Source organism: Setaria italica, chromosome III (assembly GCF_000263155.2).
Source record: "Setaria italica strain Yugu1 chromosome III, Setaria_italica_v2.0, whole genome shotgun sequence".
NCBI classification, from domain to species: Eukaryota; Viridiplantae; Streptophyta; class Magnoliopsida; order Poales; family Poaceae; genus Setaria; species Setaria italica.
The window spans coordinates 1,043,037-1,104,775 of NC_028452.1; the positions used below are offsets into that span (position 1 = coordinate 1,043,037).

Consider the following 61,739-nt stretch of genomic DNA (forward strand, 5'->3'; position numbering starts at 1 on the left):
TGACGAGGAGGGGCGGGCGGAACGGAGGGGGACCGGCCGGGGACCCCCTCGCCGAAAGGGTCCGCGAGTCGGGGGCGAGTACCCGCCGTGCCGCCGAACGTGCAGTCGCCGCAGCCGTCACGCAACGCGAGAGCCAGCGCGAGCAGGCAGGCACGGGCACGGCGCCTTTGCCGTCGCGGCAAGCGCATGGGCGAGCGCGGGCCGGTCGCGGCCGCTAGCTGCACGCTGCCGGCCGTCGCCACCCACGCGCGCGGCTGTCTCTCGCGTCGCGGCGCACGGGGGGAGGGAGGTCGGCTTCCTTCCCTGCTGGTGCTGCTGCCCGATGCCAACGAGCGGGCGCTTGCCCTCACACTTCCCCTACTCCCCGACAGGGACGCCGTGCCTGCTTGGCATCCATCTCTGGTACTGCTACTGCGGCATGCGTCAAGTTGTTGGAGCATGCGCTGCGCTGTCGTGTGAGAGGTAAGTACGGAACGCCTTGATCCGACACTTCTAGAACGTACGCGATCCATCTTTTTCTTGGCATCCTGCGGGTGGAAATTTGCGCCTGCACCTGCGGATCACCTGTCGGGTCTCGAGCACCCGCATCGTGTCATTCGTGTGTTCATACTTGATGGCACAACAAATACTACATCATCGTTAATGCCTCTTAATGGGTACAGCAAGAATTTAGCACCCAGACTACGATCTAAAGTAGCAAATACAACTAAGCAAGATGCCGAAACCATATTCCTCTCACAATGGCATAAAAAGAAACTAAGTCTGAAATTTCAAATTCAAACGACTAAATGAACGTACTCTTTATTTTAAGGCCTGGTAAATACATGCACGTGAAAACAAATGTTTGCGCTCGACCCTCATCCATCTCGAGCCCTGACCCACTGGTGCGATTTGACGCTCACACCCCTGCAGATGATGGGTATCTAGACTCGACTGTCATCTCTACGTAGAAGCATATAGGAAGATAACATTCTTCAACATATACATCTTCCTTGATGGCAGAACCGCAGAAGCACGATAGGGCATGCAGACCGAATTCAACCTCTTCATGCGCATGTCTCTTTGTTCACGTGGTAAAAAATGGTGAACGTCGAATTTCTCCGCTTCAGGCGAAGCCCATTGCCCAAGGCTTTTGTTGCTCTCGGACAAACATATAGCCACAATGAGCTACGAGATCTTATATAGCATCTCTCTCTCTCTCTCTCTCCATGATGACTTGTGCCTCCAAGAGGTAGGGGCTTGAGCCCCCTCCGGCCAGCACACATCAATCCACGAAATATGCAATGCTACGTCAAGAAGGTCATTTTCGGAGCTGCTTCCCACTTGGATGCATGGTTCACTTCAGCCGCAAGATGGATGTTGTAAGCTGTGGAGTGGAACGAGCAATACATCTAGTCGTAGAGAACACGGGTTGAGAATCGAGATGAGAATGGGGTAAGGGCACCGCCACTACCACTAGCAAGGCTGATGAATGGGCGAGCCTTAAAATGGTTGCAGCTGATAATACTCCTCCAAGTCGGTAGGTTTGTTACACCACCTTCCTGCTTGCTGGTTTATAACGAGTCTTCTACTATATGGCTTATGGTAGCTGGTTAAGCACTATAACTTTAAAGTCCACTAGGATCGTCATTCAATATTTTCTTACACTTTGATTCAACAATATGTGAATTTTATGAATATACACCTTTCCCTGCCACCTGACTCAGGTTTCCCTCCACCTAATGTTTGTTTTAACATTGCCTTACAAGTCATTCGACAATAAGCAAAAAATGACTCAAGATTTTAGATATGCTAATTCAATATTTTAAGGGGATAAGATATGTATGTTTACAGTTGGCTTGGGGGATCAGGTAATTGTACCTTTTCCACCTCATCTTAGTAATCTATCTATTATAACATGGTTTTCTAAAACTAGAAAATTCATAAGAAAAAAGCTTGCAGAAGCGAAGCAGGAGAAGAGGAAGAGATAGGTAGCTGCAGAGGAAGAAGAGATATGGCTCTTTGTCAGTTTATTGGTTATTATTAGGTGGCATGAGATCTTTTGATGTGGGGTATAATTTTCCGACAGCTCTAGAATACCTGTCACCTCTTTTTATAGAATATAATAAGTATAGTAAATTGGTATAATTGGTCGTATTTGCTACGTGTTGCTACACTTGCTAATAACTATTTCCAGAGGTGAGCCCAGCTAGGACAGATCCTTTCAGCGGGACTTTAATTTTTACATGAAGGGGAGAGGGGCTCTTATTGGTGGCAACAAAGGTCCTGACCCCCTAATCCAGTTTCTTCAGACGCAGGTGTCTGGTATGAGTGACGGCCTACTGAATGTGAGGACTATGGCTTTGTTCATTGTGTTTTCTGGATGCCTATCACCGCCTGGACGCTGTAAGTATACATTATTGTCGATCATATTGGCTTCTTGTCATCGAATTTGTGGTAGACACATATGTCCCCCGTATCGACACCGACGGCATGAATTACTGTCGCAGGTCGTCCGGTGATACAGGAGGCTAGAGATACCTTCTCTTCTGATGTCAGCAGTGTCAGGTCCACATCACTAGATGGGAGCAAGATCTACGTGGTGTTTTGCATCTGGGGGCACTGCGATTGCTTCGGCCATGGCCTGCAGGATTGCTACTGCTGTGGGTCTTTTGAACGGCACGAGAGTTGCCATCAGACAATGGAGGAGTGCAGGGCCCAGTGCCTCGTGTGCAACCCTAATTGTTCGCCACGATCACCCCTCCGATCGACTCACGAAATAGCGGACGAATCCTTGTACGGGTAAGAGGTTGATGCCCTCGCCAAATAATGTACTGATTCGAATCGATCGCTATACATCGTAGTATCATACCATTGCGGCGAAGACCGCTCCGAAGTAGCGAATTTATTAGGATCGGCAAATTCGGAATTCCAACCTCCGTCGTGGTTAGCTCCGGCAGTACGTCGTCGGTTGCCGACGATAAAAAGGCTGCCGCAAGAATCTCTTTGGTGCACGGCCTCGGGACGGCCGGTGCAGGTGCAGGAGCCGCACGAAGCAAGGAACACCAAGATGTCCACACCGTATCCTCATCCGACCTCGCCGGATCGTCGCGGCGGTCAGACGCTGCTGGCTGGTCACCGCCGTCTCATCCGGCGCCTGCCGAGCTGATCAGAAAGCGGGACCTATCAATTATACTACGTAGGGCCAGAAAGGTGCGCGACTATATGTCGCGTATGCGGTGGTTAACAATTTGTCGCCTACACGGTAGAGACCGGTTAGTGGGCCCCATGGGTGACGACCTCCTCAAGTCGCGTGTTATCTCCCTCCCATCCTCTCCCCTCTGCTTCTTTCTCAAGTCGACCACCGGGTTCGGGGTTAGGGTTTGCCGGGGCTATAGAGGAGGCGGGGGCATGACGGTGAACTTCCCGGCGGAGCCGGCTTAGGGCGGCGGTGGGTGTGGCGGCAGATCCAACGGCTCGAAGACGAGGAACGGTAGCGGTGCGGGGGCACGACGGCGAGCAGCTGAAGGCGCCAGCGCTTGTGAGCCAAAAAGACAGAGAGGAAGACGATGGGTTTATGGGTTGATTGTGGGCCGCTGAAAGCGATAACGGTGGATTTGCCACCTTCGGCGATATCTAGACGCGCCCGTCAAAAAGTAGTCACGAAGCCCATCTCGAATGGCCCGCCAGCCGAAAACGAAGTTGGCAATTAAGGCAGTGTTTGGTTTGTTGTATGAACCGGTACTTGTACGAGTCCGTCCTGAATCTGAAACGGTCACCACGTTTGGTTGATCAAATTGAACCAAGCAGTGCAGGATGGGGCCATCCAGATTCCAAGAATATTCCTATCCCATCCTGAACCGAGCGGTGCGGCAAATCTAAGGAACGGACCGATCCAGGACCAGGCGCGCTCTTCTTTTCACCGCCTGCCTCCCCTCCGCTCGGTTTTTCAACGCCCGCTTCCCCTCCGCTCCCCGACCCCTCCGTTTCTTCTCTCATTCCTCTCCTAGCAACGACGCTGGGCGGCGCCCCGCCCACTCCAGCGCCTCCTCCAGCAACCGTCCCCTCTGCTCGGTTTTTCACCACCTGCTTCCCCTTCGCTCGTTATTTTCCCCGACCCCTCTGTTTCTTCTCTCATTCCTCTCCTGGCAACGGCGCTGGGCGGTGCCCCGCCCACTCCAGCACCTCCTCCAGCAACCAGCAACGGTCAACACCAAGGGCCAGGTAAGGCCGGCACTACCCCTCCGCCCTCCCACTTCCCTTTCCTTCATCTTGGGGTAGCAACGGCATGCCCTAATGGAGAAGCTTTCTTTTTTTTCTTGTGGCAGGAAGCGAGATTCCCCCTGCAATTTGTGACTCTGTCATTCTCTCCCTAAAGCAAGGTATGGATCTGAAATTTTTCATTGCGAATGTGGACTGTACTACTTGAGTAGATCTAGGATTTGTGTCTTATATTGTTGTAAAAATTGGTAGTTCTAATCTTGTATGTGCTTGTGCTTTTATTTTTTTATGTTGTGCGTGCAAAACTAATTTGTTTGGTGCAGTAGATTAGCACGGTTGTTTAATTTCTCTTATCCCTAAAAATCTTGATACATGTTTTGCACTGTTTTGGGTAATGTAGATGGATAACAAGGACCTCGTTAGGAGAAAATTGTTGATGCTTATTACTGCTGCAACAGCATATGCAACTTCATGTATGGTGGCTTTGTTTGTGACGTCTAGACTATTAAGCATAAGAGGCAACGTATTACTTATGGGCCAATGGAGGAGAGGGATAACTCTAGGATTGAGTATCTTAACACAAGGATCTACAGGGATGATACGACCTGCACAAAAATGATAATGCTTAAAAGAATCTCATTTTTCTGGTTGTGCCAAGTGTTGAGGGAACGCTCTCTGTTACGTGACACTAATCATGTATGCATTGAGGAACAAGTTGCCATGTTCTTGAATACAGTTGGCCACAACCTACGAAATAGATTCGTTGGTACTAATTTCAATAGGTCAGGTGAAACAGTTAGTCGGTACTTTGGATTAGTCCTCCATACCATAGTGGCATGTGAGCTACGCAATGATCTTATTTGGCCACCTTCATTGGAGGACCAAGCCAAAATTGCAGGGAACCCAAGATGGATCCATACTTCAAGGTATGACACGACAAATCCTAGATTAGGGATGTATGGTTATAACTTTTGGTTTCTGACTTTTTTATGTGAACAATAGGATTGTATTAGTGCTATTGATGGAACACATATAAGAGCATCTGTTAGTAAGTCTATGGAAGCAGCCTTTCGTGGTAGAAAATCATTTCCTACCCAAAATGTTATGGCAACGGTAGATATTGACTTGAAATTCACATATGTGCTGGCTGGTTGGGAGGGGACAGCACATGATGCTGTGTGTTTTAGCTGATGCAATAGAGCGTGAGAATGGACTATGTATCCCGGAAGGTAACAAAATTGTTTCTAAATATTTATGACCATACCAATTCAATTGAACCTTATTTAATCACCATGTTGGTAATATCTTAGGAAAATTCTACCTAGTTGATGCTGGATATGGAGCCAAATCTAGGTTCATGCCATCGTTCCGTGTTGTACGGTATCACTTGATTGAGGGGAATAACCCTGTACAAAATACTAAGGAGTTGTTCAATTTTAGGTACTTTTCTCTACGGGTGACCATAGAGTGTACCTTTGGATCGCTCAAGAGGAGATTCAAAATTTTTGATGATGCAACCCCATTCTTCCCCTTTCGCACTCAAGTTGATATTATCCTAGCTTGTTGCATCCTTCACAATTAGGTTATTTCTCAAGGAACAGACCGTTTCATTCCACCAGAGAGCAATTGGACACCTAACCCTCGAAGGACGACAAGGCAGCTAGCAAATGACCATAGGTTTATGGTTGACAAGAAGCAATTAATTGCTGAAGCGATGTGGGCAGATTGTCAAAATCACTATGGACATTAATAGTGTGCTTTGTATTGTACCAATGAACTATTTTTTGTGTTGTTTATTTTCTCGAATTTATGTAGCAGCTATGAACCATTGTGTTGTGCCTAGTGGAAACCATTGTGATGTTGTAATATGAATCCTTTTACTATTTTAATAGGAATGCTTGTGCTGTTTTGATATGAATCCTTGCTGATTTAATATGAATAATTTTTCTATATTATGAATTCTTGTGTTTCTTTTGTATGTTGTAGGAGATGGACTAGGAACATTAGGGAGATAACTTGGCTGCACATGGTGGAGGTGCAATTCAATGGACAAGTGCTATGTCAAGCTACTTGTCTCACCTTGTGGCTAGTGGCACTAAAACCTCTTCAGGCTTCAAGCAAGTTCATCCGAATGCCTGTGCAAGGGCTTTGAATGAGTGTCTGGGTGTTCATGTCACTAGTACGCAAGTTAGCAACCACCACCTTAGAAAGTGGAAAAAGATTTATGGAAAGATTGTGAAGCTAAAAAGCTTGAGTGCAGCTAATTGGGACGAAGAAAGCTGCACCATAACCCTTGAGAGAGAGCATTACATTGGTCATATTCGGGTTAGTTTACTTGCCATATGATTGTTATTATTGGATTGAAATTTTTACCATATGCTCTTCTTGGTTTGTTGAAATTGTTGCCATATGAGTCTTAATATTTTACTAAAATTCATGGCATCAATGTATTTTGCCTGCTAGGACCATCGTGAGGATGCCAACTACTTAAACACTCCAAATGAGCACTAGCATGAGATGGCCACTATCTTTAGCAATAGTTTGGCAACTGGTGCATATGCCAAGGGAGCAAATGACCCTCTTGCTACAAAGGTTACTGAAACAGATAATGCACCAAAAGACATTGAAGATGCTTCACCTACAAATGATCAAGTAGGGGCAATGCCTGATGAGGTGACAATGTCTGTCAACAATACTGGCGGGGAGTCCTTAGGTACTAAACCACCACCACCAAAGAAGACTAAGGTCACTGTTGAAGATCCTAACATTACCATGGTGACTATGATTAGCTAGAGCCTTGGGAACTTAGCAGCAGCCATAACAAATGTCACCAAGGCCATTACTTCAGATGGTGACATTCCTAAGAGACTTTATAATGCCATGATGAGTATCCTTGGATTTGATGCAGCCCATCTCGATCACTACTATGCTTATTTGTGTGACCATCCACCACAAGCAAGAACCTTTTACAAGCTGCCCCTGTCAAGCAAAATGATATGGGTTGCAACTTTCGGTGCCGATCTATAAGTAGCAATCTAAATATTTTGCTAACCACTAGAACTGTAATCTACGGTGGTTTATAATAGTAACTGTGTGTTGTACCTAGTCCTAAACTGCGTTGTGGTATTTTTTAGCTTGTTGGTGTTGATCCTAATATTTTGCTAACCACATGAATTGAAATTACGGTGGTTGATGGTTTGGTATGTATGAACTATGGTCTGGTATTGTTTGATATGTATGAACTATGGTCTGATATGTATGAACTATTATCTGTGATATTTAAATAATCAAACAACTATCGTATTGTTCCGAATCATCGGATAGGTAAACCATACATGTTCCACTTCATTCGTTCAAGTAACAGCCCGCAAGGTACCAGCGCGCGCGGTCAACACGACGAGAGCGGCGATGGACGACGACCCGCGGCGAGCCAACTCCGCCCGCGCGCCCCCACGTTCTCGCGGTCTCCACGATTCCCTCCTCGAGACTCTAACCACGACCACCCACCTCCACTCCCTTCCTCCCTATTAATTCTCTCCTCCTGCCACCGCGGGGAAACTCTTTAGCCATTGCGCATCTATCGGTGCTGATCGAAGAACACGGCTGCAGCGATGGCGAATCTCGTTTCACTTGCGCTTCTTCTCGCCCTCCTCGGCGCGTTGTGCCGCCGCGGAGACGCTACCGCCTTCGAGGTCGGCGGCGACGACGGGTGGGTCGTGCCGCCGGCTAGCGACGGCGGTAGGTACAACCAGTGGGCGTCCAAGAACCGCTTCCTCGTCGGCGACAGCGTCCGTAAGATCCATTTCCTCGTCGTTGATCCGATAGATCCTCGCCACGGCCATGCATGTGTGCATGCATGCCGTTCTCTTGCCAACTCAACTGATGATGCGTGCAGATTTCAAGTACAAGAAGGACTCGGTGATGGTGGTGACGGAGGACGACTACAACAACTGCCGCGCGGCGCACCCCATCTTCTTCTCCAACAACGGCGACACGGAGGTGGAGCTGGACCGCCCGGGCCTCTTCTACTTCATCAGCGGCGTGACGGGCCACTGCGAGCGCGGGCAGAGGATGATCGTCAAGGTCATCGGCCAGGGCGCGCCCCCGCCGTCGCCCCTGGCGCCGCCGGCACCTCCTACCCCGCCACACCCGAGCGGCGCCGCGCCAGGCACCAGCGCGCTCGCCGGCGCCATTGCCGCCGTGGCGATGGCGCTGCCGGTCGTCATGATCGGCGTCTAAGTTTGCGAATGCTGGCTGTGGCTGGACGGGCGTTCGTGCATATCTTTTTAGTTCGTCGATATAATTATCTAGTAGTACCGGTTCCCAGGTCGCGTTCCGTTCATCTTTTTCTGAGGTGAAATTAGTAGGCTTGTGAATTGTGATCGTGTGGAGCGATTTATATTTGTGGCTTTTGTTGGGATCAAATCGTTTGAACTGTATTTCGCGTACCCACAAGAAGAAATGAACACAATATTTTGCGTTACGACTTTGACGACGAGTAGGTCCAAACTTCATTCCGGCCCAAATCGGCCCACAACGCTTTGTGCCGCACCAGTTTTGGGCTTTGGAAGCCCGCGCCTGTGGGAAACACAAACGCAACAGAAGCGGCGAGTCTGACGGCGACGACGATTGCCGCGTCAATTTTTAGTTGCTGGTAAATCTGGCAGTCTGGGGATGTGACCTGATTTTGCCATTTCACCACACGTCGAATTTGGGCATGGCCACAACGCGCGAGCAAAAGTGCAAAATTCACTGCGAAATGCGGGCCAATTCACGCGAATCCACCGGCGCCGAGGTCCGTGGCGCCAACTCCATCGCCCCGCGCGCCCAAAATCGGTAGCCTTGCCGCCGCAGCTCTTCCCCTCCCCACTGCTGCCTGCCTCCTCGCGACGCGCGCCCATTTCCTCCGCCCTCGAAGTCGAACGACTCGTAGCCCCCGATAAAATCCCAAGCAAACCTGCAGTTGCAGAGCAAAACACCGCCCCTCCGCCGCCCTCCCGAAATCTCTCCAAATCCGGAGCCCAATGCCGCCGTCCCCTCCCACCCCGACGGCGCCCAAGACCATCGCCGACTTCTTCACGCGCCCCGCCAAGCGCCTCCGCGCGGGCGCTACCGCCCCGGCGAGCGCCTCCCTCTCCTCCTCCTCATCCCCCTCATCGCTCACGCCGGAGCAGCGCCGCCGCGCCGACACCAACCTCGCGCTCGCCCGAGCGCGCCGCAACCTCCGCCTCGCCGAATCGAAAGCCAAAGGTACGCCCCGGACCTCCTTCCCTTCGCCCCCTAGGGTTCCATTTCCGCGCGTACGACGCCCATCTGGTCGGTCGTGTGAGTGACGCTGTTTGGTTGCGGTGGTTTATCTAGCGTCGGGGGGCGCCGCGAAGCTGGAGGAGCTCCTCGTGGAGAAGACGTGGGTGGAGGCGCTGGACGGGGAGCTGCGCAAGCCCTACGCGCTCGAGCTCTGCCGCTTCGTCACCCACGAGCGGCTGCACGGCCCGCTGCCCGTCTATCCGCCGCCGCACCTCGTCTTTCACGCGCTCAACGCCACCCCGTTCGACCGCGTCAAGGCTGTTATCATCGGCCAGGTACCCATGCTTCCAACCTTATCATCATTCATACCCAGGAGCAGAACCTGCCTCTTGAGTTTTAAGCTGCTAAGCTATGGAATCATGTAGATGTTGTACTGCATAGCAGCAGGAACTGTGGTGCGGCCAATTCTTCATTATCCATACGCAGTTTACCATTTGTGGCAAATTTGTTATAGAGTTATGAATAGATGCACGATTGGTTATTTGGATGATCAATAATGTTACACTACCGATCTGATTATTCTATAATGAGGTGGCAACACCTTGTTTTTGTTGGCGTGCATTCACAAGAATTGGTAGTATTGTTATTTGCAGCACCTTCTTTTTAGTAGTTCTGCAGTGGTAATGTGTGGCAGTTCTGGTAGTGTAACGTCAATTTTCTAATTTGAGGATATGATAGCCTTACTGTGTAAACAGGGTTCAGTTATTCTGACTGTTATCCAAAGTTGTTTTGTCCCACTGGTGCTAAACAAAAACATAGATGGATCATTCACACGTTGCAGCTCAGTTACATAAATGTTTGCTTCTGTTCTTTGTGTCTGCATTGTGCTATAAGATCTATTGGCTTTTGAGTTAACTAATTTGAGCCTATGCTGCCTGTATTTTTGCACAGTTTCAGATATCATAATACCCATGTCTGCAGTTTGTTTTCCTATCATGCTGCTAGCCTGCTTGGTGCTAGGTCATATTGGCTAGAATTGTTGATTGGTGTCAAGATGCTACCTTGTTATATCATTTCCTCACCTTCTGCTCAGCTTTCATTTGATTAAGCTTTGCTGCATAGAACTTTGGACATTGAATAGGTCATGCTCCATGTCCGTTGTACTTTAATCTAGTTGGCATTAATATAGCAAAACCAGCTGCTTCATCTTGCAACTAGTTTGTGACTTGTGAGTTCAGAGGGTTTTTTTTTGCATTTGTTATCTCGAACTTTTTGTGTTCAAGGTAATGTTATTAGTGCCAGACTAATAGTTCATCTACAAAATAAGCCACATGCCATCTGTAAGGGTCAAAACGCATTTCTGCTATTGTTTCTCAGTGCTCATATTTTACTATGCTTACTTTTCAGGATCCATATCATGGCCCTGGTCAGGCCATGGGATTATCTTTCTCAGTACCGGAGGGGATAAAAAAACCTTCCAGCTTAGGTAACATATTTAAAGAGCTGGAAAAGGACCTAGGTTGTACTGTGCCATCACATGGAAATTTGGAAAGATGGGCTGTGCAGGTAAGATGATTTCATATTCAATCTTGTCGTAGAAGAGGATACGGGCATTGATATATCATGACCTATGGGACAACAATTTACAAGAAAAAGGCATTACACTCTTTCACTATCTATTGTATCCAAGGAATCTGCTAGTATTGACAATTTTGGCCCTATTTGTTGAGCTTCCTGGCAGCTTCTCAGCGTGAAAAGCTAGAAGCTCAAACAAACAGCGATTTTCTCGTGTAGCTTCCGAAAAGTTGGAAGCCCAGAAAAGCTGAGTTTATATAGAAAGCTGGAAAGCTCAGTTTTATGAGCTTTTCGTAGCTTTTTGAGCTCAGAAAGCTTAACACATCTTCTAAAAGCTAGTGGTGGCTTTTCAGAAGCAAAAAGCCATCAACAGCTTTTCAGAAAAGCTCAAAAGCTGCAGCTCAAACAAACAGGCCCTTTGTATGTTTATTTTCCATGCTTTATGCCACATGGATGCCATGGAATGGATTAGTTTCCTGAGTTGGTTATTAGTAACTAAGTGAGTTCATTGGAAGAGGTTAAGGAAGATTGCGATATATTTTAAATAAAGGACCTATGCAAGAAAATTAGAAAATAAAGTGTTTGCTGTGGTTAAAATTGTATTGGTTACTTTAAAGTGAGGGTTAACAAAATGACGGCGCTGATGCTCCTTTAGCTTCTTACTCCCTCTGTCCCAAATTATAGGTCGTTTTAGGTTTTCTAGATTCATACCTTTTACTATGCATCCTAACATAATTATATATTTAGGTGCATAGCAAAACCTATGAATCTAAAAAAGCCAAAATGACTTATAATTTGGGACTGAGGGAGTACATAACACCTTTTACAAAAATTCCTCATTTAATGTCATAATTTTTCTCTTTCTGGCTTCTGGAGATATTCATTAACTTGGACAAAAACATGTGTATTTTGCAGGGTGTTCTTATGCTCAATACCGTACTGACTGGTATGGTTGTTTTCTCCATATGAACAAAAGATCTATTTTCCCAGCTCCCCTTAGTTCTTATCTGTCTGCAATCTTAACCAAACCATGTTGCTGTAAATGTTTTTATTGTACATCTATGTTCAGGTTATACTTAAATGTGCCTCACTCTATTCTTCTAGTTACAGCTGTATTTAGATTTATCCATACCGATTTCCTGTATCTTGATTCAAATTATGTTCCAGCTCACTTGATTGAGCCCTGGAAAATTCTGACACCTCTTTTCTGTAACTCATTTCCTTATCACTCCTAAAAGTAGGCTTAGATATGTCTTATCTTTGCACGAAGCTCCTGTCCCAACTGAACCCTACTGCCTGTTGATTTTCTGTGATCACAAGTTATTACAGATCTAGTGTGCATGCATACTAGTCGTGTTTTAGAGTAACCCAAAGTTGAAAGAGAATTGCCAACATACTAGTTGTGAAGCCTTATGTAGTTATGGTTGCCAAAAGGCCATTGTGCTTTGAGAACGACAAGTGCGGCATGGTCTTGCATGGTTGCATGTTATTGACAGTCTTGTATTTTGGAATTTTGATGATGATATTAGAGTAAATTTTGCACGCTTGTAATGCCTATCGTAGCATAACCTTGAGGCTGTTTTGTGCTCTTATTTTTGTTTTCATTGTTCCCTTAGTTTTATTCAAAATCATAGTCCTATCTGTTATTCCATGCTTGTGGGTTATGTCTTTTGTGATACACTGAGATTAGCTTGTGAAATCTTGTCTTTCCAGTGAGGGAGCATCAAGCAAACTCACATGCCAAAAAAGGTTGGGAGGAGTTTACTGATGCTGTCATTAAGACTATATCACAAAAGAGATCAGGACTGGTCTTTCTTCTTTGGGGAAATTCTGCTCAATCGAAAACAAGGTAGACTTGAACTCAAGTTCCAGCACATAGCATGACCAGATATGTGGCGGTGGGGTTCACTGGGTGCATGTTTGTACTGTTTTGCAGATTGATTGATGAAACAAAACACCACATTTTGAAATCAGCTCACCCATCAGGCCTGTCTGCAAACCGGGGTTTCTTTGGATGCAGGTTTGTTTCTTCTCTCTAAATAAACTTTCTTCTATACTGTTTTCCTAGATTAAGACTCATCTTCACCCCCCAAGATAATCAAATAAAACAGATTAAAGAAGTAAAGAAATGATGAAGGATTTTGGGATTCATGTTTGTTGGGGCCATACTTTGATAGCAAGATTAATGAAGATTCCTACCATTTATGGTATTGAATTGCTTGGTTTGTTCACCATTATGCTTATTTGATGATAAGCCGTGTGGATGCCCACAGATGGCTAGTGTCTGTGCTCACGCTGAGGTTTCAGTGGGTCGATAATGATCTATCCCATGAAAAATATTTAACTCCACCAGCACTGCATGTTATGCAATTGTCGGTCCATTGCTTTTGGCCGCCATGTCCTGTCTTGTTTTTTGCCAACTTGATGATGTTACTTTTGCCTTTTCACTTACAAGTGTTAATGGCTACTGCCGTGTGAGCATTAGCTGAGACCCGATACATGGAACATCGATATGATCTCCTCAGCATCTCAAACCCTGTTTGGGGGGGGGGGGGGGGGGGGGGTCCAAATAGCTGAAGTGCTAGCTTTTGCTGTGATTATCCTTGTATCCTTTCTCATGTGCTGCTATGATTTCATGATTACCAGGCACTTTTCCAAAACAAATCAGATCCTAGAGAAGCTGGGACTATCTGCAATCGATTGGCAGCTCTAGACAATTCCAAGTCGACATTTGATTTGCCTGTTCGAGCTTGACAGCCACCGTTGTATGAAGTGGAGCGGAAGCACCTACGTTAATGACCATCCCGTTCGGCCAAATTTTTGCAGCAACTTAAATTACATGGCCGAACGAGAGTGCTACCTCTACTATCGCTTTGTATAGCCCTTCTTTTGCATCATGTCTTATCCCACATGCTTAGTTTCGGTTGCCGTACGTGCAACTGCTCTATTTGGCACTTGGACGCCCATTTGAGGCGCCGCGCGCTGTTAGATCTGACGTAGAGCTTAACCACCGTGCTGCCTTTGGTATTTTCAACTACCATAAAGTCAGATCGTCCTTCCTCATTTGGGATCTCTTTGTCTCGCAACTCTCATACTCCTAAGATTTGCTCGTAGACTCGGCACCAACTCTTGGATCCTACGAAATCAAATTGCAGTAGCAAAAAGGCACGGCTTTGCTTTCTTTAAGACGAGCAGTGCCCCGTCAGCTACCGTTGCATCAGCCAGCACGTACACGTATCTGGCTACCAATTAGCTGTGCTGGGCTTCGAGATGGGGTGCACGTCTCGCGCCTACCTGCTGTATCTTTCTCTGTATTTTTGTACAGTAGGCTGGTGCACACCGGACAGGAGAGTCGTGCCATCCATCCTGGTGGTCGAGTAATCCTAACAGAGAAACTGTGAGAAAGCGGCACGTCAGTTTGCGTATGTGCTGTTGGAGAGTGACACGTGCAGTAGCATCAGTATCGTAGCTCGTAACGTACGCATCAGTACGTGTTAGCCCACCCCGGATGTGTGCGCCCGGAAGCTTTGCTGAAACTTCACACGCAACCGTCGTGTTGCATCGATTCAGACCGGGGCTGTGGAAAGAAAGCGACGCGGCAATTGGGATCCCATCCCATCCATCCATCCATCCGGGGTCCGGGACGACTTGACGCGGGCGGTCTCGTTATCGCGCCAAAAGCAACCCCCCGGGATTCGTTCCGCCGAGAGAAAGCAAATCATGGGCGGGATCCGCAGCGTGACTCGCATCCGTTCAGACAGGGACTCGACGGACGTTGTCGCGAGGGAGCGGAGGCGGTTCAAACAAAGCAGCGGCAGCACCGGGTCTCCGGTGGAGAAAAAACAAAGGCATGCGCGGGGAGTCCAAGACCCCGAGGTCTAGAAGACTGGAAAACGAACCGTCTCTTCCACAGCCCCGCGGCAATGTGTCAGTCTCAACAGCGACGGATGAGCCTGCAGTCCGGCAGTTTTCCACGCGCCCAGCTGCACACTTCAAACACGCAATGTACTCCCTGCGTGTGCGGATGGTAAACGACTCAAAAATTTATCCTAGCAATTTCAGGATCTGTTTAGTTTCCTCTAAAATCCTAACTTTACCACTATGCAAAAAGAAGATTTCCTATCACATCAAACTTACGGTACATGCATAGAGTACTAAATGTAGACGAAATCAAAAACTAATTGCACAGTTTTGTTGTACTTTGCGAGACGAATCTTTTGAACCTAATTAGTCAATGTTTGGACAATAATTCACAAATGCAAACAAAATAATACAGTTGCGCATTTATGACAAAATGTCAATTTTACTACTCCTAAATTGGAAACTAAGGTCTCGATGATGCACCTCAATTACCCCCGGCAGTATTTACAAACTTTCAATTACCGGTGGCCGTACGGGCTCCAAACAGTGTCGACCACTCCACCAGCTGCTTCTTCTTGTCCGTAGCCTACAGATTTCAGGGGCCCATCCACGAAGATCGCAAATATTTCAGGGGGGCCGCCCGAGCGTGAAGGCCGACCTGACCCGACCCGACCCGACCGGATCCGGCGCGCCAGCCAAACCAGCCCGGTCACTGTGCGCCAACGTTGGCTCGCTTGACATGCCGCCATCACAGGCACGAGGTGCCGTGCCTCGGGACCCGATCGAGCGCGATACTGCCGAACAATCCCGGCGCCGGCGATCGTGGCGACCCCGCCCGCCCCAGGCGAACCAACCAACCAACAGACCGCGCGGCCCCGGCCCCGGCCCGTCTCCTCCACCTCCTCCTCCTCCTCTTGTCATGGCTCCCACGCCGGCCGCCCACGTTTCCCTCGTGAAGCCAGGACGCCAGCCAACGCTGGGGTTGGGGATGGAGTGATCCGGCCGACCCTGACGGCAGGTTTGTCCCTTGCTCAAACTCCTCCATGCCTTATTCCCTTTCGCCTTCAACGCAGCCTCATCACTCGATTCTGCCGGTGATTTGCACATCTATAAATGTTTTTTCCATGGTGCACGGCGACAACGTTCCCCTAGCAGAAAAAAGCAGCAGACGAACCGAACACCCTATTCACTAGCAGCAGACTAGCACCACCAAATTCCTGCTCGTACTGTGAGAAGAACGTTCGTCCATCTCCAGGATATGATAGCGCTACAGCCTACAAGTTGTGGAGTACGATGACCGGCATGTGCCGTGGGCCGTAGCATGTGGGGGTGACACGGTACGGGGGCAGCAGGCAGGGGCAACGAAGCGATCGCGTCCGTGGCGCGACGCGACGCGAGGCCACTCGCGTTGCATGCACGCCAGCAGTCGCCGTGCGTTCTACGTGCCTTCCTCCTCTGAAAAATGCAGCTCAACCCTCTACGGCATTTTGGCATCAATCCGTTGAGATTTCTTTTCTTTTTCAACTAAGTATTTCCTGAGATTTCAAGTCTACTATCTGATTACTTCTCTCAGTCACACTCAAAGTGAGCCTGGTCGACCCTTAATCTGCCGCCCGTTCAGGGGAAGTGACCTCACTGTCAAACAATACATGAAACGAATTGAATGTGCGAATGCCCGGTAAAGGACACGGAACTCAGGTCGCCGTGGTTGTCATCCTCTTGCTGTCGAGTAGTGAAAAGCTAGGAGGAACTTCGTTTCGGCCGGATGATTGATGCGAATCAAACGGAGATTGGTGATACAATCAAGGCCTTGGACTCCTGAAGTAAGAAACAGAGACCAAAGGGAGGGGTCCAGTCCAGGCCAGCTTCTAGAACGCGTTTGCTTTAATATGTGAAAGGAAAACGTCTACATAACCCCCCAACGTATAACCCCCCAACGTATTAAGACTCAACTACAAAACCGGATGTTTAACACCTCAACATTTGCAAAACCGTTTAAATAACCCCTATAGTGATTTTGTATAGTGATTTTGTTTAGTGGTTTCACTATGATGACACGCTAAGGTAGACTGAGATGATGACGTGGATCGACTGACACCGACCTTGCATGTAAGTGGCACAACAATTGATTTCCATGAATTCTAAATTTTTTATTTATTTCTATGGAACCTACCTGACTCACCAGTCTCAGGAAAAATCACGCGCCTCCGCGAGACCACGAGCGGCGCTGCCGGTGGCCGGCCCCTCCGTTCTTCTCCGCCACGAGCCCACAAGTGACAAGCTCCCTTGTTTCTCTCCGCTACCAGCTAGGTCCCCTGATTCATCCTATCTCGCCGACGAGGTCTGACACCCTCATAAGGTCACACCCGCTGTCGATGTAAACCACGAGCAAAACCCTCAGATTCGTCACAGAGGTCGCCGCCGTGGACAACGGCTAGAGCATCTTTGTCGCTCCCATCCAATAACATCACTCCCAGCACTTGCCACCATTGAACAGCACAGCCAAGTTCAAAAATCAGTCAAATTAATTTGGTCTCTGAAGGCAGCCAACTCATGGAGGCATCCGCGTGGGCGCCGCGCTGCTGCCCAAGTCCATGCTCGTTGCCACTGATAGCACAACACCACCAATTTCACCATCCCGTCTTCCAATTTAGCCTACGTGACCTTAGATTTCGTCTACCTGTGCTCCGAGATTGCCCACCTTTGCTTCAATTTGCCTGCCTCTAGCCTCTGCTTCGATTTTGCCAGCCCTCTGCTTCGATTTGGCTCAGGGAATGGCTGATTTCTTCCGGTTGTGCTCCAATTTGACATGCGCTTGCTTCAATTTTGCCAAACGCTCACCCTCTGTGACCGTTGCCTACATGCCGTCACCTTTCCCCTACGTGTGTCCAGACCGATCTCTTGCTCGTCCGAAGCTGTACATGCGCGCCCATGGGGGCCGTGGTGTTCGACAAAAGGCAGCTGGTCCACGTCAACATATTAATCCAAGTCATTATGCCAGCGTGGCAAAACCACTGTACAAAACCATCCTAGGGGGTTATTTGAATGGTTTTACAAAGATGAAGGGGTAAGATATATGGTTTTGTAGTTTAGGGGGTTAGGTAGTCTACTCATAATAGGGGAGGGGTCATGTAGACTTTTTCATATGTGAAATGAAATATGAAATGCTCCTGCATAATCAATGGCAGACCGATCCCTTTTATCCCGTAAACAATTCAGAGCAAAATCAAGTCAATCTCGCAAATCATTTTCATAAAAGAAAAAGGGGAAAAAGAAGTCGCCGTGGACTTCTTCAGCAACAAACCCTGTCTGGGCTGGCTCTCTAGCTTTGACGTTTCTCTTCTAGAACACAAGAATTCAGAGTTTTCAGATCGATGAGATCCTTCCTGGGGCATGCCTGGCCTGACCCAACAGTCGCGCACACCGACCTGTCAATCGCGCGGATCCTCTCGCGATCCTGCAGGTTCCGGGCAGCAGGACAGCAAACATTACTACGTTCCAACCAGAACCACATCCGGAGGCAGGCAGGGCCACATACACTGCAGGGTCCTTTTTGCAGAATCCGCTTCCAGGTAAGCAAATCTTTGAAGAGATCCTTCCACTGTCTTTACTATCATATCCTCTCCTCCTCCCCTTGGACTTTTTTCATTTCTTTAATTTTTACACACCGCATACAGCAACAGCTCACCTACGACAGCCAGCCAAGAACGGTTGCATTGTATATACTTTGCCGATACGATACGCACAAGAACGAACAGGAATAACAATCTCTTTCCGATTTGATTCCCCCCACAGCTAGCACAAGGAGATCGTGCTAGTGGATGCAATAATACTGGCGCATGGCATGCGTACAAATCATGGCAGGTCCCAGCTGATTAGCAAACCACCAATCATTTCTTGGGGGTATCAATCATGGACAGATCGTGGATGAACCGTGATCGCCATGTGAATTAACAAATGGGTTGTGAACAGAATTAGTAACTGCTAATCCTGGAAGTGGTCTGTCAAAAGCTCTCTGATCTTGGAAAGGTTAACAGGTTTGCCCTGATGACAAAATTTTTTTCAACAGCTTGGTCTCTGAACAACATATTCAGAGGAACTCTGTTCCATTTTTGCTGGGCATCTTTTGCAGCAGCGATCGGATCACACGAGGGAGCAAGCAAGCATATGCTCTGCTCGTTCCCCCATTCCTAACCTAACTAATCTTCCTTGGCCCCAAATGTTAGCTTCTTGTTTGAGGCAGCGGCGGCGGCGGATCTATGTCCAAAAAATGGGGAAAAGAAAAACAAAAAATGGTTTCTTCCCTAAGAGTAATCAGTCCCTGCAGATGCCGGGCGATTATCTGATCCGGCTGCAGAGCCGGGACACGTCGGAGGGGCGGACGGGCTTGAGGAGGAAGTCCTCGGCGCCCTCCTCCAGGCACCGGGTGATCCGGTTGGGCACGTTCTCCGACGACATGATCACCACCGGGATCTCCTTGAGCTTGGACGACTCCTTGACGTGCTTGAGGAGCTCGTACCCGGTCATCCCGGGCATCCAGTAGTCCGTGATGATCATGTTCACGTCGGGCAGCAAGCCGAGCGCGAGCAGCTCCAGCGCCCTCGTCGCCGATTCAACAGTGGTCACTGCAAAGATTCGAGAACACACGATTTAGCCTCCCAATTCATAACTGCCGAGTCGATCACTCGTCGATCAAGAAGGAACAGCACACTTTGATCGCACATCGATCGAAATTTACCTCTGTATTTGGAGCTGCGGAGGATCTTGGCGATGACGGCCCGGTCGACGGAGCTGTCGTCGACCGCCAGCACGTGCTTCTCCGCCAGTTCCACCACGTCGGCCGCCGTCACCGGCACCACCTTCCTGTCGCCGGCCTTGGGCGATGCGACCTTCGCCGCCGGGGCAGGGGACGGGGCCGGCGCCAGAGACGGAGCAGCGGCAGCCATTGCAGCAGAAGAGACAATCAAATCTCCAACCGAACACGAGGCGAAGCAACAACCGATCGAATCTCCTCTTGCTCCGCAATGGGATTGGAGTGGGATCGAAGAATCTCTCTGCGCCTCGTGAATGAACAAGAACAAGTCCGGTTGCGGTGGGAGGCGGAGGCGCCGCGGCTTGCGTATATATACAGGTGTGGAAAGGGAAGGAGGGGGGAGGCGACTCGGCAGCGGATAGCAGGAGTGGGGGGAGTAATGCGAGGGAAATCCTGCGAGATCTCAAAGGGGATCCGAGGCGCCCGGATCGAGTAAACCCCCTCCCTCCCCGGGCCCGCGGGCCAGGCCGATCCGGGAGCGGGATCCGCGGGGCCCACGCCTCCAGGCTCCGGCCGAGGTGGGTGGGGCCCGCGCGGCGATCCGGGCGGGATTTCCCTGCCTCGCCTCTCGCTTTCGACGCCTGTCACCCCCCACGTACGCACGCCCCGGAGGATCTCCATCTCCTAGTTTAATTTCTTTTCTTTTTTTCTTTTTCCCCCCTTCACCGGCGGTTTGGCTCCTTTCCTCCCCTAGTATTTGCGATGCGGCGTAGGCAGCGGCGATGGGGTGAGCTTTTTGGGGGGGACCTTGGAATTCCGGTGAGATTTGCGTGCATGGGGCACGTATCCTGCGTTGCTTTTCATGCCGATTGACCCTTTCTAGGTGAGCTGTAATCTAGCCGATTCCTTCCAATCTCCTCGGATTTGCAAAACAATTTCTTTTGCAGGGTGTGTGTGTCTGGATTGGGCGGGGCTGAGATTGTATTACGATTTTCGGATCGATTTTGAACCAACCGTTCTAGGTTGGATTTGAATACACGCCCCGATCAAACGTGCTCAGGTAGTCTAGCGCTCTCGATGATCTCTGGAGATCTCGGTCCCGCGAGTCAATTAATTGGCTCTTGAGGATGAGAGTGACGCGCCTGTTGATGATGGGTGCTGCATGCCGTGATCCTCCCGTGTGAACCATGCGTGCGAACCGGACCTTCCATTACGCACACGACGCCAGCTCCGAGATCTCCCGACACCCTGTCGTATCCTGCTGCATATCGCCGTGCCCCGACCGTACGCGCATTGCACTGCATGCCCGGCGCCACCCCAGGTCCAGGAGGATCGCGATCGCCCGGCTGCTGATCGCGTCGTTCCGTAGCGAGATCTCGAGACGTGACTGCGCCCGCTGCCGCTGAACCGGCCGCCGCCTGACCTCCTGAACCGGCCACTGCGGTCGCGATACGCCGATCCATACGTACAGGGTACACCTACTCGATCCCTTGGCTGCGGAGACGTCCCCTCCGCTGTGGAGACGTCGGGCTGGTCTCGAGATGTGGCTTCCGGCGGGCCGGCTGGGGGACCGAGCTGGCCAGCCACACCGTAAGGCGCGGACAAGTCTTCGCTACCCACGTGACGTGGCCATGAATTGTGGTGTAGTACTGGATGCGCTTCTGCAACAGCGGAGCAGCAGACATCGGTGCTGGGCTTGGCTTGACTGAGTCCCCGGGGGGAGTGAATTCGAGAGATCCCGTGGCAGCGGATCCTCTCCTCGAGTGAATGTCGTGTCCTACCCGATTTGGGTGGGGTGCTGAAAAGATCGCTCAGATCGATCGTACAGTTGCGTCCAATAGGCAGGAGTGCCCTCTGCATGCATCGCGACACCGATTACAGCAATCAGAGCTGAGCAGCATCAATGCTCATGACTCATACTATACGGCATACTGTGACGGTAAACTCCTTTCCCTTCATCGTGGTCTACTACCAAGTACTAAAACAAACACAAATATTTTATGAAATTTCTTGAAAAAAAAGATTTTTTGTTAGACCTTGAGAAAAAAAAGAATTTTATAGTTAGAGGGCATGTGTTAATATGAAGCATACTGGCAGAAATATGCAGCGGCAAATATGATGCAGGAGGGAAAGAGGGGGGGGAGGGGGGCGGACAAAGTTCTCGACGAGTCAACTTGCAGAGTGCAGACTAAGCCCTCCCATCTCTTGTTAATTATAACGAGTAAAATAGAAGGGGGGTCACGTATGTTAGCAGTAGTAGAGCAACATTAGCAACAAATCCAGAACAAACAAAAATGAAATGATAGCGGAAAATTTATTTTGACTGAGAAAATGAAATTCTGCTATTTTTAATTAATAGTTAGCCAAACTAGTTACCGTATGAAATGTGCATTACTATACTCCTATATCTAAAGTTTTTGTAAGATGACTTTGATTTTGTACCAACTGGCACATGTAAACTCGTTAAATTGATGGTTGCATAGTAGAGTATTAACTCTACGGTACAATTTTAAAAAACGGTTGGTTTACTACACGAAACCGTCAAGTACGTACTTAACAGTAATACTCATTTACAAAATACCGTGCAGGAAGAGCTACTTCTTGTCTTTCTCCCATTTTCAATGGCCAGGAAGGCTGAGATGTCCACTCCACGCCATTGACCTGCTGCAGCTGCTAGAAGATCTCGACTGACATCACCATGGAAAATTAAATCCCATGTAGTGGTGCCATCAACGGTAAAATCTAATCTTGAAATAGCATAGCTTACTCGAGAAGAGGTCAGGGCATTTTTCAATTCCTAATTCCGTAACGCTTTGGTGGCATCTCACATTCTCGTTGCCGATCCGCTTGCGTCAACCACGTATCCCAGCGGATTCGATCTCGCCGCGGAAACTTCTTACCTGACTCCGTTGAAAGTTGAAGAAGCCTCCCAACAACCCTACCGTGTGCCCATGTAGTAACGTAATCCATGCCTGCATTTTTTTTTATACTCTAATCCATGCCTGCATTGACCGGACCCCCCCGAATTCCTTTCCTTTCACTTTCTCGTCTCTCAGGTGGCCTATGTCTGGTCAAAGTATAAAGAAGATCGGGAGACACGTCAGAGAAACATGACAAATAAAATAACAGGCAGCTAGCAGCTTGTGCTTCACAATTCACTGTTTGCATACACTGTTCTGCGGTCATGCATGCATATCTCAGTCACATGGGAGAGATCAAGATCTTTGGTCATGATGTAGGTGTGCATTGTAGCAGTTAAAAGGTGGAAAAAAAGCATCAGTTCTTGGTTAATGGAATGAACGAATTTGCTTGAAATTCTCTTTAGCATAGCTTAGTGCTGCCAAACTGTATTGTCAAAGAAACTAGCAAAATACCCCGCGCAACGGCTAGATTCAGTATTATATTCTTACCACGATCTTCGTTCACATAATTATTTCTAATATTCTATACCTACAACCACATCTATATATGTTTGTACTCAAAGCATTTTTCTTTTGATGATTTTAATTTTTTTTAAGAAAAAACTATACAAATTAAATCCACACATGTATTATTATGTTATTTTATTTTATTTTTAATTTATTTAACTATTTTATTTAAAACATTATTATATAGACTTTTCTATCGTGGCTGAAGTTTTCCTCTCTTGTAACCTACATCAGTCCCGTCAATCTAGGTTTTGTAAATGGCCATGTCATCGATCCACCATTAAAAATCGATTATTCACTATTAGTCACGTATCCAAAACCATATTTTCATCGTCTCCCTTGCTACCGATCTAATCATGCACCTTAATCTAGACCACGATTAACACATCTATTAGTGTATATTTGCATCATCATCACCCTTCTTGCCCTTCTCTTTGACTTGCTCAAGGCTTTGTAATATCTATTTACATCATCACCTGTAGAAGTAATGTCCAACTTTCGCATGGTGTCTTTTGCTCGGTTATTCAAAATTTGCGCGAATTTACACTTCCAAGTTGCTTTTGGCTACCAAATTTAGGCATATGCCTATGTCTCACCTTAGCGTCCATGCATGTGGATGTAGCTGCACACCATGCACTATCATCTTCTCATCTCAATGACACCATCGACTGCCACATTTTAGCCCAATTGTACGTAACTCCAGACGATGACCATCTCACTCCCGTTGCTGTCCAACCTTCGAATCGTCACCTTGTGGCTGGTGCTACTGCCCTCAAGTTACTCCACCACCACATCCATTGCTCTACTGCTAGATCCACCCGCTACTACATACAGTGGATGCCCTCTTGATCTCGTGGTGTTACTCTTTCCACATCCTGTTAGTAACGACTGCAAATAATTGTTGGTGCTTTTATGGGTGGGTGGGTGAGTGGGGGGAGGGGGCGACAACCACTAGGTTCGTGCAAATTTGCACCCATTATACTGGCTTTGAATGCTAGCCCTACTCGTCGATAGTGGCGGAGGTCGGCAGTAGACAACAACGCCCAATTACATGCATGGTTTGGCCACCTCGCCTCCTCCCTCCTTTCAACTAATGAAATCTCTCGCAGGGCACATATGAGATTAAGTCATCGAGGGTTGTGCGGCTCCAATGACGATGGTCGCAACTCTCTGTGGCGGAACCGTCCAACTCAAACTAGTTTAAGTGCGCCGAATCACTGTTGGAATAGTAATTATCCATAGCGCACTTAAAACAGTTTAAATCAGCTAGTCCGTCGAGTGTCCCTAGAACGCCTCGAATCATCCACGACTTGAATCTTAGCCATACGTTAGGATCTTTTCCACGATGGAAAAGTATCAACAAATATTACATTTTTACATAATTACTGAAGGTACGGATTTTATTACAAATCACAGATTGAAACAAACTTAGAGTGCAGGTTAGACCATTCTAGGGGTTTTAAATTTAAACAAGTTTGGAAGTAAAGTAATTAAACAACTAAGTCCAATACTAAGTTATTACGAGACCTGTAAAATACCCTAGTTTTTCAGGCTTCCTCTTTGGTAGACCCCTGCTACATGTTAATTTGATTGCAAAACAAACTAAATATTTGAAACATGTTTGATTGCTCTCGGATTCTCTTTTCTTATCTAGAAGGATTTATTTCCTTCTATTCCCATCGGCCCATACCATATCAAATAACACTATACATGGTCATCCTCTATTGCTCCGGATTCTCTTCTCTTATCAACGTAGCCATGTAAGATTCGAAGCACATTTCTATTTCCATCACATACCATATCTATCTTGTAGATATTTTTTTTCCAAATTTCGAATGTATTTATTAGTCGTACTTATATGAACTTTTTTTTGTTAGTTTAGACCAATAGATCTTCATAAAATCCAATGATGTACATTCTTCTTTTTAGATTAGTTTAGACCGTTAGATCTTCATAAAATCCAACGGTGTATATTCTTATATTTTTTAGATTAATGTAGTAATTTCTAACCCCTCTCGACGGATGTGGTTGCTTCTTTTAATACTATTATATTAAGAAAATAGATGTGGAGTTGCATCAGTGCAGTAGTGCATCTAGAAGGTCGGAATGGGCCAGCACACTCCATGTTAGACGAACGGCGTCAAGGGAACCGAGCACTGACCGGAAAGAAGGGAAAATTTGTCCAAAGACGCACCCGGTTTTCCAAGCAGCGGATACCGGAGACCAATCAAACCCAATTTTTTTTTCCTGAGACAATTCACACCGCAAATCCCTTTGCTTGATCCGTTTCGGCACACGCCAGGCAGCAGAGGCGCTCTCATTCCGTTGGTAACATGGGCCGGATACGGAGAATCAGGGGCGGACAGGATCTTGGGCAGGTGAGGGAATAACCGTGGACAACCGTATCCTACCTTTCCCATTTGACCTTTTCGATAAGAAATAGAAAGGCACCAGTGAAAGACTATACAACGACAGTGCAAGTCACCTGGCCGACAACCATCTGAAGTTTCAATTTCAAAATAACTCTTCCCTGTCCTCGGGCACGAAACGACTACGGAAAGAACGCTGTAAAAGCTACCCGATTTTTCTTTACTCTTTTCGGCAACATGCCTTCACTTGACCACTTGGGCCTGGTACAGATTCGTATCCTCCGCTCAGTCCCAGCCTCCGAGGCAGAGTTCCCCTGTGTTGCCCACTTGAAGGGACTGTTCCTTGCCCCAAGGAGCAGAGGAAGAAGCACAATCCAATTTTCATGAAAAGCTGACAGGTAAAGTCTCGAAGGCGTCGTCTCTAGAGAACCAGAGAACCATCACGGTACGTGGCATTCCTAGTCCATGAGTTATGGACGGTCGCAGCCGGTGGTGATAATTCTGCCGCGTGGCAAGCTGGACAGGTATTACCGAGGCCACATGGAGACGGTCGCAGTTATGGTGGCGGCTAGGGGTTGTCACATGGTGTCGGTCTTGGCCGCTTGCAGCGGACCACGACGGCTGGCGTTGCTTGGCAACGGTGAGTACGGCATGGGACTACGTCAGAGTACGGCGCTTGCAGCAACGGTATCGTGGGACAACTAGGCTTCCAGCAGACCATGGCGGATTGCTCAGCTTGGCTGGGCTACCCTGTGCGGTACATCGTCGGAAGATGGCACAAGCGACTTCTCTGGCTTGCTGACATGGCGACAGATGCTTTTGCATGGGTGAAGCAACAAGGCGAGGTCGACCTTGTGGCATCGGCTTGGCTAATCGACGGAGAGCTTGTGGAGCGGGGCAACCTTGCTCACCACTCGGACAGCGACAAAAGAAATGGATCCGTGACGTGGAGTAGTATGGCGGGCGTGCGAGACCCCCGCGCGTGGTGTTTCTTCGAGGCGACGAGAATGAGGTGAAGTCCAACGGCGGATGTGGCAAGGCCCGCCCCCGCGCGTTGTGTTATCGCGGTGGCGACTGCAAGGCAGCCTGCGAGAGGTCCGGATTCGGTGGTTTCACCTGTCAGGTGGAGTGTGGTGTTGCAGCGGTACTACAGCGGAGGGTCCTGCATGGCGGTGGCCTTCTCGATGCGGTGCAGTCTGTTTCTATCGGTTACCTGTCGGCGCCGCGCCACGCCTGGAGGTTTCGGTGAATTATAAGCGTGGATGTTGGTGGGTGCCGCCATGGCGAGTGGAGTGATGAGGTCGCGTTGATGTCCCAATCCAATCGGTTAGGTCTGGCAGTGTTGAGTTGAGTGGCTACCCACGTATGTCACAATCCAACCAGACGAGTTTGTATTGTTTTCCTTTTAATTTCCTTTTCAACGAACTCCTTGTTTTTCGTATAATCCGCCATCATCATATAGGGCCTGTTTGGTAGAGCTCCAGCTCTGAAAAAATAGCTCCAAATCCATAGATCCAGCTAGCTCCACCATAGAGCTGCTCCACCGTGGATCTAATATCTCAAAAAGCGTTTGGTACACCTCCATTCTTGTCTTTATCTCACTGGCAATTTGGACCCATTCATCAGAATAAAAAAATATCTCCTTCCTGGCACTGTTGCACGCATGGTTGAGGTGCTGGCAGGCACGGCCTCGCGCGCGCTGGCGGGCTGGCGGGCGCGGCCACGCCGGCGGCCAGGCAGCCTCGCGCGCGCGGGCGGGCGCGGCCGCGCCGGCGGCCAGGTGCGGGGCGGGGCTTCGGCGGGCGGGGCGGTGCTCCGACGGACGGAGCGGGGCGGCGGGCGGGCGTGGCCTCACCGGCGGCCGGGTGTGGGGTGGGGCTCCAGCGGGCGGGACGGCGCTCCGGCACGCGGCGTGCTGGCAGGCGCGGCCCCGCCGGTGGCCAGGCGGGCGGGTGCGGGATGGGGCGCCGGTGGGCGAGACGGCGCTCGAGCGGGCGGGGCGCGCGGGCCGCCGGCGAAGTGAGACGACGCGCCGGCGGGCGGGGCGGTGCTCCGGCGGGTACGGGGCGGCGGTCCGGCGGGCGGGGCGCGGCGGGGCTGCGGCGAGCGGGGCGCGGCCATGGCAGCGCGAGAGGAAGCTGTGAAGAAATAGAACGAACCGGTCATTTTCCATTAATGAGTGGCAGTGGCGGGTAATTTTCTCCAACTCCACCAAATTTGATTTCGTGGAGCACCCCCTGAGGTGCTCCACCAAATCCATGAATCTGGGGGTATATCCACCGTTTTCGTGGAGCAGATCTATGGTGGAGTTGCTGGATCTAAAACCGTTTGGCTGAAAAAATCTAGAGCAGAGCTGTTTTTAGGATCTGGAGCTGCGTGGAACTTTACCAAACAGGCCATAATCCGCCATCGTGAAAAGTGATACCTGATCTCGTTCGTTTAAAAAAAATAAAGTAACTCGAGCACAAGACTAACTTGGTTCGCATGCAAAAACCCTTTGTTTCATGCGAAGCAAACAAAGCAACCCCTGTCACTGCAGATCTCGGAACCACAATTCTTTTCAGTCCACGAGCTGCCGATACGCGCAGCGGTCGAGACGATTGCGCCGACCGATAGGCGATAGGATTCCTCGCGACCTCGCCTGCGTGTGAGCTGGGCGTGAGATATCACAGGGGAAAGCGATGATATCCGGGAAGGGGCGGATTCTGGATCGAGTCGTCCCGCTGCGCCAACATGCTTTGGTGCCGGGGAATCGTATCGTATCCTCGCCGGTAGGCTGCCTCGTTTGCCGAGAAGAACCCACCCGTGGTCCTTCCGGGTACGAGAATGGATGGAGAGGATCACACCCTGACACACAGTATCAGATCCTACTCCGTATCACGGCGCCAGACTCTGCCAGTGCCATCTCGGGAGAAGGGCTCGCCAGCCGGCCTGTGATTTCGATAAAGTTATCCACCACCAGGATCTTCACAAGACCAGCTAGAATGCTACTCCGATCCAATGACATGATGGGGCCCACGAACCAGTGACGGTGAGAGACTGAACTTTTGCAAGGACAGGGAGATCTTCCTTGATATGATCGAACTGACTAAAGAAAACACGGTGATGGCGACGCTTACTCGTCGTCAGTCGTCACCATTGCCACTTTGTTCCGAACTGAAAGGATGGGTCGCGGCAGCAAGACCACAACCGGCCCAAGGCAATAGATGGACATGGACTGCCAAGGCCAAACAAATCGGACCATCCAACGGATACGGATGCTGCAGATCGCTTTACTTACAAAGAGCGCGAGATACGCAGGCGTATCCCCGTGCTTTGGACGGCACCGGCGAGCCGTCAAAAACGGCGGCAGGAACCGCGGCCGGCATGGCGCGACACGGCACGGGCGCCCGTGTGCATCCCCGCCCAGCGGGCACGGAGATCACTCGAAGCGGATGGCGAGGACCCCGGCCGTGCCGATGGCGGTGCGGTATCTCCCGGGTGTAATGACAGGGGGAGGGAGAGGGATCAGGCCATCAGGGCGCCCACGCACCCTGTCGGGGCAACGAAGCTACGAGGCTGATGAAATCGGACAAAGATGAGGAAGCACCCCACAGCAACAGGTCGGCAGGGCACTGGCCACACATGCTCCACTCATGCATGGCTCACGCGGCGGCCATTATTTTACGCGAGCTGCAGGTGGGGGGTGGTTCAGTTTCAGTAATCATTAGTCAGGCTCAGCACTGGCCTGTCACCTGTGCAGATATCGTGTGGGTGGAGTGCCGTACTCCGTGCACCCATCGTATGACTCGTCCAAATCCGGGTCACATGCTCCAGGAGGATCTCCAGGTTGTTGCTCTCGTTCTTATCAGGTCCTCGGGTGACGACACGGCCTTCTCGATCCGTGCTCGCTCCGTCATCTCACGAGCAAGCTGCTCGGTTGAGTGTATACAGTACACGCGTGCGTACAAGCTTTTCGTAGGATTAAACCCACCCAACAATTGTAATTGGTGTTCTGATCGCTGTGTTTCTGTAAAGATGTCATGTAAGTTTCCAGTGACCTAGACAATCCCATCCCCGAACTGGAGTACCAGTTTCTTTAAAGCATTTGGCTTTGCATTTGCAGTAGCTTGATTCTGAACGTTTCCGGTGATCAAGTCCACCTCAGTTCCAGGCAAGCGAGTCGCGTTATTCTCCGGATCGCAGGATCGGCCACGTCAAAGCCACAACCATGTTGTTTAGTGGCACCAAACGGGATGCGTATCAGCACAAAACTAACAACGCTGTGCACGCAGGAATTGTCAACGAGATAGGAAGGAGATAAACTACTCGGCAAGTCACTAGTCGCGCAACATGGATGGATTCTTTTAATCTCGGACGGTCAAAGTATTATATAAGTTTTAAACACCAAGGTATGCACTCTGCCCTCTTTTGTTCTAAGTGCACCATTATCTGAAGATTTTGTTCTTTAATCACACTGACAGTCCAGACAAGGGGAATGTCAACATCAGAATCGACCAGCTCAAACCATTCATTATTCGGAAGTGTAAAGTACTTCCATGTTCGGATGCACGACTTGCAGAAAATTTCAAGAGATCGGATCGGATATTTCCCGGGATTCGACAATAGCATTTTCTACAAAAATTAGTAAACAGAGACTGACAGGTCCAGTTCAAACATACAAGAGTATGTCATTGTGGTTTGGCCAGAGAAGCATCTGCGGTTGACTGGTTGTAGTAGCTGATTGAAAGGGAAGTTGGTGAAGATGGTTTTCATGGAATAAGTATCATGATATTTAGTTTCATAACTTGCAATTAATATATGCAATCGCTAAATATTAAACACGGCAAAGATAAGGAGTCCAGCTTTAATGAGAAATATAGGTGCACCCTATCAGGGTCTTCGCTCGTAGATAATATTTTGCAGCAAAGCTTTGAAGATGAGATAGAAAATTATCATTATTTCTTTTGGAGAAACAAAGAAATAAAACTATGTTTTCTTTTCTTTTTATTTTTTCTTAGTTATTGACACGAAGTTTATATGCAATATGCAACCACGGCAGGTGTTAAGGTACCTGATGATTATGTTTATCGTTCTCACCATGCTCTTCATGGCTTAAATCAAGCACCTCGTGCATGGTTTTAACTGAACAACAATGTCAATATTAAGTACAACCAATTCTTCAGACGGTGGAGTCCAATGAAGCTCGTATCGGACTCACATCTAGTTGAATTCCTCGCTTTGAAAGTATGTTGCCTGATCAATTCCACATAAGATTTAGTCTTCTCCGCAATACTACATGGATGCATAAAAGTTTCACCATTTCGAAAACCATTCCTGGCTTTCCGGATATGCTATATAATAACAGCGAAAACTATAGCATGAACATCTGAGTCGTTAACACCAAATTTTTATCTAATTACATGCGTGTATGTGTATATCTACTCTTTTTTTTGGAACATGTGTATATCTACATAATGATAATAGGTGGATGGGCGCGCTACGCTGCGCTGCTCATAATTGTATGCTTTATGAATCATAACAAAGGACCAATAATAATATATAGGTAGTTGAATCTAGAACTTGAAATGTAGTATTCGAAAGGACATATGTGTATTAGCATTTTAGAAAAAGAAACAAAAGTGCAATATATACAAACACAGTAGGATACGTTAAAGATGTAGAAATAATTTTGATATTTAAGTATTAAGGTGAGAACATCTAGAGAAAGGAAACGAAAGTGGAGGCGACAATGAAGACGAATGGAGGAAGAGAAGATTTATTTAGATAAGTCATGTGGGGAATTTATTTTTCTTTTTTTTATACTGCAGCTACTCAGAGCAGTAACTATTGTTATGAGACATGAGTAGCAACATCTACTGGATATTTCGACAGCACGATGTCTCGAGAAACATAAAGATGCTTCAAATCTACCTGCTCGACGTGTCAATGTCTTACTATGCCATCATCGTTCGCTTAAGCTAGGAGGTTTAATACCTGTTTGGATACCAGGTGCTAAACTTTAACAGTGTCACATCGGATGTTCGGATGCTAATTAGGAGGACTAAACATGAGCTAATTATAAAACTAATTGCAGAACCTTGTGCTAATTCGTGAGACGAATCTATTAAGCTTAATTAATCCACCATTAGCAAATGGTTACTGTAGCACCACATTGTCAAATCATGGACTAATTAGGCTTAATAGATTCGTCTCGCGAATTATACTCCATCTGTACGATTAGTTTTGTAATTAGCTTATGTTTATTACTCCTAATTAGCATCCAAACATCCGATGTGATAGGTGTTAAATTTTAATAGGATCTTCCCAAACACCCCCATAGTTATATTGTTGTGAGATTTGAGTAGCAACAGCTACTGGATATTTCGGCAGCATGATGTCTCGGAAACATAAAGATATTTCAAATCTACCTGCCCCGCGTGTCAATGTCTTACCATGCCGTCATTGTTCGCTGAAGCTAGGAGGTTTGACAAGAAGGGAGCCCCGCTGGAGGTGTTCTGGTAAAAGGCCCAATCCTGCATGTCTAATTCGATTGGGCTGGCGAAACGGAGCCCAGATATGAGCACACTGATGCGGCCTGCTAGAGAGAGGGAGATTCGCGGCATCTCCCTCACTCACACACCATCAAGTTTTTTTTTAAAACCCTTCTGTATCTTTTCTTCGGGGCTCTGGGCTAATGAAAAGATGGACTGCACGCTAATTCAAGCCCACGTTGCGAATTTATGGGCCTCGGGGCGTAACAAGTTAAACCCAACTTTTTCTCGTCTCTCTTTGTGTTTGCAAAAGAATCGCCGCGCAACACAAGGATAAAAATCCGAACCCCAAGTTAATAACAAGTATATTTACCTGGAGATGGGTCCGTCATTCAGATACCTCAGAGATCAGAAATCTTGCTCAATATAATACACTAGCACTAACACTACCCGTTGGCGAATCTGGTCGTTTAGAACCACCAGGATTATCGCGAGCGAGGAGTGCAGGCAGGAAGGAATCAGATCTCCCCCTTTGTAGTCAACAAGATCTCCCACTTTCTGTCGAGCACCACTACTATGTATAAAAATTCTCAAAAGGAGAAGTAACACGAATTCCTTCTTTTTTTAACGGGGGAAAGTGCAGGAATACCAATCCCTACAGGGAAACACATATATTCTCCCTCCCGAGCAAAGCAATCCCCGGGAAATATTCGGGGGAGGGAGAGATTCAAGCAGTATAAAGGTGACAGCTGCACGTGCTTAGGATCTTACTATTTCCCGTCAAAAAGAAGATGGGAGCCGGTGGCCTGAAAACACCCACAGCAGCCTCAGCCCTGATCACAGCAGGAGAGGCGAAGAGCAAAGGAGCGCTCGCTCGGAACATCATGCCCTCTCCAGAGCATCTGCGCGGCGCACTGTTCGCCGAGCAATTGGACACCCGGGTATGGCCACCGGCATGAACAGTAGCGATCACCGATGGCAGTGACATCCAGGTCCAGCTAACGGCCAAACACGCGTGACCCTTCCTTCAGTTTTCTTTCTGCAACCGCATCACATACACGAGCCTCCATGCAGCATTGCAGGCGAGGCGACCGTGCTGCCCTTTTGCGAGCAAGTACTCCTGCTCCTGCCGCGGTCCTTGCACCACGGGCCCACACGGGTCAGTCAGCCAGTCAGGCCGGCTGTCGCCCACACGCCGGAGCAGACTGATCAGAAAAGGCAACAGGCACACACGCGCCCCCAATGATTGAGCCCAGCCGCGAACCGGCCAATGGGACTCGCCGGCGCCCGCCTCGCGTGGCGCGCCGCTTACTTTAAGATCCGGCGAACTCCCCTCCCCCACCCTCCGGCGAGCAGCGTGCAGCGCAGAGGCAACGACGACGACGATTAGTCAACCTTAAACTGGACGGAGGCGATTGATGCGACGATAATTTAAGGCAGGTGGCAGGCAGCAGGCGCTAATGATGCTGCCCCGCGACTACGCAGCAACTATCTGGGGTCGCTTTATCGCCTGCCGCCTTGCTCTCATCTGCTCTCGGCTCTACTCCAATCGATCGCCTTGAGGAGAGAGACCGGGGAGCGCTTTGGCGTTTGTTTAGTCGGGGTGAGATATTTTGTTAGGCCCTTTTCGGCATTAGTTGGGCGCTTTAGGCTTTGTTAATCTCCTGGGCGGGGGCGGCGTTTTGTTTACTCGAGCTAAGCTAAGCACTGGTCTGCCCGTGTAGCGTCATGCGTGGTGGGGGCAATAATGGATTAGGTTCCGGAGTCCCGTCACTTTCCCTGCTCCTGTATACAAATGCTTCGGTTTCATAGGTTCTCCTCGATCCTTTTTGTGGATCCATGAATGATGCAATCAAGAGCACCGTGTCCAGAGAGCCACTGTTTCTTCTTCTTCTTCTTCTAGTTAAAACAAGATGTCCTACTTACTAGCTAATATTGCAATGGCTACCACGAGTGTATCTTGCATCTCGTAGCTTCTACTCCCTCCATCATAAATTGTAGGACGTTTTTTACTTTTCTATGTTCATACTCCCTCCGTTCCAAATTATAAGTTATTCTAATTTTCTTGGAGAGTCAAAGCATCTCAAGTTTGACCAAATTTATACAATAAAGTGCTAACATTCGTGATATCAAATAGGTACCATTAGTTTTTTCATTAAATATATTTTCATAGTATATCTATTCGGTGCCATAAACTTTTGTGATTTTCTCTATAATTTTGGTCAAACATAAAATGGTTTGACTCTCCAAGAAAGTTGGAATGACTTATAATTTGGAACGGAGGGAGTAGATGTTTGCATGCACCTAAATATAATGTATGTCTAGATGCATACAAACATCTATAAACTTAGAAAAAACAAAACAACCTACAATTTGAAACAGATGAAGTACAACATCTAGCTTAATTAGCCCCGTTCATTGTTACGAGAGGGTGCTCGATCAGTGAGCTATTTGATGCCAAACTAATAACATCAGCCTTACATTTGTTTCTATGTGGCATGCATGGTTTTTTATGGATGTAGTTAACGGATTGAGGATCAGGATAGGCTCCATCCGTTACATACAAGATACAACTATTGGTGCTGTTGCGCTGTAATGTTGGACCTGCAAGATGCATGCAACTAAGCAAGCGTAACGTTAGGTTCGCCAATTTCGCGCCCAAGGTTGCAGGGTGGTCCTGGGCGTCGTCGGATCACGTATAAAAAGGGCGTGCTCAAAGCAGCACATTGCTGCGGCATAAACTAAGCACACTACTTAGCTTGGAGTTATATAACTAATGATGTTGTTGCTTTAGGGGCAATCAAGGTGCGCTCGGTTAGCATGATCTTGCTGAAAGCACAAGACTTGCAGCTAGCTACCAGTACGTCGTGCTGCCCTTCATGTAGTCATCACGAGCTAGCCAAACAGCGCTTTCGTTGGACGAAAGAATCTTCTCTTTTCTTTTTTGTTTCCCCGGCCGGACCACCTTGTGTCTGACCATGTGTACCGTGTTGCAACACTCTAGCAGAACTTATCCATACTCGACACCATGCATTGGCTGGAACATGCATGTTTGATTTGATCTAATCTAACTAACTAACTAACCGTGTCATATAGTTAAAAATTAGCAGTAGAGTATAAAAAAAAAGTAGCACATCACTGTCACCCTGTGGGGGACTACTCATGAGATAAAACTTAAAAGCGGCTGCTAACTGATGGTAAATGACTATCTTTCTTCCGCTTGTAATTGTAATATAGCGCGTGCGCGATTCTTCCAGTTGCAATCTAGCACGCGATTGCATCAGTGTTCTTGCGTGTTGTTTTGCTGTCGGCGGCTTTGTTTGCTTGCTGTTGGTACTTGCATGCAGCGCAGATGTACCATCACTTGATACTGGTGGTTCCCAATTCCTAACCAGTTTTTTAAATGGTTGTTGTTAGGAGATCGAAAACTGTGACCGGGATCAGAAAGATTCTTCAGATCGACCACTAGCATATTATGCAGAGAGGAAAGAGAGGACACAGGCACCGGATCGGGGGTTGTTTTCACAGCGGAAAAAAAACCAGGCAACCAGCCACGGTTTTACGCTCTGCACCACACGAGGAAAAGTATTCCCCTTGTCCGGCACAGCTGCGTGTGCATGGATGCCTTTCAAACTTTGAGTGATAGCAGCTAGACGTGCCATGTGGAAAAAGGAGCTTTAGCAGTGACGTGATGTGGTGTCGAACGTTTCTGGCCGGTTGATTGGTAGTTGCATGCATGGTTTTGTTTGCAGGAAAGAGATGGCCCGGCAGTTTTGGCCGCGGAACCAGCGGGAGATCAACAGGCAACGGAAACTGTTTTGTGCTCGTCCAAGTCATGTCGTGGCTGGTGCTGGCCTCTCCGCTGTAGCATCTGATCTGCCTTCCGGTGGCGTGACGACACACGGAACCCCTGTTTTATGCTGAAAGGCTGGCAAATATTCGTCCGGTGATTATAGTTTTACCATAAGAAATCTTTACGCTCACTTCGTGAATTTCACAGTAATCTACAAAGGAAAACAAGACATGGACACTGGCGATTACTTGCTTCATTTTCTATATTCATTAGAAAAACTAAAGATAGATAAATAGTAAAAGGAAGTATCCCTACTCACTAGTAAGTACCCATGTCCAAAAGAAAAATGCAATGGTAGCTAGGTTAGACAGCGGCCCACTTGTTATGGGGTGTTTGGATCCATAGACTAATTTTTAGATCGGGTCACTTCGGATGTTTGGATACCATTAGAAGGACTAAGCGTGAACTAATTATAAAATTTTATGCAAAAACTAATTGCATAAGTTGTGGCTAATTCGCGAGATGGATCTATTAAGCCTAATTAATTCATGATTAGCACATATACTGTAGCACCACATGGTCAAATTATGGACTAATTAGGCTTAATAGATTCGTCTCGTGAATTAACCTTCACTTATACAATTGGTTTTATAATTAACCTATATTTAATACTCCTAGTGAGTATCTCAACAGTGACTAAACTTAAGAGGTATTTGGATCCCCGGACTAAACTTTAGTCCCTATCGCATCGAATATTTAGATACTAGTTAGGAGTATTAAACATAGACTACTTACAAAACCCATTGCACAGATGAAGGCTAAGCGCGAGACGAATCTATTAAACCTAATTAATCCATCATTAGCAAATGGTTATTGTAGCAGCACATTGTCAAAACATGGACTAATTAGGCTTAATAGATTAGTCTCGCCGTTTAGTCTCCATCTGTGTAATTAGTTTTATAATTAACTTATATTTAATCTTACTAATTAACCTCCGAATCTTGGACGTGACACGGACTAAACTATGCAAACTCCCCCTCTTAGTCTGCAACCAAACACCCCTTTGTACAATGCATGTCGCCTGACCTGCCAATGAGTGCTTTGGGTAAGGACCCCCGGCCCCAACATACTCCAGCAGACAACTGACAGGGCGACACGTACGTACGGCCCGCTGCCGGGTCTCTGCAAGTTGCTTCACCAGCCGCATGCCACCAAGATCAATGTCAGGCGCAAGTTGCCCGGCCAAGTTGCAGCGCGCTGGCTGGCGTGTCCATGCCGAAAGAAGAAAGGGCGCTTGTTTCAAAAAAAAGAAGAAGAAAGGGCGAGGCCCGTAATTAACGATTTTATTATTGATTTAGCCGGGTGAGCCGTAGATACTAGCTAGCACATGGAGTGGCACCAAACCAACAGAGCAAGTGACAAAATACCAGTTTTGCACAGTCCACACTGCACCAGCAGAAGATGCATCTTTTCTAGCTCTACTAGCAGGATCTAACCTAAATTGATTGTTTTTTGGGAAATAGTAGCACACCCGAAAAAAATGTAAAATAATCTATGCACAAGAATTTACCGTATATGAAAAAATAAAAAGAGAAATTACCGGATATGAAAAGAGAAAAAAACGATAATTTCCCAGATACGAAAAAATAGAGCATTTTCTTTAAGAAAAGCACACATGAAAAAAGGGAGGGAAGGGAGAGATTGGATGTGAAAAAGAAGGTACATGAGAAAAGAGATTGCACGCAACATCAGCTTTGGTGGATCGAGTGAGTGGTAGGATTTGGTTTCTTTTCCACGAGGTTTGGGAGATGCAGATCATGCAGTCGGTCATACATATGGCTGCATTTCCCCTCTTCTCTTTATATTTCCTTTGGCACTTTGAAAAGTACAAATGGTGGGGATGGCATGCGTGCGGTGTTCCCCACAGGCGAATTTTGCGTCGCACTCAGTGGTTGGCTTTGGGCATCAGCCCATGCCCCATCACCCCCGGCCCTTTCCTCTCTTCTTTATTTACTCCATTTTTTAGTTCTTTAGTTTTGGTTCTCTTGCTTCGTTAGTACGCTACATGGCGGCATCCCTCATCATCAATACAAGCAAGCCCCAAGCTACCTCGTGAACATTCAAAGGGCGAACGAAGAAACTGCATGGCTTGGAATGGAATGGATAATGAGCACAACAATAATTATATTTCCTAGTTCACCAAGCAAACCACACCTTTATAGATGTATCATGCTTGATCATCAGAAAACATGTTTGGCCATATGAATTAGGAGACAGATAAGCAATAACACATGTAGAATCCCCATCTGGTGCATTGTGCCCAAACAACCAAACAATGGAATGCAAGAATAAAACTATATATGACATGCAAACAATGGCATCTTATTATTTGATTGGTTGGTGTAGCGTCCAATGATTATCTAAAACTAGTAACCTATTGCACGTTTCAGTCTCAGGTACCTCCATATTTTCATCTTTAGCCAGGGTATGGCAATAAATTTGATAAAAAGAACAAGGTGATGGAACCATGAGACTACATAGCGATTTGATTTTGTGGTTGTTATTTTGTGAAGTTGCCATTGGTGCATGGTCCCACCAATGCCTACTTTATGAGACCGTTATTCCGAACATAAAGCCATACATTGTACTAATAAGTGCTTCACCTTTATGGGTCAGGTTAGGTTGCAAGATTATAGAGAAAAAGTCTGCTATAGATTATATCACTACGGTTGAGGTAACATTAAGATATTTCATCTTGTTTTATTTTTCATCATAATCACTAAGCAGTGCTTTAAGTATGTAACTCACTGGGAAAATCACTTGATTTGTTTCACCCAAAAATATGGCACACGATGACTAGTGCGGTGAACCCATGTTTTTTTTTCCTACGCATAATGATTACGAGTGTGTTGCCATCAAATCTATCGGGTTTCTTATTCAGGGGCAGCGTTTTTATTCTTTGGAAAGGAGCACAAAAACAATTAAAAAGCCGCTAGTGATTTTTCACCGTGCAGTCTTGTCTAGGGCACCAGGAGAATTTAGCTGTCCTTCAGCTGCGGCACCCACCACGAGTGGGAGTAGTTTCACTGTCGCGCTGTTCAGTTCTTCCTTTTCCCAAGTAGCTCTAGCACCGACAGCTGGGTCCCACGCCTTCCACTTTAGCCTGGTCCCACCTGTAAATGACCCATTAGGGAAAGCCTTCGCACGAGTGCTGGTACGCCGGCATCCCTCTGACTCTGCAGTTACTGTTCGTGATTCCATGAGCGACACCCAGATTCGAGATTCCCCTTGGGCCCACCTGCCGAGGCGGCCCATCCCGCCCGGTCCAATCCCGCCCGCGACCGTCGGATCCACCCTCTCCGCCGCATCTCCGCCGTCCTCGCGCCAGCGGCCAGGATGCGCGCATCGCCCCCCCGATGCGTTTCGTGGGCCGACACTTTGCCCGGGAAAATGGCAAATTTGCGTAATTCGCTCAAATCCGGTGGGCGATTCCGCCGCCCCCTATAAAACAGAAGCATGGGCGTGACGAAGCCTATAGCGGTAGGGTGTTTAAGAACAAAGACTCGGAACCAAAACCCGAGCGAATTTTTTAGATCAAACGGGCCGTCGAAAAAGGTGGGGGTTTTATTCCCCGGGTTCTCTTCGTTCGCTCGCGTGAGCCCGAGCCAGAGCTGATCTATTTAGCACGCGACGGGAGCATCTCGCTCGATTCGCACCTCGCGAATCACCCAGCACAGCGAGGGAGCGAGCGGCCGGTGGCGGAGCTCGTCGAATTCGAATTGGATTTCGGTTTTGATTTGCGGCTGCTCCGGTGTGGGGTGGGAATTCTCGCCGCCTCCCCCGTGAGGCGAGGAGAGGGCGGCGGCGCGGCAGCGAGCTCGTCCTCGCACCATTGGGCCGGGAGCCGGCCGGGGCGGTCGCTGGCCGCCGTTGCTGGAGGCAGCTCAGGCAGGTGAGTCGGCCGGATTCCGCGGGTGTGTTCGTGGGGATTTGGTCGGTCTCGTCGCGGTGGTTGCTTCGGTGGTTGGGAACGGCTTGGGTGTGGTGAGGTGGGGGCTGGGGGTCTCCTGGTCGCCGCCCACTCGCCCAGGGACTTCGATCGGATCCTCCTCGGGAGTCGGAAATGCGAGGCTTCTGCGGGAGTTGAGCGTGCCGCCTTGCACGGACCCCGAGGCGGGGTCCCCTCGGTGCTCGTGCTGGGTTCGTGGGATTCGGGGAGCCCTCTCAGCTGCTGAAAAGCTTGTTTCGCTCAGCTGTGTGATTCTCTTGCAGGTTGATCCAAATTCGAGCGCCTCCGATTTCTGAGAGTATTTGGGGGCGTGCTCATGGCCGGCTAGATCGGGGAGTTTTCAGCTGCTCTGGTTGTGATGGCAGCTGATTCCAGCATGGGGTTTCACCAGGGGATCACCGCCTCGATGTACAACCACCACATGCTCTCCTTCCAGTCCAACAGCGACGTTGGCATCGGCGGCGGCGCTACCGGTGGTATGGTCATGCCCCCGAGGAGCGTGAGTGGGAGCAGTAGCAACGCTGGGCTCTTCCTCTCCTCAAACACCGGCGGAACCGGCAACGCATCGGGGGTTGGCCCGTCGAGGAGCTCGTCAGGGGATGGGTTCCGAGGCACCGGTGCTCCCCCCAAGTACAGGTTTGTCACGGGTTCGCCTTGGGATTGGACTGACCATGAGCTGGCCATACTGAAGGAAGGGCTTGCAAGGTAAATTCAGCGCCCTTTTGCATCCTGAATTGCTTTTGCCTGTGCTGTACTGGTGCAAATTGTTGCCTATGCTGATGGAAGGGACTTGGTTATGCAGTTTGATTTCTTTTCGCACCTTTAATGTGTTCCAAGGTAGTGGAGCATCAATTAGAAAGTCTAAAACGATAATTATGCAACCGGGCCTTTTTCTTCGTCAGTTTTGAGCAAAATCTAACTTTTTCTATCGTGCTTTTGTGGTTGTTCAGAATACTGTGGAACAGCACTTGGTTTCATCCATGAGCACTTTAATAGCCACACTTGAGTGCTTTATGACCATTTTTTTCCATTATCAATCTGGCCACAACACTCTAGCCTATAATTGTTGGCAAGTACTGCCATTTGCTTGACAAATTTTACCTGAGAAACTATTCATTTCCTTTCCACTTCCAATTCCTTCTTCATTGGCATTGGCAGATATGCTCGTGAACCTAATATCATGAGGTACATTAAGATAGCAGCTATGCTGCCTAACAGGACCATCAGGGATGTTGCGCTGCGATGCTGGTGGTGTACAGTTAAGTCATTTCTTTCAGATGTTTTGTCATTTCTTCCTCATGTTTGTTTGATTCCAATGTTGGTTCTGGGCTTAGTCTGCACTCCATTTCTGAAAAGATTCTTAGTTTCTCCCAAAAGAAATTTATGAGATATGCACTGGACATTCGAATACTCTTCCCTTGTCTCCCTCTTTGCCCTTTGGAGGGGTGCTTTAGTTTTGCTTTTGCATTAGTTTATTTTCCTCTGTACCTCATTTCCTTGTGGGAGTGATTTAGATACTTACTACTCATGTTAATTTGCTAATCTTTCATCATATATTGTACCAAAAAAATCTGTCTCAGATGAAGGGAACCTGTATATTACACTTGAAGTTATACTAGGTTATCAATCACCAGGGGGTAGATAAAGTACAACATATAAGAGCCGGATATGGCTTTCCATGGCTAAAAGTTTTTGCTATGCTCATGAATATGGAAATAAACATGTAGAGATCTAGCCCCGGGGTTTCTTTTGGGGGTTACTGTATGCTGTTTTGTTCTGACATTGTTTACCAACATGTTTCCTTTTATTACCTGCACTAGTATAAGCAGCACATGGAAGTAAGCAACTATATTCTGCTGACTTGATTCAGTTATTGCAGGGTAAAGACAGAAGGAAGAAACCTGATGGATTTTACATAGGGAAAAAGATTAGAGACATGAAGGTAGTTCTCAATTTATGAGTAGATCATTAAAAGCAATGTCCCTCTTGGTTGTCAAATCTTTAGACTTGCCTAGTATTTTCTTCATTTCTTTCCTGATGTCAATCATGTTCGTTCTGACAAAGTTTCTCAACAGCCAATCCAGGAAAAAATGGGTGCATCTGTCCCAATGGCTAATTTTCACATGACATCCACAAACACTGTAACCCCCTTTTCAATATCAATGCAACAACATCCAAACCAACAAAGTCAGGTTCCCAAAGAAGGTTAGCATCCATCCATCTCATTTTATCATCTTCACTTCATCTAACAAGTCTTAAGGTTTGAGTCGCTGTTTGGTAAAACATGTACCTTACTAATTTCATCAGATTGTCAATGGAGTCAACTTTATATTCATCTGGTTTCATCATTATTCTCTGTAGTTTCTTACTTAGTGGCATATAAATGGTTTACATGTCATCTGTATGGAGCTAAACATTAAATTTTCCACAGGTTGACTATTGCCTATTTCTGTACATATTCCTACTATGATATAATAAGAAGTTGACGATTTCGAGGATTAAAAAGAAACTTCATTTGCTTATGTTCTTAGTCCTGCTCTGCTTTGCAAAGATCCCAATACAAGCATGAGAACGAAGTAGGACAGAACACAAGCAAGTAGCGAAGTTTCTATCCTAAACATTTTTTTTTGTAGGATTATGGATCCCTTAGCATATGTCTCTAGAATCAGTTAAAGTTGAAATACATTGGCAGGTGGGAATGGTTTGCTTTACTGTTATTTCATGATGGCAAGCTTATAATGCCATCTGATGTTGCTTTAAGATCACTTTGTTGGGTTGAACTACAGCTATGAAAGGTCACTCACATATCATATAGAAGTAGCCAAGTAGGCAAAGAATCTGCTACCTTGGACGCACCCATATTCCTTTTGCTATTGCCCTTCACTTTTTCATTGGGCTTCAATGTAATCTTCAAGGAAGATGATGCAGTATTAATTTTTTTGGGTAACATTGTGGTGCATAATTATGGCGGTCTTGTTTTTATTTTCTGTCCAGATTGATTAGTTCTGAGGAACTCCTTTGATAGTAATAAAAAAATAGACTTTTTTTTATGTAGTCATGTAACTACATCTGTCTATCCAATGTTGGTCTTGTTATCTTCCATCAAAGTTCATTTCTATTCATTTATTCTGCTGAAGTATAATAATGGTAATGTTAAAGTGAACTTTCCTTGTGTACCTGCATATATATATCTGATGTTGATCTTACTTCTAATAGCGCTCATTTGGTTGCATTCTGAAGCAGCTCCTGTTGTCGACAGTGCAACCCAGCGTCTCCTGGAGGAAAATAATCAGTTGCTTAACCAGATTGCTGCAAATATCGACACATTCAAGGTCTGTATTTAGTTAGGCTTACCAGCCTAAATTTACTCTGAATGGCAGTCACATGGTATGTGGTGCTTGTAAATATTCAAATTTAAATATGGCTGTTAGTTATACAGGTCATACCTATTAAAAATGTGTCACTATTTTCGTTCACCAGAAATTGATATGAACCTCTTACTAATATAGTGGCATTAGTTGGATCTGGGATGAAACTGAACAGAAAAAAAAATCAATAGACAAATAGCAGGTACCTTGCTTATTTAATGCTTGCATGGACCTGAAATATGAGGGTAGAAGTGCCTTTGGCCTCTGTTTGCACTGTCTGTGATACACTGATACTATAGCCATAAATTGCCCAAAAGTTCTGTTATTTTTTAAGGTTTCATTTCACCTTTAAGGGAAGTACGATTTAGTCATATTCTTTGGAAGGTTGGGTTGACATTTGTTGCATCAAGAGCATTGATAACTGAGTATATCATGTGAAATAAATCTGTCTGCCATCATACAATTGATAGGGGCAAATGTTTAATTTTTGGAACATGTTGCTCTCATTGGCTTGATGAAGACAGTAGCTTTCATGGGTTTTAGAAAACGTGGTAATTGGGGGAACCCATTGGTGATCTCTGTTTTCATGCCTGATTTTCTTGCAGACAGTGGAGAACGCAGATCTCTTTCTCCGCACGAGTAGCAACATAAAAACGATTTTGAGCAGGTACACCGTTGTGATAAATTAACATAAGTTGAGGCCTGAATAATTGATAAACCGTACACTACTGATGTTACTTGTATTGTCCTGTACTATGTTGCAGAATGAGTGAAACGCCTGGTATCATGGGTCGGATGGAGCCATTACCTTTATCTATAAATGAAGACCATCTAAATTCGCTTATTCAACTGAACAGAATGGTAAGAACACACGACTTGTAAGCAATAGGAGAGATGGATGGTATTTGCATAAGATGTCAACAGCGGACTCTCAACTATGTCTGACCAACATTGTCTTGTCATGAAAGGTTGCATCATATGGCACAGCAAGCATGTCTCATCATACGAAGCAAGAGCCACAAAGCTAATGTACCATATACTGAGGGAAAAATGAGACGATCCGATGGTCGGAGCTTTCCAATTCTGTAACGTGCTGCGATGAAGCCTTACATGTTATACTGACCAAGCACCAGGGACAGTCACTGCTTTCCAGAGTGTGTTTTTGCAGTGATCTGATTGTTTCCAACCCGTCTGCCTGCCTGTCCACCAATTGTTGAAGCATTTGCCAGTCCGCAGTTGTGGTACAAGAGCCGCAAGGTATTTGCTGCTGTTTCTGTTGTACGCATTATCCGACATATAGACCAGAGTACCAGACACTTGGTCCGGGACTCCGCAAGTGACTGTAAATATCGGACGGCTGGAGGCGTTCCATGTTTTGTTTCTCTGATTGCTCATGAATGTATTCCTATTTTTTGCCCCCCGAAAGGGCACTCCATTGCTCCCAGTATGTACAATAGCCATTGTACTAGAATGCTAGGCGTAGAACGACTCCATTTTCTGACAAATTGGACACTGGAACCCACACCTGTGTTGTCCTGACGATCCTCAATTCTTTTTTCCACTTCAGAAGGAACAGTTGTGCCTGAACATTAACAACAGCAGCCTATATGTCAATTGCTACAAAATCTACCTGGATCATCGTTCTACCAATCATATACTAATACTGCTAGCATTTTTTTTCAGTCGATGTTGACGAGAAGTCAATATCAGGCCCGCTGTATCTGCAGTCTTAACTTAACACAAGCACCAACACTCGATGTGATGTCAGCAACATATTCCAAACTTCAGTCACTCAGTGAGCCCCGATGCAAATAATAGAGGAGCAGAGCAGCAAGTTGTTAGTTGATGCATTGATGATTATAGAATTCATTTTTATATTAAAAAAATGAAAAGGATGTCGAATGCCTTTCAAATACTATACACTCAATTAACAAAAAGATGAAAGAAATGAACATCCCATCATCATTCAGGCCCATCTGCTGGGAGAAGGTGCTAGCAAGTGGGCGTTGTCCTGGTACCCTTGGGGCTAAGTAAGCCACCGAGAGCTACCAGATGCTACACACCAAATCATGCACGAAGCATGGTACTCTATATGCCACATGGTAGGTACAAAAATTTGGACTCCCCCAACACAAATCCGATGCAAATACTTCACAAATACGTAAAATTTACAGGAAATGAAGAGCTCAACTGGCAGGTTGGTCATTGCTTGCCTTCTCCCCAGAATCTTCGACAGAGAGTTCTTCAACGGTTGGTAGGCTGCCTGCAACAGGACTTGCAACACCTGAGCTTGCAAGGCTTGCACCAGCTTGGGCAATGATTATGTCGGATTCAGAACTAGGACTCTCCTTCCCAGAACTAGGTACCAATTCATGGTCCTCGTGTTGCCGGGATCCGTTGAGGGCATTGCAGTGAGGACAGTAGTATGTGACGAACGCAAAGTCCTCTTTCCTTGCAAGACCTGGCAGAAGGAAAGTGGTTAATAGAGAACTTGTAGAAGTTAGTCGGCATAAATAGACAGTTCTCGTCACCTACCATTATGCATATGGCAGTTGCCACATATTAGAGCATAGCACTGCGTTGGATCCTCCCCTACAAGGAGAGCAGCCACTCGTGCAAGCCACCCCCCATCATTACCAGCTGGACCTCTGAAGTGCTCAACAGTCCTCTGATTTGGAGTGCCGGGGCTACCTTCTTCATTACCATCATACACGTTTGAGCCATCAAATGGCTCAGAGGAATTGGTCTGTCCAGTGCCATTGCTTAAGTGAGCTGATTTTCTTTGCCTAAGTCCAGTAGGTTGTCCAAGATTATTATCATTAATTTTACCCAGTGCTGCATCCCTACTTGATTCATCTCCCAAAAAGACTCTCAATCCAGAATCAGCACCCAACTTCGATGCCAAAACAGTAGCTGCAGCAGCCTTTGCTGCAGGGTCAAGATCGTATCTCTGGTCAACCAAAATAAATAATCAGTTGCATGAAGTGCCAACAAGAACCACAACAAAGCCTTTTGAGTCCCAAGAAAATTGGGCTAGGCTGAACGTACAACAAATAGGGCAGCAAATGAACCTGTATAAGTTGCTGGGTAGTGTAGTAATTTGTTCTCTCCTTCAATTCATCAATCTTAGCTTGCCTTTCAGTTCGAAGCTTTTCAAGAGTATGTTGGTCTCTATTATCAACTGCAGATAAGGTAAGGTGGTACTAATAAGGCATGCAGTCATATGTACTACTAAATACAAATTTATTCTGACATCACTGCTCAGATATGACACATTGAAAAGCTATTAGGAAACATGTAGATCACACATTTTTAATCCCTTAATTTGTTCAACTAGAACCATCAGAAAGTGTAGCTCCCTTAATGATGTGTTGCACGACACCAGAGCATGTAAATGAAGATGAGAGTGTACTTACGCATTTTGGTGAGGCTTGTAATGGATGAGTAGATTAAAGCAGCTAGAGCAGGAATCAGAAACATGGGCAGCACCCGGACCGCCCTTATCTGCCAGCTGAGGTCGGGCGATCTGGTAGTCATGATAGCATATCCAACTGCAACAATCTGGTCCAAAAACGAAATAGCACAAAAACATATTAAAACATCCTGATCCAAAGAGGCACTCGTGAACTCATCACAATGCAATTCCATTCAACATCAGTTCTGATAACTATCTGCTGAACTGAAGCATGCATCAAAGTTGTTTAAATTCAACAAAAACATCTGAAGAAATGAAAGAATATGCATAGTTGCGACAACACAGATTGCAGAACAATGTAACGGACAGGCGGCTCAGACGATCAAACAATCCTCGATTCGACAATTATAAACGTATTGATTTCCCTAAGAAAAACGGGATTTATATTCATCTACCGTACATAATCACGGCGTCGGCGAACTGAACGGCAGATATTTGTTGGACCAATTCAAACGGAACGAATCGAATCACCTCAAGAGCGGCGGCGAGGCCGAGGACGTTGTGCGCGGACTGGCGGGAGGCGCGGGCGCGGCGGCGGAGGCGGGCCCGCACGGCCTCCTCCTCCTTGGACAGCGCCTGCAGCAGCTTCTCACGTCCTCGCGGCCGCCGAAGATGCCCTTCCACACCCGCGACACGAGCCCCCGCTGCCGCCGCTTCAGCGTCGACGGCGTCTCCGGCGGCATGGGCGATCGCGGGGACGCCGTGGCCACCGCCGGCGCCGCCGGGGCAGCGGCAGAGGCGGAGGCGGGCGCGTCGCCTTCGGCCATGCGCGGGGTCGATCGGCTCCGGAGATCGGAGTCCGGTAGGATCTGATCCGATCAAACGGCTCGAGCTCGACGGGTCGATGAGAAAGGCCGGTGCCGAGACGCCGCGGATCCCGTGCGGTTCCTTCGTGCGCTCCTCGATTGTTTATGCGGAGGAGGAATGGAGGATTGCTTCGTGGAGGCGCGCTTTTGGGGAAGGAAAGGCGAAGGTGAGGCCGGAAAGGAGAGGGAAGGAAAAGGCGTGGCGCCGCGATGTCGGTGTTACGTGTCACCTTTTTTCCAGTTTTTTTAACCAGACAGCGCGCCATCGTGCTGCAGTTCTTCGGCCAGGTAGACATGGTCCATGGAACTAATGTAGTCGTGCTGTGGCGGCCCTCTGGAAGCTTGGATTTTACATCGTGGACTTGGTGTATGGGATGATTGGGGCCTTAGCACAACTGCACAGGAGATCCTTTGCCTTCTGGTTCGGTTCCTGAGTCGGAGTACGCAGTGGGCGACCAGTATGTCGGAACAATGGTCGTGGACCGAGGTGGCTTCAAATGCAATCGGCTAATCTGATGTGGGCGCATGGATTAGCGTTCGATGACAGCGAAACCGGTCAGCATTTCCCAGCTGCTCTCCAAGCACTCCCGTGCTGAACGCGGAGCAGCCACAAGAAATGACCCAAACAAAGATACTACGATTTTCTCGTCTTCACAAACAGTCACATCCAGAAAGAGTAGTAGCACACCTCAATCAAGGCCATAGGAACTTGGATCTCATTGGTGGATGGCCAAACATCACTAGCATTTGCCTTCACTAGATTGGTCCCACGAGCGGACATGCACAAAAAGAACAATCGTAGCAGCTGTAGGCCGCAGCCAAGGGCACTTTTAAACGTTTTTTTTTTTACAGAATTTTCACACAGATCGATTTTTTACCAGCTCGATTCTGCATGTATCCCTCCCGCATTCCGAATGAAGCTCCGAAGTGAGCACTGGACAGTGAACACAAACAACAGCATGATCGACAGTTGCTTCCTTCAGGTCTGTACAGGCACAAGTTAGCTGCAGAAACTAAAGATGGCTGATTATAGAAAAGGAAATGACTCCAATATTATTCATGTTACAGTATCGGCGAGGAGGATCTAACTTAGCGTTCTCACTATATACAGCACACTCAACCATGGACCAGTTGGAAGAGCAGGCACTACTTGCCGCGCGACATGAGCTCCACTGTATGCCTGCCCGATTTGATATCTAATTGGAAGGCACACTGCCAAATTGGCGTCATAAAATTGCATGACACCAAACAGCTTCAAATAATGTGCTGCTAAAACCAGCACCTTTATGCTCCGGAGAATCCGTTGTTTGTTTCCCGGATTCAAGAGAAGAACTTCTCAAGACTTGGAGAATTGAATATGTTGGCTGCAAGTTGTCCGCCTTCCATAGAGGAAATAAATAGTTGGCATCGGATGAATCGCTGGTAGCAAACAAAAAACACAGCACCATGTAAAACATGAATATCAAAAGAAACCCTGCACCAAGGAGAAGTAAAGATACAAGATAACATACAGATAGTTGAGAAACTATATCAAGGCTCGAATCAATGTGAAAATCTGCCTCCAATTGTCGCACAAATGAAGTTCTTCCAACTTCAGTGCTGCAGAAGAGCACCTGAGAAAGTACACGATTTTTTTCACTTAGACAAATACAGGAGAGAGAAACAGGTAAGTAAACCATCTTAAACATTCACAGGTATCCACATCTGGTCTAAGTGTCTAACTATAACCGAGGGGAACTATTGTTAACAAAAACTTGAAGTGAATATTCTATTAGTGAAGAACTCAATGTGAGTGCCAATGTTAGCCATCTTATTGTGATAAGCATCCAAATCCGGCAATGATTCCAGGAGGAAAAGATGGTTCAAGTTGTATGATGATAACAAGAAAAGAAATAGTATACATTAACAGATCTAATGCAAAATCATCACCTTTTCTTTCATCAAGCCACCTGTCCTGAAAAGTCCAGCACTCTCCAGTGCTGAGAGTGCGTTCTCCTACAAGTTAGTGATCACTCAATCATACTCCAGAGTCCAGAACAATCAATGTGATCATTTGAAAGACAAAACCACAGTGATATGTAAGAATAACTATGAAATTAATACCTCACTGTTGTCATCAAGTACAGTCTCCATCAGGTAGAGATCACAGTGTCTAGATATTTCCAGTAGTAGCTCTACCACTGAAGGTCTAACTGTGGCATGTTTCTGCATCAAGGATGGATAGCAGAAAGTTTAGCAGTTGTAATAGGAAAGACATATCGATATCTAACGAGCATTGCTAATTGCACCTGAAGCTCCTCAGGAGTTTTCTCCTCAAAAATAACACCGAGAAGTCGGCAGGTAACCTGCACAAATAAAATGCATGAGATTCTGTGAATTCCGAGCGTATACACAATTTATTAAACCAAAACATTGCCATTATTTCTGAAGATTGTGTCAAATTTGATCACTGCAGTTTTCCAGCCTACTTATTTCTTTTCTCTAGTCCCTTAAAGCAAATTCCTTAAAACTGTTTCATAACAAACATGGTTCATCTGAACACAACACTATCTGCATCATCAAACAGATAAATTACTTAATTACTTAGCGTGCTTTGTTTTCCTAACAAATAACTTCTAATACTACCAAGTTGCATGGACATACACTCTTCCGAACACAACCCCAAGCACATACACCACCAGGTGAAATGGGAGGAAGAAGCCGCACCTTTCTGCACCCGCTCAATCGCTTCGCCACAATGTGCCGCGTTACCTGCTGTCAAACACAATTCCTCGTCACAAATCGAGGCTCACGCATTCAGCAATACCACGGAATCACCATTTCAGAAAAGCCTACCTTGCCTGAGTCACCGACAGGCTCGGGCGCATCAGAAACAATAGATTCGGGCGCCCCTGCAGGGGTAGGCGGGGGACGCTTGGGAGCAGGCCTGCGGGGGCGGCCCTGCGAGGGGCGCATGAACCTCCACGCGAACACGACGGCGATGGCGAACCCCGCGACGGCGCCGAGCGATCCAGCGCTCTGGGAAACAAAGCGGAGCCACACAAACACCCACTCACACAGTCAGTTAGGGTTAGCGGGTCACAAGCGGGATCGAGGGGCTAGGGAACCGGCTTTACCTTGTGGTTGAAGAGCAGCGCGACGATGTCGGTGACCCGGCGGTTGAGGGCGCGGGCGACGCGGCGCACCAGCGAGACGGCGGCGTCCTGCTCCGCGGCGAGGCCCGGCATTGCGTGCGCGGGAGAGGGGCGGACTCCAAGTTTGATCTCCCTTGCGGAATCCGCGGCAAGGAGAGGCGGTCAGGTGGATGTGGGGGGCTGATTGCCTCGCCGGATTGGGAGGCCGAGGTGGAGGAGATCGGAAAAGGCAGTCGCCGGCCGCGCGAGGAAACAAGGGGGCAGGCAGGTGCGATGGCTGGCAGGGGAGAGCACCGGTGCTTATCTTCTTGACCGGGGAAGTGGTCGCCCAACAAAGTTTCTTTTCCTATTTCAAATCTCAAATAAAAGCGTTCAAACGGACGCAGTGACTTTTTTTTTTACTCTCAAGCGGTGAAGCCTTAATTTTGCCACCTTCATGCAATCCAATAAATTTTCTCATATTTTCTTTTCTTCTTTTCTTCAAATAAGATGTTCATATTTTCTGGTATACATGAGCAGAAAATCCAACCTCTACCTTCAACGAAGCTTCCCCATATTCCCAGTAAAAATATACAAATATTTAGCAGTGTTCAAGTATAAGGTTTTATTTGGACACTACCCATAAACACAATATGTTGAAGATGTCCTTACAATTTATATCATGCGATCGGTATATTCGAGCCTAGCTGACCTCCTTCCTTCATCTTCGTCCATGCGCATGTGTTGATGTGTGGATGAATGATAACATTGAGGTAATCGGCTGCCTGGCTTTGTGATGGTACATGAAAAGATAAAGTTATAATTAGGATCATACAAACAAGGAAATATATGAGCAGGAAAGAATGGATTTATGTGAAATGAAGCATGTAAAATCTACACCACTTCCTACCATCCTCGCGGTTACCAAATCCATCGCCTTCCAAAATTGGATGAAAGAAAATGGGACACCAGCGATGCGCAACGACTAACATATTTCCACAAAATTGGAAACCCTATAGAAAGAAAATTTCCCAAATTTCTCAAAACCTGAAATCTCAAAGTTGATGAGTTAAGATTGTAAGCATCGGTTACCTTTAGGGTTTTAATACCGTTTGTTGTCGTTGATGTGTACACAATGGCTCCACGACCACAACTCTGTCCGACAAGCTCTCTGATATATATTCTCAGTATACAACTATGCCACTGCTTGCGTGCCACATTGCATCTATCTCAATTGAATGATGACATAGGTTTCAATTGAATGATGATTTTAATTGCCTCGGAGTCAGAGTAACTTGACTTCATATTCAATTAGGGGGGTCAAGATCATCTCGTGACCTAACGAGCTAACTAGAACTACGGCTCGATGTAGTATTGCTAAAAAATAAGCACTCTACTATTTTCCAACATAGGATGGTCCAAATAGGGTTAGACAAAAAAGGCAAATAAAAACCTTGTAGCTCATTAACTCCCTAGGCTCGTAGCAAACTTGGCTCGCGGCTCGACTCGATTCATTATCTTTTTTAATGAGCCGAGCCAAAATTTTAGCTCGTTTAATTTGACGAGCTAGCTCGCTTGTGAGACAAGCCGTGCAGATCAACAACTCAGCAAGCAAGCAATGCTACCGAAACAACCCACGAGCGGAGGAGCCCAGCCCAACAGGCAAGCTGAAGCCAGTGCTTAGCCCAACTATTATCTGCATCCAATCTTGGTCACTCACTACCAACCATCGGCTTTCATCGCTTGTACCCACAGCAAAAATGGACAAGAATCCTAAACTCTGACAAAATTTCCTCTTCCTCCGATCCATTCGACTCCTTGACATTTCCCAACGTCGCAGACGCACGCATACTCCTTCGATTGGATCTCCTACAGCACCAAAATGTATGTAAGTATGCAAAATTTGATTTTGGGTTCCATGATTTTAACTTTTTGAGGATTTTTTGAGTTATAGGATCCCGCGGTTCCTTTTGAAAAGTTCCAGAAATTTAATACCTTTTCTAATTGAAAATTATTTTAATTTCGTGTTTTGTTTTGTGCTTGCTTTTTGTGTGCCTGGCTTGCAAGTTTAATGAGCTGGCTTGAGCTCTTGCGAACCGAGCCAAGCTAGGTTTTTTTCTTGTTCTGTTAACAAGCCGAGCCGAGGCCAGCTGGATCGAGCCGAGCTGGCTTTTGTGAGAGTGCGCGTTCGGTTTCCTCAGCTAATTTCCTTCTCGGCCTTATTTCCTAGCGGCGCCGACAAGGCAGGCGAGCAGCCACCCCACTTGGATTGGATAGGAGATTATTGAAGTGGAACGAATTTCTCTCTCACATTCCACTTGAATCCACTGCTAGCAAATGTCATTATTTGGTCGGGCGACCACCTGGGGCCTTCGCTGGGCGCCGGCGACGAACATGCGACAGGTACGCCCGCCAATTCCCTTCCCTTCCCTTGGTGCGAAATCGAACCCCAAAACCCTGATGTATGCTATTTTATTTGGACTTGACCATGTATTTATCTTTAAACTTCGTTTTTCTTAAGTCCTAAACTAGGTCCGCCCCTGTCGCCGGCTCGCCGCTGCTCACCGGTGGAAGCATTGCCGCGGGGGACATGGCGTCGGAGGGGAAGAAGAAGGGCGTGCCGCCGTGGCTGGTGGCTGATGCTCGTCGGCTCCCTCCGCCTCGCCTCCGTCTGGTTCGGGTTCTTCAAAATGTGGGCGCTGCGCGTCGCCGTCTTCTCCCAGACGGAGAGTGAGTTGCCCGTCCGTTGCTCCCTCTTCCGCTTCTCTCCCCTCTGCGTCTCGCTGGGTTGGGAAGCCCATCGTGTGGGGTGTTTGTGTAGGTGGATCTGATGGCGTGCTAGCCTGATCTGTACCGCGTCTTCTTAATAGTGATTTGGAGGCAGAAGGATAAGGAAGCCACTGTGATCAGTTTGAGCTTGAACTCGAGGACACTGTCTGTTTTCTTGTTGGTATTGGTCGGGTGCACCGTTTAGTGGCACAACAACGATATCTGAAATTCTGAATCAGAACTTGCTTCCTTGAATTTGGCATGCATGAGTAAGTGGATGGCCTTTATACATCTGTGGTCATAGAATTATAGGATGGATGACAAGTTAATGGACTTCAGTTGTTATTGGTCCGAATTATAGCACGTACATGTTATCTTTTTAGTTTTCACAAAATGAATTAGTCAAGGTTAAAGAAGTTTCTTTTTTCAGTCAGTGAGACTCATTCCGGACAAGTCTCATACTGTTGTAGTAAGGAAGTATTCAAGTCTGCAATTGGGATATTTGGGAGTAGTCATACACAGGCTTTGGCATCTTTGGAGGGTCAGCGGCCATTATTTTTTCTAAGAGAAACAAATAATCTTACCCTATCTGTGTATTGTTGCTGTATGGTTATTTGTTAGTTCATGACTGTTTACTGTTACTGGATTCGGGTTGATATTATTAAAGCTGCAAAAGTCAGCAGCGGGCCTTTATTGTTCCGATGTAGAGCCCTGCAATCTTTATGCTGACACCCTAATTGAAGAAGAAGAGCACTACGCATGCCTTACTATTATAAGTTCATAAGTACTGTATTGATCTTGGTAGTTCTTAGTTCCATTGGAGCTCCTACTATGGGGTACTGTTATATGATCATATCAAGAAGTCATCTACTGATGTCGTCTGCCCGTGTGGCCGTGTAGCTTACTTTGGTGAAGAAGCTTGGATCTGGAGCTGCACACTGCACATGAACACTATCAAATATCAATACTAGTAAGGGTAAAAAAGCTTGGGTCTGGAACTTTACACTGCACATGGACACTATCAATACTTTCTCCCTTCTTTATGGAACTTTGCTTAGCAATAATTCTTCCTTCTGGATCAATTGCTTGGGGGAAGTTATGATATCTCAGCTGCATTGTCTTTTCTGTAGCCTGTAGGCACTTCTAATTAGGGGAGTAGTTCGCAATGGCTTTTTCAGAATCTCAAAGACATCTTCATACTAACCCGTTCCTTCCTTACAAAGACATGCTCAGGACAAATCTTCTATTTGTAGTCTGATTAACATTGTTCTGTTGTATACAGTGACTGATGTACATGGGCGTACTTTTGGTGTCTGGACTCTTCTGACCTGCACGCTGTGCTTCCTTTGTGCACTCAACCTGGAAAATAGGCCCCTATATCTGGCCACCTTCCTATCATTCATCTACGCTCTTAGTCATTTCCTCACGGAATACTTAATATACCAGACCATGGCTGCAACAAATCTGAGCACAGTTGGCTTCTTTGCAGGTACTAAGCTTGCCTTCTGACTGGACCCTTTTCATTTTGCCTTTGAAAAATTACTCTTCAGAACATAATCAGATTTTACTATCGCAATTGTTACAGTTAGGTTGATTATCTAGGTACTTTTCTCAAAATATTCATTTTATTTTGATTTAGGAGCTATACTGTTTGCTTATGCAGGCTTGCAGTGAAAACTTTATCAGGATTTCATCAGTATTTTATTTTTTGCATTTAAAACAGTGCAGTGCAGCATTTATTAGTTCCACCCTGCAAAATGGCCATGGGAGCTTGTTATGCTTGTTGCATGTGTAGCTTGACAGATGACTAGAATAGGTGGCGATTAAATCTGAAACCGTGATGAAGTACTTGTAATATTGTTCAATTTCGTGAAAGAGCCTCTAGCCTAGAGGTTAGAACACCTGAGTAGCACCCAGTAGGCCCAAGTCGACTCCCTGTGGGAGCGAATAACGGGGCTGGAATAAAAAAAGGGTAGGGGCTTCCCTGCTGACTTTGGTCAAAAAAAAGTAATGTTCAATTTCTGTCTTGGATCGTTTGTTTAGCCAGTCTGATCAATTTCTCATATTTTTTTATATAGGAATGTCAATCGTATGGATGCTTCTTCAGTGGAATTCTCATGGTGATCAAAGTGGTTGTCATGCTGTGAAGCAGTCATGAGCGATGCTTGGGTTGTTTGCCTGGTGTGGTCTGGGCCTCCAGGGAAGGAAGGATGTCTGAAGAAAAAACCTTGCTAGAAAACCCTTGATGACTCTCTGTGCCATTTGTACTTCATTCCTCATCGTTTCATTGAACATTTGTTCCACTGGTTAGGGACTGGAATTTCAAACATTGTAAACGGCAACAAAATCTTGTAGCCAGGAGCTGTAACAACCGGTTTGATGACATTCAGGCGCACCTGGGAAATGCAGCTGCACCTGTTAAGCTGAGACATCAATTAGGGGGTATAAATAAGAGAGATATGTGCTATCGTTGCATTTGTAAGTTAAGGGCGTGTTATTTTTTTTTTGTCAGTTTTTGTTATTTTTTGTTCTATTGATGGTGCAGCATGCGCCAGGCGCATTACTACATTCAATAAAAGCCAGGCCGTTTTGGAGGAGCCTCGATGCAAGATTATTAATTTCCGTGTGTTTTTAAGATTTTTTTTTCTGTTGTAAATGGTTGATGTGTTCAGTCAGGCCTGAAGATTTCTTCTAGCCGAGTTCACCAAATTCATATTGTCCAGCTCCAGTATCACATTGTCGCAGTGAATGGCCTCCGCTAGGAGCACCATCCCTCGCTGCCATAGCTTCAGTTGTAATCGCATCAGGGAGGTTCGCATACCAACCGAGATTCAGCAGCCTGGATCAGCCCAGAGTTATCTCGGAGAACCACACCACTCGAACCTGTATGTGTACACGCATCAAAAGCACCATTAGAGTTAACCTTGATCTAACCTGCACCCGGGCATTTCCATTGTTCCTTTGGCCGTCCTGTGCCGCCTATCATACGTGGCAGGGTACTCAAGAACACATGAAAGCTTATGGCAGAAGCAAGTCTGTCAAGGTGTTATCCCCACTGCTTACCACTCCTTCCGTTTCTAAATTGTAAGTCGTTTTAGTTTTTCTAAGTTCATAGATATTATTATGCATAGTGTATGTCTAGATGCATAATAATATTTATGAACCTAGAAAAGCTAAAACGAGGTACAATTTGGAACGTAACGGAGTACTAGCCTGTAGCATCACTGACCTACCTGATTGCAGAGTATGAATCCAACAAAAGCACTAGCAGAGATCAAACCTACCTGATGACGAGTCTGAACACCTGCGTCAGCTCTAGTAACCAGTGGCATTAAACAGCAGTGTATGTCAATTCTCAGCGATCACGCCCAGGAGGGCGTCCGGCTCGGCGAACACGATGGCGAGCGAGCCGCCAGCAAACGAGTCGCAGAAGCGGGCGCGGACGTCGGGTGGGAGAGCTTGACCGCCGATCGCGGTGTAGAACGAGGGGCGGTCGGCGAGGCAGGTGAGCGCGGAGGATGAGGCTGGTGGGGAGGTTCGCCTATGACATCGCCGGTGTGGTTCTCCTTGGTTGCCTCCTGGGTTCGTTACGCAACATTTGAATTTCAATGGTGGCGACGCATCCTTTTGATAACCAACGGTTACGGCTGCGCCAACCGCGAGCTCCATGTCGTCGCGCCTCGGCTTCTACAACCTTGAGCCGGCGCTCGCCGCGGCGGCCGAGTCGCTGTTCCGCTCCGGCTCCCCGCCGCGCGCCGTCCTCCGCCGCGCGCGCGCGCTGCACGCGCTCCTCGTGGTCTCCTCCCTGCCCTCCGCGCCCCGCCCGGCCACCTTCCTCGTCAACCAGCTGCTCGCCCTCTACTGTCGCCACTCCGCCGTCGCCGACGCCCTCGCCCTCCTCCGCGCCACGCCGTTCCCCTCCGTCGTGTCCTACAACACCGTCCTCTCCGCGCTCTCGCGTGCCCCGAGGCACGTGCCCGACGCTTTCGGCCTCTTCCGCGGTCTGTACGCGTCGGGTCTCCGCCCCACCGCACCCAGCCTCTGCGCCGTCCTCCGCGCCGCCGGCGCGCTTCGCGACGGCCGCGCGGGGGCCGCCGTGCACTCTCAGGCCCTTGCGCTCGGCTTCCTCGCTAGCGACATTGTTCCGACCGCGCTCCTCCAGATGTATTCTGGGTGTGGGTCGCCGAGGGACGCCGACCAGGTGTTCGACGAAATGACAACGCCGGACGTGGTGGCGTGGAACTGCGTGATGCACTGCAACGTGCGGTATGGCTACCTGGGGCGTGCGCTGAGGAAGTTCTGCCGGATGGTGAGCATTGGGCTGGCGCCTACCGAGAGTACGTTTTCTTCAGTGCTGAGTGGGTGCGGGCGCTCTGGGGACTCACACCATGGGCGTGCACTCCATGGATGGGTGGTGAAATCAGAGGAGCTTGATCCTGATTTGCCGTTGCAGAATGCACTGCTCGATATGTACTGCTGCTGTGGTGATCTGGACACTGCATTGTGTGTGTTTCAGAGGATTGAGACACCAGACTTGGTGTCATGGAACACCATAATTGCCGGATTTTCTAGCGTTGGGGATGGATGGGGCGCCATTCAGGCCTTTGTGCAGCTCAAAGCCGTGTCTGGTGAACAGCTTGCTCCTGATGAGTATACATTTGCAGCTGTGGTGTCTGCTGCTGCTGCATTACCAGCAATGTGTAGTGGCAAGCTGCTTCATGCTGACGTGATCAAAGCTGGGTTGGAGAGCAGTGTCTTTGTTGCGAACACACTAATCAATATGTATTTCACAAATGAGGAGCCGGGCTCTGCTCAGATTTTGTTTGATTCCATTAGGGTGAAAGACGTAATCATGTGGACGGAAATGGTCGCCGGCCATTCTGCACTAGGTGAAGGAGAACTGGCCCTGAAGTATTTTATTAGCATGCTGGAGGAAGGGCACAAGGTTGATAACTTCTCTCTTAGTAGTGCTTTGAACTCCACAGCTGATCTTGCAGGCCTTAAGCAAGGGGAAATGCTCCATGCTCAAGTGGTAAAAAGTGGTCATGAAGGAAATATCTGTGTCTCTGGAAGCCTTATTGACATGTATGCAAAAAACGGCACGCTTGGAGGTGCCTATTCAGTTTTCTGTACCATACAGAAGCCAGATTTGAAGTGCTGGAATTCTATGATAGGAGGATATGGCAATCACGGGGATTCTGAAATGGCGTTCAAACTATTTGATGACATGATTCGTGGTGGACTGCAACCTGATCATGTAACTTACATCTCCCTCCTTTCAGCTTGTAGTCATTGTGGACTGGTTGAGAAAGGAAAGCTTTATTGGTTCAGCATGATGAGTGATGGCATTGTGCCAGGGTTCAAACACTACACTAGCATGGTGAGTTTGTTGAGTAGAACAGGTGTATTGGAGGAAGCAGCCGATTTAATTGATAGATCCCCTTCTGCCAAGAGATATCCTGAGCTGTGGAGAATTCTTCTGAGCTCTTGTGTTACATTTAAAGATTTGTCCATTGGTGTTCATGCTGCTCAACAGGCACTGGAGCAGGATCCAGATGATATCTCAACACTCATACTTCTTTCAAACCTTTATGCCTCTATAGGGAAATGGGACAATGTGTCTGAAATAAGGAGAAGGATCAGAGGGCTGACGACTGAAAAGGAGCCTGGGCTTAGCTGGATTGAACTTGAGAAAATGGTCCATGTGTTCTCTGCAGATGATGAATGCCACACTGAGATAGGTGATTGTCGTGATGAGTTGCTTAGAGTCAAGGCAAACATGGAGCTTTTGGATAGTTGTGAAAATGATTTAGTGTCAAATGGCTAAGTTGCCTGAACTGATTTCAGTTAAATACACTTCTCATGATTTCCTTCATCATACCAACAAAGCTGATTTCTACAGTAAGATTTTGAGCATAAGAAACAAAATGAGATGTTATATATCATGTTCTTTACTGAACCACTGAGAATTGCTCACATATGCTTACAAAGAAAAAGAGAGAGAGAGCAAGTTTGAGGCTATGTCTATGTGTCTACTGCTTCATTGTCCATGTTTGGCTTGTTTCAGCCTCTTCGTAACCAGTAAACAATTTCTAGGTACAAAACTTTTCTTAGACCGGTACAGCTAAATGCTTTATGCTGCTTGCCTATTTTATTTTTCTAACAAATGCTTCTTGAGTTTATATTTTAACAAACCCTTCTTGAGTCTACAGGTTAAATGGTTTTCTGCCTTGGTGACTTCTTCAGTTTAGTATTTTACGCTGTGAAGATATATTTTTTTAGAAAGACACGCAGTGAAGATTATAGGGTGAGAGTGCGAGACATCCCAGAAGGCCAGAACATATCTTGAGAAGGTTCAGGTTTAAACAAGGATTAGGTAAGGCTTACCCAGAGCAGCCAGTACCAAGCCAGCCCTGCCCATCATGTAAGGTGTCTGAAATCTGAACCAGCCCTTCCTATCATGTAAGCGTCTGAAGTCTGAACCAGTCCTTCCTATCATGTAAGGCATCTGAAGTCTTAACCAGTCCTTCCTTTGTTGGTTTATCTTTATACCCTGATTAGTTCATTAGACAACCACATGATTATGAAGCTCTCGTAATTAAACTATGTCTATCCATCTAACTGTACTTTTAATACCATATATAGTTTCCTCCTGCTCATTTTGAACCTAGGAACCATAATTAACGTATGAATTAAAACAACTCTAGCGAAATTACTCGACACTATATATATCCATGAGTTGCTTCTGCTCATTGCATACCACGGAATCTTTCTTTTGCTAATTATGACTCTGAGAGATGATTTTTGAAACAGAAAAAGAGAAGATAGAACTTGTTTATCTAGGTCTATTTCCGGGCGGTGACCCATATCTTGTTCATATTTATTCATGGGCATTGAAAGTAGGTGCAAATGCACCAATGAAAGTTCTGGTTTCTCCAATCTCCATGTCCATTTTGTGAAGTGCTAACCAAACTCCCAATAGATCTATTTTCTGTTTTCCCTGTTTTCTGTAATCTCCGCCTTTCCCAGACCACTTAAGTTCTCAGTCTATCTTCCTTTTATCAGGCTTTCTGGACATGGTGGCCAAGTTGGTGTAGTCGGGCACTTTTGTTTTTTTCTGCTGCTACGTGCCACTGGAAGAAAATTGAGGAACGATTACACTGCCTTCAGTTATTTCTTTGGGCACCATGAAGGTGGTGTTCCTGGCTGGAGTCTTTTCCTTTAATCTCCATCAGCAGAATTATAATATCTGTCAGGCTTATTGAGGACTTCAATAAAAGCAATTTGGAAGAAGGATGGAAAGACATGACTACAGGACCTGATCCTTCTGGTTATGATTCACTCCCTCCATTCATTAATACATGATGTTTTGGACGGTGAAAGAAACTAAAACAATCTCATTTTGTTTGTCTCAAATGTCATATATTAATGACAGGAGGTAGTACGGCTCAGTTCCTTTTTTCTCAGCTGGATCAGCATCGGTGCCTTATCTCTCTAACAATTCACTTCACTTCAAGGTTCAGTCCCTTTCGAAGTCCTCGTCCATCTTTAAAAATTGGGAGTTCCTTGATCTAATGGCAATATGTTGAATTGGTCAATCCCACTTGCTTTACTCGGGCCTTGTTTACTTCCCAAGTTGGGAGTTGCAAAATTGGCATTTTGCCATAAATGCGACACTGTAGCGTTTCGTTTGTATTTGTGAATTATTGTCCAAATATTGACTAATTAGGCTCAAAAGATTCGTCTCGCAAAGTACAACAAAACTGTGCAATTAGTTTTTGATTTCGTCTACATTTAGTACTCCATGCATATACCGCAAGTTTGATGTGGCGGGGAATCTTCTTTTTGCATAGTGTCAAAGTTGGGAGTTTGGAGGGAAGTAAACAAGGGCTCGGTCAACTTATTTTTCTGAAGAGAACCTTCAGTCCTAGGGAACTGCATGCACTTGCCTCGGTGAGCATTGACCTTGTGCCCCTGCTTGGCTGTATTCCTAGCCCGACTTTTTTGTTTTTTGGCCCTTTTTTGGAAAAAATCTCACAAATAGGCCCCTGGCGAAACTAATTCCGAAAATGGACCCTCGGCTTGGCGCCAGCTGGCGCCAAGGTATAACGTCTTGGCGCCAGCAGTCCTGGCGCCAAGCCACCTACACCGCGCGACCAACGTGGCACCGGGGCGCTGACGTGGCGCGGAGGCTTGGCGCCAAGCCTCGGCGCCAAGCCTCTTACCTTACCGCAGGCCCTTTCCAAGCGCGTCGCGTCGCTTTCCATTATTTTGAATCGCGCCGCCGCCGCCCGAGCAAAAGTGCCGCCGCCGCCGCCTGGTAGTCCGCCGCCGCCGCTCGGAGTCCCGCCGCCGGCGCCGCTCGGAGGCCGGCCGCCCCCGCCCGGCGCCCGCCCGGCCGCCCGAAGGCCCGTGCCCCGTCGGGCCGCCCGAAGCTCGCCGCCGCCGCCGCTCGAAGTCCGCCGCCGCCGCCGGTCGTAGGCCGGCGCCGCCGCCACCC

General features: G+C 47.2%; 7 protein-coding genes and 2 pseudogenes across 15 annotated transcripts in view; 6 read left to right on the plus strand and 3 right to left on the minus strand.

Moving 5' to 3' along the window:
* Positions 1-974, plus strand: part of LOC101777125 — an 8,393-nt gene extending 7,419 nt beyond the window's left edge. For both annotated transcript variants that reach the window (XR_002676833.1, XR_002676834.1), the window contains one exon: positions 1-974. This exon is cut by the window's left edge and continues 354 nt beyond it. The gene's annotated coding sequence lies outside the window, so the exon portion shown is untranslated.
* Positions 975-7,776: 6,802 nt separating this feature from the next.
* On the plus strand, positions 7,777-8,661 carry LOC101780891 (mavicyanin-like). The gene is made up of 2 exons (XM_004960048.2): positions 7,777-7,992; positions 8,096-8,661. Exons 1-2 carry the CDS (start codon positions 7,812-7,814, stop codon positions 8,437-8,439), a joined length of 525 nt encoding a protein of 174 aa, XP_004960105.1. The 5' UTR covers positions 7,777-7,811; the 3' UTR covers positions 8,440-8,661.
* A 309-nt stretch (positions 8,662-8,970) lies between these two features.
* LOC101781691 (uracil-DNA glycosylase, mitochondrial) lies at positions 8,971-14,087 on the plus strand. Its single transcript, XM_004960050.2, has 7 exons — positions 8,971-9,450; positions 9,562-9,782; positions 10,855-11,013; positions 11,938-11,968; positions 12,736-12,871; positions 12,959-13,042; positions 13,669-14,087. Exons 1-7 carry the CDS (start codon positions 9,225-9,227, stop codon positions 13,733-13,735), a joined length of 924 nt encoding a protein of 307 aa, XP_004960107.1. The 5' UTR covers positions 8,971-9,224; the 3' UTR covers positions 13,736-14,087.
* Positions 14,088-18,833: 4,746 nt separating this feature from the next.
* Positions 18,834-20,028, minus strand: LOC101781296 (two-component response regulator ORR6). Its single transcript, XM_004960049.4, has 2 exons — positions 19,622-20,028; positions 18,834-19,508 (listed from the first exon to the last, which is right to left on the minus strand). The coding sequence occupies exons 1-2, from the start codon at positions 19,827-19,829 to the stop codon at positions 19,222-19,224; spliced, it is 495 nt and encodes a 164-aa protein (XP_004960106.1). The 5' UTR covers positions 19,830-20,028; the 3' UTR covers positions 18,834-19,221.
* A 19,228-nt stretch (positions 20,029-39,256) lies between these two features.
* Positions 39,257-44,637, plus strand: LOC101782093. 3 transcript variants are annotated; one of them, XM_004960051.4, is made up of 9 exons: positions 39,257-39,651; positions 39,972-40,413; positions 40,867-40,966; positions 41,588-41,650; positions 41,784-41,913; positions 42,949-43,040; positions 43,682-43,743; positions 43,841-43,937; positions 44,045-44,637. In XM_004960051.4, exons 2-9 carry the CDS (start codon positions 40,067-40,069, stop codon positions 44,102-44,104), a joined length of 951 nt encoding a protein of 316 aa, XP_004960108.1. In that variant the 5' UTR covers positions 39,257-39,651; positions 39,972-40,066; the 3' UTR covers positions 44,105-44,637. The 3 variants fall into 3 exon arrangements, with proteins under 3 accessions (XP_004960108.1, XP_004960110.1, XP_004960109.1); XM_004960053.4 differs by having other exon boundaries at positions 39,259-39,651; positions 42,952-43,040; XM_004960052.4 differs by lacking the exon at positions 39,257-39,651 and adding an exon at positions 39,755-39,899.
* Positions 44,638-44,971: 334 nt separating this feature from the next.
* Positions 44,972-47,578, minus strand: LOC101783066 (annotated as a pseudogene).
* A 739-nt stretch (positions 47,579-48,317) lies between these two features.
* Positions 48,318-50,812, minus strand: LOC101783464 (peroxisome biogenesis protein 22). Of its 2 annotated transcripts, none has more exons than XM_004960056.3 (8): positions 50,474-50,812; positions 50,193-50,375; positions 50,064-50,108; positions 49,646-49,702; positions 49,461-49,562; positions 49,287-49,352; positions 48,869-48,970; positions 48,318-48,776 (listed from the first exon to the last, which is right to left on the minus strand). In XM_004960056.3, the coding sequence occupies exons 1-8, from the start codon at positions 50,582-50,584 to the stop codon at positions 48,678-48,680; spliced, it is 765 nt and encodes a 254-aa protein (XP_004960113.1). In that variant the 5' UTR covers positions 50,585-50,812; the 3' UTR covers positions 48,318-48,677. The 2 variants fall into 2 exon arrangements, with proteins under 2 accessions (XP_004960113.1, XP_004960112.1); XM_004960055.3 differs by having other exon boundaries at positions 50,064-50,111.
* Positions 50,813-52,995: 2,183 nt separating this feature from the next.
* Positions 52,996-55,836, plus strand: LOC101784406 (annotated as a pseudogene).
* Positions 55,837-56,757: 921 nt separating this feature from the next.
* LOC101781323 (pentatricopeptide repeat-containing protein At3g50420) lies at positions 56,758-60,705 on the plus strand. Of its 5 annotated transcripts, none has more exons than XM_022824920.1 (3): positions 56,758-59,335; positions 59,452-59,738; positions 60,305-60,705. In XM_022824920.1, the coding sequence occupies exon 1, from the start codon at positions 56,907-56,909 to the stop codon at positions 59,064-59,066; it is 2,160 nt and encodes a 719-aa protein (XP_022680655.1). In that variant the 5' UTR covers positions 56,758-56,906; the 3' UTR covers positions 59,067-59,335; positions 59,452-59,738; positions 60,305-60,705. The 5 variants fall into 5 exon arrangements, with proteins under 5 accessions (XP_022680655.1, XP_022680656.1, XP_022680657.1 ...); XM_022824921.1 differs by having other exon boundaries at positions 59,452-59,701; XM_022824922.1 differs by having other exon boundaries at positions 59,452-59,615.
* The last annotated feature ends 1,034 nt before the right edge of the window (positions 60,706-61,739 follow it).

What these genes read in the sequence shown, in the direction of transcription:
- LOC101781323 (XM_004963328.3), top strand. Translation starts at nt 56,907, where the DNA reads ATGTCGTCGCGCCTCGGCTTCTACAACCTTGAGCCGGCGCTCGCCGCG.
- LOC101783464 (XM_004960055.3), bottom strand. Translation starts at nt 50,584, where the DNA reads ATGCCGGGCCTCGCCGCGGAGCAGGACGCCGCCGTCTCGCTGGTGCGC. An exon ending in CGCTGCTCTTCAACCACAAG is followed by an intron (nt 50,376 to 50,473) that starts GTAAAGCCGGTT and finishes TTTGTTTCCCAG; the next exon opens with AGCGCTGGATCGCTCGGCGC. An exon ending in TACTTGATGACAACAGTGAG is followed by an intron (nt 49,353 to 49,460) that starts GTATTAATTTCA and finishes ACTAACTTGTAG; the next exon opens with GAGAACGCACTCTCAGCACT.
- LOC101782093 (XM_004960051.4), top strand. Translation starts at nt 40,067, where the DNA reads ATGGCAGCTGATTCCAGCATGGGGTTTCACCAGGGGATCACCGCCTCG. An exon ending in TGCGATGCTGGTGGTGTACA is followed by an intron (nt 40,967 to 41,587) that starts GTTAAGTCATTT and finishes CAGTTATTGCAG; the next exon opens with GGTAAAGACAGAAGGAAGAA. An exon ending in AAAAGATTAGAGACATGAAG is followed by an intron (nt 41,651 to 41,783) that starts GTAGTTCTCAAT and finishes GTTTCTCAACAG; the next exon opens with CCAATCCAGGAAAAAATGGG.
- LOC101780891 (XM_004960048.2), top strand. Translation starts at nt 7,812, where the DNA reads ATGGCGAATCTCGTTTCACTTGCGCTTCTTCTCGCCCTCCTCGGCGCG. An exon ending in CCTCGTCGGCGACAGCGTCC is followed by an intron (nt 7,993 to 8,095) that starts GTAAGATCCATT and finishes TGATGCGTGCAG; the next exon opens with ATTTCAAGTACAAGAAGGAC.
- LOC101781296 (XM_004960049.4), bottom strand. Translation starts at nt 19,829, where the DNA reads ATGGCTGCCGCTGCTCCGTCTCTGGCGCCGGCCCCGTCCCCTGCCCCG. An exon ending in CCGCAGCTCCAAATACAGAG is followed by an intron (nt 19,509 to 19,621) that starts GTAAATTTCGAT and finishes GAATCTTTGCAG; the next exon opens with TGACCACTGTTGAATCGGCG.
- LOC101781691 (XM_004960050.2), top strand. Translation starts at nt 9,225, where the DNA reads ATGCCGCCGTCCCCTCCCACCCCGACGGCGCCCAAGACCATCGCCGAC. An exon ending in AGGCTGTTATCATCGGCCAG is followed by an intron (nt 9,783 to 10,854) that starts GTACCCATGCTT and finishes CTTACTTTTCAG; the next exon opens with GATCCATATCATGGCCCTGG. An exon ending in TGGAAAGATGGGCTGTGCAG is followed by an intron (nt 11,014 to 11,937) that starts GTAAGATGATTT and finishes TGTATTTTGCAG; the next exon opens with GGTGTTCTTATGCTCAATAC.